This window comes from Triticum aestivum, chromosome 7A (genome assembly GCF_018294505.1).
Source record: "Triticum aestivum cultivar Chinese Spring chromosome 7A, IWGSC CS RefSeq v2.1, whole genome shotgun sequence".
NCBI lineage: Eukaryota > Viridiplantae > Streptophyta > Magnoliopsida > Poales > Poaceae > Triticum > Triticum aestivum.
The window spans coordinates 518,742,065-518,814,153 of NC_057812.1; the positions used below are offsets into that span (position 1 = coordinate 518,742,065).

Here is a 72,089-nt window from a genome sequence, read left to right on the forward strand (position 1 = left end):
ATGCATGATAATACTTTGCCACTAGGTGAATTTCTTGATGAACAACTTGCTAGGGCTAGAGAGAATGAAATTATTGAAACTTATAATATTGATGAAAGTGATGATGAAGATTCTCCCCCTAGATATGAATTGCCTGTTGTGCCTGAGAGTTATGTTATGGATGAAGAAACTGCCAGAGACTTTTTAGCTTGCAATGATAGATATGATCTTAAGAAATTATTAGTTAAGCTTAAAGAAAAGTCTTTGAATGCTAGAATGAAATATGACCCTGCTTTTGCTACTTCACCTATCTGTATTTCCGATAAGGATTATGATTTCTCTATCGATCCTGAGTTAATTACTTTGGTTTAATCTGATCCTTTCTATGGCTATGAATCTGAAACTGTTGTGGCACATCTTACTAAATTAAATGACATAGTCACCCTGTTCACTAATGATGAGAAAACTCGCTATTACTTTATCCTTAAGTTATTCCCATTCTCATTAAAGGATGATGCTAAAATATGGTTTAATTTTCTTGATCCTGGTTGTGTGTGTAGTCCCCAGGATATGATTTATTACTTCTCTGCTAAATATTTCCCCGCTCATAAGAAACAAGCTGCCTTAAGGGAAATATATAATTTTGTGCAAATTGAAGAAGAGAGTCTCCCGCAAGCTTGGGGGAGGCTTCTCCAATTACTTAATGCTTTGCCTGATCATCCTCTCAAGAAAAACGAAATACTTGATATCTTTTATAATGGACTAATTGATGCTTCCAGAGACCACCTGGACAGTTGTGTTGGTTGTGTTTTCAGGGAAAGAACTGTTGATCAAGTTGAATTGCTATTGAATAATATGTTGAGTAACAAAAATGATTGGACACTTCCTGAACCAACTCCTAAGCCAACTCCGAAGAAAAGGGTATTATATTTCTTAGTCCTGAAGATATGCAAGAGGCAAAGAAATCTATGAAAGAAAAAGGTATTAAAGCTGAAGATGTTAAGAATTTACCACCTATTGAAGAAATTCTTGGTCTTGATAACCCGAAACAGGTAGTAAAGGTAAATTCTCTCTATAGATTTGATGAAGGTGATATTCCTCATTATAAGTCTGCAAGCCAATGCTTAGATGAGTTTGATAATTTTATTGTTAAACAAGAAAACTTCAATGCTTATGTTGGTAGACAATTGAAATGTGATGCTGATATGCTTGAGCACTTGAGTGATTATATGTCTAGAGTTAAAGGTGAACTTAAACTTATTAGTAAACATGCTTCTATGGTTACCACTCAAGTAGAACAAGTACTTAAGGCTCAGAATGATTTGCTCAATGAATTAAACAATAAGAAAAATGATAATGATGTTAGAGTTATGACTAGAGGGGGTAAAATGACTCAGGAACCTTTATATCCTGAGGGCCACCCTAAGAGAATTGAGCAATATTCTCAGAGAACTAATGTTGATGCACCTAGTTCTTCTAAGAAGAAGAAAAATAAAAATCATAGGACGTTGCATGCTTCTAGTCAACCTGTTGTTGACACACCTGAGAATCCCAATGATATTTCTATTTCTGATGCCGAAACACAATCTGGTAATGAACATGAACCTAGTGATAATGTTAATGATGATGTTCTTGTTGATGCTCAACCTAGCAATGATAATGATGTAGAGATTGAACCTGCTGTTGATCTTGATAACCCACAATCAAAGAATCAACGTTATGATAAGAGAGACTTTGTTGCTAGGAAGCATGGTAAAGAAATAGAGCCTTGGGTTCAGAAACCCATGCCGTTTCCTCCCAAACCATCCAAGAAAAAGAATGATGAGGATTTTGAGCGCTTTGCTGAAATGATTAGACCTATCTTTTTGCGTATGTGTTTGACTGATATGCTTAAAATGAACCCTTATGCTAAGTACATGAAAGATATTGTTACTAATAAAAGACAGATACCAGAAGCTGAAATTTCCACCATGCTTGATAATTATACTTTTAAGGGTGGAATACCAAAGAAACTAGGAGATCCAGGAGTACCAACTATACCATGCTCCATTAAAAGAAATTATGTTAAAACTGCTTTATGTGATCTTGGAGCTGGTGTTAGTGTTATGCCTCTCTCTTTATATCATAGACTTGATTTGAATAAGTTGACACCTACTGAAATATCTTTGCAATTGGCTGATAAATCAACTGCTATACCTGTCGCTATTTGTGAGGATGTGCCTGTTGTGGTTGCAAACATTACTATTTTAACGGACTTTGTTATTCTTGATATTCCCGAGGATGATAGTATGTCCATTATTCTTGGAAGACCCTTTTTGAATACTACAGGGGCTATTATTGATTGCAACAAAGGCAATGTCACTTTTCATGTTAATGGTAATGAGCATACGATACATTTTCCAAGGAAACAACCTCAAGTCCACAGTATCAATTCTATTGGAAAAATTCCAACGATTATTATTGGAGGTTTTGAATTTCCTCTTCCTACTGTCAAGAAGAAATATGGTATTCTTATTGTTGGGGATGTGCATATCCCCGTTGAGGTAACCTAGTGTTATTCGAAATTTCTCCGGTTTCATGCGATTCGGAATGAGTTTGTTAATAAGACTTGATCAACCTTGTTAGTGGATTCCTTTTGATGAGCATGAGATGGATGAAGTTAGAAAGCACAACTCTCTGTACCCTCCTATTACTTTCTGTTATTTAGATTAAATAAAGTAAAAATAGTATTTTCTGTCTGTTTTCTGAATTTTCCTTGCAATAAAAAATACCCTGAAAAAAAAAGTTCTCCAAATGCCCTGAAAATTTAATATGATTTTTTCTGGAATATTTAAGAATTTTTGGCACTGAGAACACACCCGGGGGCCTCACCATGTGCCCACGAGGGTGGAAGGCGCGCCCCCTGCCTCGTGGACCCCACATGGACCTCCTCCACTTATTCTTGCACCCACACACTTCGTCTTCCTCCAGAAAAAATCATCCACCAGCTCAAACCTGAGTTCTAGCTCATCTTGCTGCCATTTTCGAACTCCTTGCTCAAAGCTCCATTCACAAAACTGCTTTGGGGGATTGTTCTTCAGTATGTGACTCCTCCAATGGTTAAAATTAGTTTTTGTTCTAGTGCTTTATTTATTGCAAATTTTTGCTGCTTAGGTGATCCTATTTTTGAGCTTGCATGTCAAATTTATGTGGTCAAAAGTAGTTTTAATGCGTGATATGGCCTCTAGGCACTTGTAGGAGTAGTTGCTATCAATTTTGTTGAGTTTGGTTCACTTTTATTTTAAGTTACTAAAATTTTCAGAAAAAGATGAAGAAATTTTTGAGGGGCTCTTCGAGCCGAAGCTCGAAGGATAAGCAAAGTGAAGAGAATAAGAAGCCCAAATATAATCTCCCTCGTACTGCGGAGGTTCGACTGTGTGAATGGCCTTGTGTTGAGTTCTTGAGAGAAGCCGGGATTTATGAAATTTTTTATTATTTGGCTGAGAATGCAGGCCTCACCAACTTCCTCCACGACTAGCTCGAACAGTATCTCCTACTCACTAATATTTTTGTGCAAAATTTTCATTTCCATGCTAGGAGGTCGCCACCTTCTGTGGATTTTTATTTGTATGATGAGTATAAGGAGATGTCACTTTATGACTTTTGTGGGGTTTGCAAGTTTCCCTTTGAGGGTAGCATAGAGGAACCACATCGTAATGATGTGGAAGGGTTTATTGATATGATTGCTGTAGGGGAGATGAGGAAAGTTTCTGATGCAAGAATTACTAGCATACTTTTTCCTGTTCTACGTTACTTTGCAATATTTGCTAGTAGATGCTTAATTGGTCGCTAGAACTGTGGAAACCTTAGTGCCCCTGATATTGTTATTTTGCGACATGCTTTGTTTCGTGATACCACTTTTAGTTTAGGCGCTATTGTTGCTAAGCGGTTAAATCTGAACCGTACAAAGGGTCCCATCTTTGGAGGCATCTTTGCTTTGCGCCTTGCTTCACACTTTAACATACCTATTAGGCATTATGAGAAAGAGGAAAAGTTGATGCCTCCTATTTTTCTAGATTATAAGAGTATGATAGCACATGATTTTATTGTTAAGAATAAGAAGAAGATGCTTAACTATTGACTGATATTTGATAAAAATTACTTTGAGACTATTACCTTGCCTGCTCCCTCTTTGATCAACATATTTTCAAGCACGCACCTTGTTTTGCCGGAGGCCGTTCATGCATACCGGAGCCTGACATCAGCTCCAGAGCTTGAGACGGAGCCACCACTTGATCCTTAGCGTCAGTCTGTTTATCAGTGGGATCCGGAGGAGATCGCTAACTAGTGGCACCCCGAGGATCCTCCTCAGTACACCGGAGAGGGCAGCTTTGATCCGTGGGCATAGAACAACTTAGGCCAAAAGCCTAAGCTTGGGGAAGTACGTATTTTTCATCGACATTACATTCATGTTCACACACTCATGCCAGTTGTCGGTGCTCATACGTTTTCATTGTATCATCCATGCTAGTTTAATTTCTTTTTAAGCTTTCTTCTTGTGGGTTTGAAAAACCAAAAGAAAACCAAAAAAATAGTTGTAGCTTTTAGCTAGTTTACTTTCCATGCATGTAGTAGTAGTAATTAAAAACAAAAGCCAAAATGATTTCTCATTCTTCTTTTGCTTGTTGGGAGCTTTCCAGTGTAAATAGTTTTGTTTCTTTTTGTTTCTTTTTTTGGGGGTCGAGAGGAGAAGACCATGATGAAAATGTTGAGTGGCTCTCATTTGCATTATTGTTGATCTAACCAAGAGCCCATATTACCTTGTCTTCTCCTGTATATTGAATGCATGCAGATTCCAGCTTGGTCCAATGCACGTGCACTATTATTATTATCCACACCGTTCGGTCGTGCAAGTGAAAGGCAATAATGACGATATATGATGGACTGATTGAGATAAGAAAAGTTGGTATGAACTCGGCCTCTCTTGTTTTTGTAAATATGATTAGTTCATCGTTCATGATTCAGCCTATTATGAATGAAACATGTTTGCAATGACAATTGGAGATTGTAGTTGCTCATGTCATGCTTAATTTGCTAGGAGTTTATAATGGTTTACCTTGCGTGCCAACATGCTATTACAATGGTTGTGATGTGGTATGATAGGGTGGTATCCTCCTTTGAACGATTCGAGTGGCTTGACTTGGCACATGTTCATGCATGTAGTTGAAACAAAATCAACATAGCCTCCGCGATGTTTATGTTCATGGTGAATTATATCCTACTCATACTTGCAGTCAATGTTGATTAATTTTAATGCATGCTCATGACTGTTGTCGCTCTCTAGCTAGTCACTTCCCAGTCTCTTTCTAGTCTTCACTTGTACTAAGCAGGAATACTGCTTGTGCATCCACTTCCATAAACCCCAAAAAGTTATTCCATATGAGTCCACCATACCTTCCTATATGCGGTATCTACCTGCCGTTCCAAGTAAATTTGTATGTGCCAATCTCTAAACCTTCAAATGAAATTCTGTTTTGTATGCTCGAATAGCTCATGTATCAACTAGGGTTGTCTATATCTTCCATGCTAGGTGGGTTATTCTCAAGAGGAGTGGACTCCGCTCCTCACTCACAAGAAAATGGCTGGTCACCGGGATGCCCGGTACCATGCTCAAATCAAATCAAAATAATTGCAGAAAAACTCCCCCAGGATTTTTGTTAGTTGGAGGCACCCTTTGTTTTGGGCAAGCCATGGATTGATGCTTGTTGGTGGTGGGGGAGTATAAACTTTACCATTCTGCTTGGGAACCGCCTATAATGTGTGTAGCATGGAAGATATCGAGATCTCTCGGTTGTTATGTTGACAATGAAAGTATACCGCTCAAAATATTATGTATCTCTATTTCAAAAACCGAGCTCTGTCACCTCTACAAATCCCTGCTTCCCTCTGAGAAGGGCCTATCTATTTACTTTTATGTTGAGTCATCATCCTCTTATTAAAAACACCAGTTGGAGAGCACCGCTGTCATTTGCATGCATTACTATTAGTTTACATTGAGTATGACTGTGACTGGATCTCTTTTACCATGAATTACAATTTCCAGTCAGCCCTTGATCTTTAGAGGTGCTCTGCATTTATGTCTTGCGGTCTCAGAAAGGGCTAGCGAGATACCATCTTGTTATATCATATTATGATTATTTTGAGAAAGTGTTGTCATCCGAGATTTATTATTATTGCTCGCTAGTTGATTATGCCATTGATATGAGTAAGCATGAGACCTAAATGTCATTGTGAATATGGTTAATTCATAATCTTTGCTGAAAACTTGAATGCTGGCTTTACATATTTACAACAGCAAGAGCAAACAGAGTTTGTAAAAGTTTTTCTTTATCACTTTTAGTTTATCAACTGAATTGCTTGAGGACAAGCAAAGGTTTAAGCTTGGGGGAGTTGATATGTCTCCAATGTATCTACTTTTCCAAACACTTTTGCCCTTATTTTGGACTCTAACTTGCATGATTTGAATGGAACTAACCCGGACCGACGTTGTTTTCAGCAGAATTGCCATGGTGTTATTTTTGTGCAGAAATAAAAGTTCTCAGAATGACCTGAAAATCAATGGAGACTATTTTTGGAATATATAAATAATATTGGTGAAAGAATCAAGGCCAGGAGGCCCATGCCCTGCCCACGAGGGTGGGGGCGCGCCTACCCCCTAGGCGCGCCCCCTGCCTCGTGGGCCCCCTAGTGCTCCACCAACCTCAACTCCAACTCTATATATTCATGTTCAGGGAGTAAAAATTCAGAGAGAAGGATTCATCGCGTTTTACGATACAGAGCCGCCGCCAAGCCCTAATCTCTCTCAGGAGGGCTGATCTGGAGTCCGTTCGGGGCTCCGGAGAGGGGAATCCATCGACATCGTCATCATCAACCTTCCTCCATCACCAATTTCATGATGCTCACTGCTACCTCTTGAGCACTGCGTTGGTTTTCCCTTGAAGAGGAAAGGGTGATGCAGTAAAGCAGCATAAATATTTCCCTCGGTTTTTGAGAACCAAGGTATCAATCCAGTAGGAGACCAGGCGTGAGTCACCTCGTAACTACACAAACAAATAAGAACCTCGCAACCAACGCGATAAAGGGGTTGTCGATCCCTTCACGGCCACTTGCAAGAGTGAGATCTGATAGAGATAATAATAATAAGATAAATATTTTTGGTATTTTTATGATATAGATTGGAAGTAAAGATTGCAAAATAAAATAGATTGGAAACTTGTATGATGGAGAATAGACCCGGGGGCCATAGGTTTCACTAGTGGCTTCTCTCAAGATAGCATAAGTATTACGGTGGGTGAACAAATTACTGTCGAGCAATTGATAGAAAAGTGAATAATTATGAGAATATCTAGGCATGATCATGTATATAGGCATCACGTCCGTGACAAGTAGACCGACTCCTGCCTGCATCTACTACTATTACTCCACACATCGACCGCTATCCAGCATGCATCTAGAGTATTAAGTTCATAAGAACAGAGTAACGCCTTAAACAAGATGACATGATGTAGAGGGATAAACTCATGCAATATGATGTAAACCCCATCTTTTTATCCTCGATGGCAACAATACAATACGTGTCGTTTCCCTTTCTGTCACTGGGATCGAGCACCGCAAGATTGAACCCAAAGCTAAAGACTTCTCCCATTGCAAGAAAGATCAATCTAGTAGGCCAAACCAAACTGATAATTCGAAGATACTTGCAAAAATAAACCAATCATACATAAAAGAATTCAGAGAAGATTCAAATATTGTTCATGGATAGACTTGATCATCAACCCACAATTCATCGGATCTCGACAAACACACGCAAAAAAGTTACATTGAATAGATCTCCAAGAGAATCGAGAAGAACTTTGTATTGAGATCCAAAGAGAGATAAGAAGCCATCTAGCTACTAGCTATGGACCCGAAGGTCTGAGGTAAACTACTCACACATCATCGGAGGGGCCATGGAGTTGATGTAGAGGCCCTCTGTGATCAATACCACCTCCGGCGGAGCTCCGAAAAAGGACCCAAGATGGGATCTCTTGGGTACAGAAGGTTGCGGCGGTGGAAATATGGTTTCATGGTGCTCTTGGATGTTCTCGAGGTATATTGATATATATAGGAGGAAGAAGTAGGTCGGTGGAGCAACGAGGGGCCCACGAGGGTGGAGGGCGCGCCCCCTGCCTCGTGGCCTCCTTGATTGTTTCTTGACGTCCACTCCAAGTCCCCTGGATCATGTTTGTTCCAAAAATAACGCTCCCGAAGGTTTCATTCCGTTTGGACTCTGTTTGATATTCCTTTTCGGTGAAACACTGAAATAGGCAAAAAACAGCAATTTGGGCTAGGCCTCCGGTTAATAGGTTAGTCCCAAAAATAATATGAAAGTGTAAATATAAGCCGATTAACATCAAAAACAGATAATATAATAGCATGGAACAATCAAAAATTATAGATATGTTGGAGACGTATCAAGCATCCCCAAGCTTAATTCCTGCTCGTCCTCGAGTAGGTAAATGATAAAAACAGAATTTTTGATGTGGAGTGCTTCCTAACATATTTCTCAATGTATTTTTTTATTGTGGCATGAATGTTCATATCCGAAATATTCAAGATAAAAGTTTAATATTGACATAGAAATAATAATACTTCAAGCATACTAACTAAGCAATTATGTCTTCTCAAAATAACATGGCCAAAGAAAGTTATCCCTACAAAACCATATAGTCTGGCTATGCTCTATCTTCATCACAAAAAATATTAAATCATGCACAACCCCGATGACAAGCCAAGAAATTGTTTCATACTTTTGATGTTCTCAAACTTTTTCAATCTTCATGCAATATATGAGCGTGAGCCATGGATATAGCACTATAGGTGGAATAGAATGGTGGTTGTGGAGAAGATAGCCTCACATCGACTAGGCGTATCAATGGGCTATGGAGATGCCCATCAATAGATATCAATGTGAGTGAGTAGGGATTGCCATGCAACGGATGCACTAGAGCTATAAGTGTATGAAAGATCAAGAAAAGAAACTAAGTGGGTGTGCATCCAACTTTCTTGCTCACGAAGACCTAGGGCAATTTGAGGAAGCCAGTCATTGGAATATACAAGCCAAGTTCTATAATATAAAATTCCCACTAGTTTATGAAAGTGACAACATAGGAGACTCTCTATCATGAAAATCATGGTGCTACTTTGAAGCACAAGTGTGGAAAAAGGATAGTAACATTGTCCCTTCTCTCTTTTTCTCTCATTTTTTTATTTGGACCTTCTTTCTTTTTTTCTTTTTGGCCTCTTTTCTCCCTTTTATCATTTTTTTATTTTTTGTCTGGAGTCTCATCCCGACTTGTGGGGGAATCATAGTCTCCATCATCCTTTCCTCATTGGGTCAATGCTCTAATAATGATGATCATCACACTTCTTTTTACTTACAACTCAAGAATTACAACTCAATACTTAGAACAAAATATGACTCTATGTGAATGCCTCCGGCGGTGTATCGGGATATGCAATGAATCAAGAGTGACATGTATGAAAAAATTATGAACGGTGGCTTTGCCACAAATACGATGTCAACTACATGATCATGCATGGAAATATGACAATGATGAAGCATGTCGTAACAAATGGAACGGTGGAACGTTGCATGGCAATATATCTCGGAATGGCTATGGAAATGCCATAATAGGTAGGTATGGTGGCTGTTTTGAGGAAGGTATATGGTGGGTTTATGGTACCGGCGAAACTTGCGCGGTACTAGAGAGGCTAGAAAATCTAGAAGGGTGAGGGTGCGTATAATCCATGGACTCAACATTAGTCATAAAGAACTCACATACTTATTGCAAAAATCTATTAGTTATCGAAACAAAGTACTACGCGCATGCTCCTAGGGGGATAGATTGGTAGAAAGACCATCGCTCGTCCCCGACCGCCACTCATAAGGAAGGTAATCAATAAATAAATCATGCTTCGACTTCATCACATAATGGTTCACCATACGTGCATGCTCGGGAATCACAAACTTCAACACAAGTATTTCTCAAATTCACAACTACTCAACTAGCATGACTCTAATATCACCATCTCATGTCTCAAAACAATTATCAAGTATCAAACTTCTCATAGTATTCAATGCACTTATGAAATTTTTTATTATGCCTAAAAGCAAATTGACATGTTCTTAAATGACTCTCAAAATAATATAAGTGAAGCATGAGAGATCAATTATTTCTATAAAATAAAACCACCACTGTGCTCTAAAAGATATAAGTGAAGCACTAGAGCAAAAACTATATAGATCAAAAGATATAAGTGAAGTACATAGACTATTCTAATAAATTCCAATTCATGTGTGTGTGTCTCTCAAAAGGTGTGTACATCAAGGAAGATTGTGGTAAGCTAAAAAACAAAGACTCAAATCATACAAGACACTCCAAGCAAAACACATATCATGTGGCGAATAAAAATATAGCTCCAAGTAAAGTTACCGATGGATGAAGATGAAAAAGGGGATGCCTTCTGGGGCATCCCCAAGCTTAGGCTCTTGCCACTCCTTGTTCCATAATCCATCAAATATTTACCCAAAACTTGAAAACTTCACAACACAAAACTTAAAAGAAAATCTTCGTGAGCTTCGTTAGTAAAAGAAAACAAACCACCACTTCAAGGTACTATAATGAAATCATTATTCATTTATATTTGTGCTAAACCTACTGTATTCAAACTTTTATATGGTTCATAAACTCTATTACTAGCCATAGATTCATCAAAATAAGCAAACAACACACGAAAAACAGAATCTGTCAAAAACAGAACAGTCTGTAGTAATCTGTAGGTTTCGAATACTTCTCGAACCCCAAAAATTCTAAAATAAATTTCTGGACGTGAGGAATTTATCTATTAATCATCTACAAAAATAATTAACTAAATAGCACTCTCCAATAAAAAATGGCAGCAATTCTCGTGAGCGCTAAAGTTTCTGTTTTTTACAGCAAGATCGAAAAGACTTTCCCCAAGTCTTCCTAACGGTTCTATTTGGCAAAAACACTAATTAAACACAAAAAACACAACCAAAACAGAGTCTAGATAATTTTTTTATTACTAAACAGGAGCAAAAATCAAGGAATAAAAATAAAATTGGGTTGTCTCCCAACAAGCGCTATCATTTAACGCCCCTAGCTAGGCATAAAAGCAAGGATAGATCTAGGTATTGCCATCTTTGGTAGGCAATTCATAAGTGGCTCTCATAATAGATTCATATGGTAATTTAATTTTCTTTCTAGGGAAGTGTTCCATGCCTTTCCTTAACGGAAATTGGAATCTAATATTCCCTTCCTTCATATCAATAATTGCACCAATCATTCTAAGGAAAGGTCTACCAAGAATAATGGGACATGAAGGATTGCAATCTATATCAAGAACAATGAAATCTACGGGAACATAATTCCTATTTGCAACAATAAGAACATCATTAATTTTTCCCATAGGTTTCTTAATGGTGGAATTCGCAAGGTGCAAGTTTAAAGAACAATCATCAAATTCACGGAAACCTAGCAAATCACACAAAGTTTTTGGGATCGTGGAAACACTAGCACCCAAATCACACAAAGCATAGCATTCATTATCTTTAATTTTTATTTTAATAGTAGTTTCCCACTCATCATAAAGTTTTCTAGGAATAGAAACTTCCAACTCAAGTTTTTCTTCATAAGATTGCATCAAAGCATCAACGATATGTTTAGTAAAAGCTTTATTTTGACTATAAGCATGAGGAGAATTTAGCACGGATTGCAACAAGGAAATACAATCTATCAAAGAGAAATTATCATAATTAAATTCCTTGAAATCCAAGATAGTGGGTTCGTTGCTATCTAAAGTTTTAACCTCTTCAATCCCACTTTTATCAATTTTTGCATCAAGATCTAAAAACTCCGAATTTTTGGGACGCCTTCTAACTAAAGTTGACTCATCTCCAGTTCCATCATTATCAAGATTCATATTGCAAAACAAATATTTAATAGGGGACACATCAATCACTTTTAGATCTTCATCCTTATTATCATGAAAACTAGAAGAACGCGCTTTCACAAAGCAATCTCTTTTTGCATGCATCCTAGCGGTTCTTTCTTTGCACTCATCAATGGAAATTATCATGGATTTGAGAGACTCATTGATATCATGCTTAGGTGGAATAGATCTAAGTTTCAAAGAATCAACATCAAGAGAAATTCTATCAACGTTCCTAGCCAACTCATCAATCTTAAGCAATTTTTCTTCAATCAAAGCATTGAAACTCTTTTGCGAACTAATAAAGTCTTTAACACTAGATTCAAAATAAGAGGGCATCCTATTATAATTTCCATAAGAATTTTTCTTCAATCAAAGCATTGAAACTCTTTTGCGAACTAATAAAGTCTTTAACACTAGATTCAAAATAAGAGGGCATCCTATTATTAGAGGAATTAATAGGAAACGGCCTAGAATTAAAATTACCTCTATACGCGGTGTTACCAAAATTGTTCCTACCAACAAAATTCACATCCATAGATTCATTATTATTCTCAATCAAAGTAGACAAAGGCATTTCATTAGGATCAGTAGGAGCACCCTTATTAGCAAACAATTTCATAAGTTCATCCATCTTTCCACTCAAAACATTAATCTCTTCAATTGCATGCACCTTTTTACTAGTAGATCTTTCCGTGTGCCATTGAGAATAATTAACCATAATATTATCTAGGAGTTTTGTAGCTTCTCCTAAAGTGATTTCCATAAAAGTGCCTCCCGTGGTCAAATCTAAAAGATTTCTAGAAGCAAAGTTCAATCCGGCATAAATTTTTTGTATAGTCATCCAAAGATTCAAACCATGTGTAGGGCAATTACGTATCATTAATTTCATCCTCTCCCAAGATTGTGCAACATGCTCGTGATCAAGTTGCTTAAAATTCATAATATCGTTCCTAAGAGAGATGATCTTAGCGGGAGGAAAATACTTAGAGATAAAAGCATCTTTGCACTTATTCCATGAATCAATACTATTTTTAGGCAAAGACGAAAACCAAGCTTTAGCATGATCTCTAAGCGAAAACGGAAATAGTTTAAGTTTAACAATATCATTATCCATATCTTTCTTCTTTTGCATATCACACAAATCAACAAAGTTCTTTAGATGGGTAGCGGCATCTTCACTAGGAAGGCCAGAAAACGGATCTTTCATGACAAGATTCAGCAAAGCAGTATTAATTTCACAAGATTTAGCATCGGTAAGAGGAGCAATCGGAGTGCTAATAAAATCGTTATTGTTGGTATTGGCAAAGTCACACAATTTAGTATTATCTTGAGCCAACGTGATAAGAAAGCAATCCAACACATAAGCAAACAAGAAACAAGCAAAGAGGCAAACTGAAAAAGAGAAGGGGAACAGAAAAAGAGGGCGAATAAAATAGCAAGGGTGAAGTGGGGGAGAGGAAAATGAAAGGCAAATGGCAAATAATGTAATGCGAAGGATAAGAGTGGTGATGGGTACTTGGTATTCCTTGACTTGGCGTAGATCTCCCCGGCAACGGCGCCAGAAATCCTTCTTGCTACCTCTTGAGCACTGCATTGGTTTTCCCTTGAAGAGGAAAGGGTGATGCAGTAAAGCAGCGTAAGTATTTCTCTCAGTTTTTGAGAACCAAGGTATCAATCCAACAGGATACCATGCGCGAGTCATCTCGTACCTACACAAACAAATAAGAACCTCGCAACCAATGCGATAAAGGGGTTGTCAATCCCTTCATGGCCACTTGCAAGAGTGAGATCTGATAGAGATAATAATAATAAGATAAATATTTTTGGTATTTTTATGATATCGATTGAAAGTAAAGATTGCAAAATAAAATAGATTGGAAACTTGTATGATGGGGAATAGACCCGGGGGCCATAGGTTTCACTAGTGGCTTCTCTCAAGATAGCATAAGTATTACGATGGGTGAACAAACTACTGTCGAGCAATTGATAGAAAAGCGAATAATTATGAGAATATCTAGGCATGATCATGTATATAGGCATCACGTCCGTGACAAGTAGACCGACTCCTGCCTCATATACTACTATTACTCCACACATCGACCGCTATCCAGCATGCATCTAGAGTATTAAGTTCATAAGAACAGAGTAACGCCTTAAGCAAGATGACATGATGTAGAGGGATAAACTCATGCAATATGATGTAAACCCCATCTTTTTATGCTCGATGGCAACAATACAATACATGTTGTTTCCCTTTCTGTCACTGGGATCGAGCACCGCAAGATTGAACCCAAAGCTAAGCACCGCAATTCATCGGATCTCGACAAACACACCGCAAAAAAGTTACATCGAACAGATCTCCAAGAGAACCAAGGAGAACTTTATATTGAGATCCAAAGAGAGAGAAGAAGCCATCTAGCTACTAGCTATGGACCCGAAGGTTTGAGGTAAACTACTCACACATCATCGGAGGGGCCATGGAGTTGATGTAGAGGCCCTCCGTGATCAATGCCCCATCCGGCGGGAGCTCCGAAAAAGGACCCAAGATGGGATCTCTTGGGTACAGAAGGTTGCGGTGGTGGAAATAGGGTTTCATGGTGCTCCTGGATGTTCTCGGGGTATATGGATATATATAGGAGGAAGAAGTAGGTCAGTGGAGCAACGAGGGGCCCACGAGGGTGGAGGGCGCGCCCCTTGCCTCGTGGCCCCTCGATTGTTTCTTGACGTCCACTCTACGTCCTATGGATCACGTTTGTTCCAAAAATAACGCACCCAAAGGCTTCATTCCGTTTGGACTCCATTTGATATTCCTTTTCGACGAAACACTGAAATAGGCAGAAAAAACAGCAATTTGGGCTGGGCCTCCGGATAATAGGTTAGTCCCAAAAATAATATAAAAGTGTAAAAATAAGCCCATTAACATCTAAAACAGATAATATAATAGCATGGAACAATCAAAAACTATAGATACGTTGGAGATGTATCACTCGCCGCCGTGCGTGAGTAATTCCATCATAGGCTTGTTGGACGGTGATGGGTTGGATGAGATTTATCATGTAATCGAGTTAGTTTTGTTAGGGTTTGATCCCTAGTATCCATTATGTTCTGAGATTGGTGTTGCTATGACTTTGCTATGCTTAATGCTTGTCGCTAGGGCCCGAGTGTCATGATTTTAGATCTGAACCTATTATGTTTTCATGAATATATGTGAGTTCTTGATCCTATCTTGCAAGTCTATAGTCACCTATTATGTGTTATGATCCATTAACCCCGAAGTGGCAATAATCGGGATACTTATCGGTGATGACCGTAGTTTGAGGAGTTCATGTATTCACTAAGTGTTAATGCTTTGGTCCGATACTCTATTAAAAGGAGGCTTTAATATCCCTTAGTTTCCAATAGGACCCCGCTGCCACGGGAGGGTAGGACAAAATATGTCATGCAAGTTCTTTTCCATAAGCACGTATGACTATATTCGGAATACATGCCTACATTATATTGATGAACTGAAGCTAGTTCTGTGTCACCCTATGTTATTACCATTGCATGAGGAATTGCATCCGACATAATTATCCGTCACTGATCCAATGCCTACGAGCTTTTCACATATTGATCTCTACTTAGTTACTTTACTGTTGCCACTATTACAATTACTACAAAACTGCTACCGTTACTTTTGCCACCGTTACCGTTACTTCCATACTACTTTGCTACTAAATACTTTACTACAGATATTAAGTTTTACAGGTGTGGTTGAATTGACAACTCAGGTGCTAATACTTGAGAATATTCTTTGGCTTCCCTTGTGCCGAATCAATAAATTTGGGTTGAATACTCTACCCTCAAAAACTATTGTGATCCCCTATACTTGTGGGTTATCAATAGGGTCCAAAGACCGGTATCTCTCCGATTTCTACAACAAAGGTTATTCTATGGTGGGGATAGTTAAAGCCGGATGACTATTAATTTATGCCTACCCATTGAGACAATGGTGGCATGCACATATAAGGGACCGATTGTGGAACAGTTGCCTGAATTTAGAGTTTGGGTTAGTCGATTTTTCATCGATCGTTGAAATCTAATCAAACGAACACCAAACAATCATATGCAATAGCAATTGACTGACCAAAATTTGCATTCAACCGATTTAGCTCACGCAGCCCAATTCATGCATTTGCTCATAAATGGTTAGAAGGCCCAAAACATGAATTAGGTTGAAGTAGCCTACAACCCGAACGAAATAACAACATAAAAAGGCACATGTTCTCTCCTTTAAGAACAAATGCCTTGGTATTACCCTTAAAATAAGAAAGAAATGAAATAAGAAACTAAAACAAAATCAAAATATTGAAGTTTTCTAAGAAGGCCTTGACAAAATTGGCTGACCCTAAATAGGGGCAGGTTAAAAATTCAGCCTAAGAAGCATGAAACAACGCAAGAGAAAAAAAAGACAACATAAATCTTAACAAAAGAATGAATGGTTAAGAAGACTTACCCAAATTTAAAAAAAGGCAACTTACATATAGGTAAAGTGCACATATAAACATAACAGCGAAAAACCCTTAATCCTAGTCTCCAAGCATTGATCAGGCCTTCCCCTGCCTCTTGGCACTGGAGAGGTCACGTGAGGTGAGGAGGACTGGCGGAAAAACAGAAACGACGATGTGTTCCTTTTCTTGGTGTGTATTTTTGTTTATGGTTGACATTTGAGAAAGCATAGGCTTTGAAACACCCCCTTATCTAGCCATCCATTTCTTCATCAAGATTCGTGCAAGAACTTTTGTCTTTTTTGTTTCTTTCAAATAAAACAACATATAAACTTGAAACTTTGCAGTACAGCAAAACATTCTAACTAGAATGTGGGAAAAATCTTTCAGATTTTTTTAGTGAATCATATATAGTAAAAGTAATATTTTTTACTAAAAAAATCTCATTTTGTATATTTATGTCAAACGAAAAAATCTGAAAGTTTTTACCCACATTGTAGTAAGAATGTTTTATTGTCCTGCAAAGTTCGAAGTTTGTATGTTTTTTTTTTGAAGAAATAAAAAAGAGAAAATTTCATGTAGTGAGTTAGTTGTGTACCACGGATCTCAAAACAACATTGGGGGGCACGTCCGAAAGCCTGAGTTTCAAAATCCACGTTCTTTTGTTTATGCAGGTTTCGTCCATTACCAAGCAAGCTATTCGATTTATCCAGGACTAGCGCCGGAATCGCTCTTGTGACCTGGGGGCACGTCGACATCGTTACCCTGACTCCCTAGAGTGGAATAATTCATCCGTTGAATGGATGATAAGTTCGCCGATCCAACTTTGTCTGATTCCGCTTGCCCTCCTGCAATGATCTTTGAATGCGTCGATAAAAGTTTATTTGTATTGAATATGTTTATCCGCTGTTGCTCTCTGAAAGACATGCAAGTTTGAAGGAAAAAAATGTTCTGAAGGCAGTAGTTGGGCTTCGCTCAGTACAGACGTGGACATGATTTCCTTCTGACAATAAACAAAACAAGCGTCCATATATGATATATCCACGTACGCCTCGATGTCAGGAAGACCATGGAAATTATGATGCAAAGTTAAATGGTCAGGCCACTCAAGTAAATTAAGTGCTTACTGCGACAGATAAGCGTATGCGTTTACACCTAATCTATCCCCCCCAAAGAGTGCGTCCCACTCCCACATCCACCTTTGGATCACCATCTCTGCACCTTTTTCTCTCACGTCGATCGGCCGCAAGTGGAGACGGAGGTCGATCGTGTCGTGTGAGCCGTGAGCTCCCTCGTCGCCTTTATCACACGCTGCACACCGCGCGTTCATGCCACCTCCACCCACTTGTAAAGCGAGCCAGCAGCCCCTCTCCCCTCTCCCCCTCCCTCTCATCCATTTCTTGCTGCTTTGATCCAAGCAAAAAAGGGAAAGCTATAAAGATGGCGAGGCACGTCCAAGCCGATCACGAGCCCGCAGATGACAGTGGTGGTGGTGCTGGTGCCGCGCTCGTGCTCTGGGACTGCGGCAGCACGCTCTACGACTCCTACGAGCTCACCGCCTTCAAGCGCCAGCTCGACGCCGCCGTGCTCGCCTGCCGCTCGCTCTCCATGCCGCACCTCCCCGCCGCCGACCCGGCCGTCCAGCCAGCCGGCCGCAGGAAGCGCGCGAGGCGGCTTCCCGCCCTGCTCCGGAGGCTGTTCTCCAAGGTGCTACGGCTGGCGTCGGCGCGCGGGGCGAGACACGACCGCTACCGGGCGTACGAGGGGTACGGCCACGGCGGCTACAGCGGCACGGGGTCGCCGTGGTCCGGGGCGCTGACGTCCATCCCGGAGGAGAGCGGCGGCAGCCCGGAGGCGGGGTCGTCCCCGGTCGTCCCCGGCCCGAGCGCGCTGCGCAGGGCGCAGTCGGAGCGGTTCATCGGCAGCAAGACGGCGACCCCCATGGTGCAATTCGACGTCGTCTTGTAGTTGTAGCTCGGATGTGCATGCTAGTTACTTAGGTATCAGACCATCACAGGCCAGTAAGATAACCTGTATACTGCAGAATATGCACTCTGCGGTGAGTTCTTCCGTGGTGCTGTACATACAGTGTTGGTGTAAGAATTTACAGGTGACAAACTAATGAAGTGGCGGCCATGGCAAAATAGCTTGTGGTCGTTTTTTTTTAACACGGCAAAGTAGCTCGATCTTGCGACAAATTGGAACTTGGAGGCACGGTGGTTGGGGAGGGTGCTTTCTTAGTTGACATCAGTAGTGAGGTCAGGTGGGCATCTGTTTTTGTCACTCCCATGTCCATGTGGTAATGCGTTACGCGCACCCTCACGGGGCAACCGTGTTCAATTTCGACGAGGGAGAGGATCGCGAGAAAGACCGTGCCTTGGAGCCTGCAGCGCCAAAGGTGACGACCGTATCCAAAGTAATATGCCGGATTTAGGTATCTTCAAAGCAGACTCTCAAATCGCCCGCATTTGTTCGGACCGTGTTGTTCGGTCATAGTTTGTCATCTAATATGATATCACATCGGTCTGCAGAGCGGTCTGGACATCCTTTTCTCGTAAATCGAAACTAAACAATGGGAAGCTTTACGAGAGTCCGGATTGTTAAGCTTCATGCACTAGTCAAGTCAGGACTTGAACTCAAGATCTTAGACTCGGATATTATGTTAAGCTTCATGCGCTAACACAATTAAAAGTCTGAACTGATAGAAAAGGTTAGGAAATCCACGTATACACTTCAACACGAACATCCGTCTGGCAATGAAAAGTCACTACGTGCCCTCGTCTATGAAAGATGGCGAAAGGCCGATGCTATTTGGCGGAGAATGTGATTAGTAAGTGATTAGCACGATGTTTGGAAGAAGGCTTCAAGCTAGCTAGTTTGATTTGGCGGAGGGCACATACCTAGCTAGCCAAACATGATTTACTTAGCGAAAATCTCTAATTATTACTAAATGCATTGCTTCCGCGAAATGTTGAAACACCTTCCACCAAACACATTGACATTAATCTCTTTTTTTTCGAAAATGCATTGCTTTGGCGGAAGTGTTTGGTGCAAGCTGCATGCAATGCAATGCATTGCTTTGTATTTGCATTGGCTGAAGGTGCATGTAATGCATGTTGCTTCTTTGGCCGAAGGTGTTATTTTGGCTTTTTTCTTCTTTAATTGACCAATGTTTAGCATGTTTTATGGAAGACTATTGCGGACATTTGCGGCTACAGTTGAATGGTCGGTTTACACATCAGTGTATGTAGACTTTCTCTAGGTCTGCGCACAGATGTGGTGTCCGGTTTAGGGGTCAGTGTTAGAGATGCCCTTATGTCACAATTTCTCGGGTCCTATTTCATACCCAAAATGGCAGAACACCAGCAATTCGTGTCACAGGTGCAATGAAAGAAAAACAAGCCCATTCTATTTTATTTCTAACCCCGGGATAGTAGAGCAGTAGTTATACGATAATATTTAGTAATTAATATATTTACACGCAAAAGCTACAGCCAAAAGGAAAATCAAGCAATGCCAATTTTGGGAAACATTGGAGCTAATAATTACAAGTGGCTCTCAATCCAGAACATGATCTTCCGAGTTTTGGATGGTTTTGCTCTAATCTCAGCAATCAAAAAGCCCTTTTCAGATAATGAATCCAACCTTGAAAATGGGGAGCAGCTTGTCTGGAGATTTTATCAATCTTAATGGACAAAATGCTAGAACAGCCCATTAAAATGATATCCGGAGCAAATTCTCTAGGAAGCACAACATAGATGAAAGATAAGAAAATTTCATCATAGCAAGATATACCTATATTCTTTTGTGGCATAATGTGATTCTAGCATCTGTCAGCAAAAGGACAGTCCTAGAAAAGGTGCATAAGGGTGTCTCCAATGTTGACCCTCAAACTGCTCGCATCTGTCTGGACCGAGCGATTCGGACCCATTTTGCCCCAACACGGTACCCTATCGTTCCGGCCGACCATTTTCATGTAAACTAGAGGCAAGCTGGGCGCAGGGGAGGGGGGCTGCGGGACACCGGACCACCGCCATATAAGAATCTGGAAGAAATACATTGCATCTGCACCCTCCTTGTCTGACACCACCGATGTTCCTCTCCAGTAGCCGCCCGGGCATTGTAGGATGTCCACATTCCCCGCCGACGCGCCTGCCCTCCTTGGACTACGCTACCGTCCACCCTAGGTTCCCTCTGTAGCTAGGTACCTCCGCCCCCTGCTGACGACGTTCATGGCGGACACCATGCCCGGCAAGTGTCTAGTCAAATGCTATTGAGCTTTTTTGTTGAATTTATTGTTGTTTTCTAGAGTAAGCACGATGGTGGAGTACTCGGTGATCGAGGATGAGTTGATGTGCAATACTTGGTTGACCGTATCTGCGGACTTTCTAGGCAATGCACGTCATCCATGAACGCAATGTGAAGTCGATATCGCATCGTGGTACACCATCTGCAACTCTGTCATTAAGTTTTGTGATGTGGTTGCACGAGCGAGGACAGTGTGGCCGTCGGGCTTATCAACCATGGAGATCGTAAGATTTGCTTCTTGCTGCTCTACATGTTGGTTATTCATTCAATCACTCTGAAGGAAATATGCCCTACAGGCAATAATAAAGTTGTTATTTATATTTTCTTATATCATGATAAATGTTTATTAGTCATGCTAGAATTGTATTAACCGGAAACTTAGTACATGTGTGAATACATAGGCAAACAGAGTGTCCCTAGTATGCCTCTACTTGACTAGCTCGTTAATCAAAGATGGTTAAGTTTCCTGACCATAGACGTGTGTTGTCATTTGATGAACGGGATCTAATGAGTTACTTGCCGGCAACGAGAATGATGTGATGGACAAGACCCATCCTTTAGCTTAGCATTATGATCGTTTAGTTTTATTGTTATTGCTTTCTTCATGACTTATACATATTCCTCTGACTATGAGATTACGCAACTCCCGAATACCGAAGGAACACCTTGTGTGCTATCAAACGTCACAACGTAACTGGGTGATTATAAAGATGCTCTACAGGTGTCTTCGAAGGTGTTTGTTGGGTTGGCATAGATCAAGATTAGGATTTGTCACTCCGTGTATCGGAGAGGTATCTCTGGGACCTCTCGGTAATGCACATCACTATAAGCCTTGCAAGCAATGTGATTAATGAGTTACTTGCGGGATGATGCATTACGGAACGAGTAAAGAGACTTGCCGGCAACGAGATTGAACTAGGTATGATGATACCGACGATCGGATCTCGGACAAGTAACATACCGATGACAAAGGGAATGACGTATGCTGTTATGCAGTTTGACCAATAAAGATCTTCATAGAATATGTAGGAACCAATATGACCATCCAGGTTACACTATTGGTTATTGACTAGAGATGTGTCTCGGTCATGTCTACATAGTTCTTGAACCCGTAGGGTCCGCACGCTTAACCTTCGATGACGATTTGTATTATGAGTTATGTGTTTTGGTGACCGAAGTTTGTCCGGAGTCCCGGATGAGATCACGGACATGACGAGGAGTCTCTAAATAGTCGAGAGGTAAATATTCACATATTGGAAGGTTATATACGAACATCGGAATGGTTCTGAAGAGGTTCGGGGATTTTTCGGAGTACCGGGAGGTTACCGGATCCCCCTTGGGAAAGTTAATGGGCCTCATGGGCCATAGTGGAGAGAGGGAGGAAGGCCACAAGAGGAGGCGCACGCCTCCCCCTGCCCAATCCGAATTGGACAAGGGGTGGGGGTGCGGACCCCCTTTCCTTCTCCCTCTCCCCTCTTTCCCCTTCCCCCTCTCCGTTGGAAGGAAGGGGGGCTGAATCCTACTAGGAGTGCAGTCCTAGTAGGACTCCCCCCCCCCATGGCGTGCCACCCCTAGGGCCGGCCACCTCCTCCTCCCCTCCTTTATATACGGGGGCGGGGGCACCCCAAAGGCACATCAATTGTTCTCTTAGCCATGTGCGGTGCCCCCTCCACAGTTTAATCCTCCGGTCATAGCGTCGTAGTGTTTAGGCGAAGCCCTACGTGGATCACATCACCATCACCGTCACCACACCGCCGTGCTGATGGAACTCTCCCTCAACCCTCTACTGGATCAAGAGTTCGAGGGACGTCATCGAGCTGAAGGTGTGATGAACACGGAGGTGTCATACGTTCGGTACTTAGATCGGTTGGATCGTGAAGACATTCGACTACATCAACCGCGTTAGCCTAACACTTCCGCTTTCGGTCTATGAGGGTATGTGGACACACTCTCCCCCTCTCGTTGCTATGCATCTCCTAGATAGATCTTGCATGATCATAGAAATTTTTTTGAAATTGCATGCTACGTTCCCCAAAACACTCAATGTTGCTCTACATGTTGTCGTACCAGAGGACCTAGGGCAGACCATTCACGCACATGCATTGTTAGATGAAACTCAACGAGTTGTATGTGCGGGACGATTTGTGCTTGTTTTGACTCTAGTATCGCTCAACCTGGAATCAATGAATTCGAAAAAACTTGTTGAAAATCCGGTTATCTCGGATGTAATACTTACATTTGAACTATTTGCATGTTATTTATGGATGAATTGTGCTATTTCCTATAATTATTTTGAGTTTGCGGTCTTTAGGAAAAAAGGGGCAGACATTTAGGGAACAGGGTTGGATGGCCGGCTCCAGCATTAGTGTTTGCGGACTGGTCCAGACCGGTCCGCAGATGGATACTGGGACCATTTTGGGAGTCAACATTGGAGATGCCCTAAGGGTTCCCTCCAAGCGCTCATTACACTGGTTTTCCTTTTTAGTACATTCCTGGTATGAACTCTGTCATAGAGGGGTATCCAGAAAAAATATCTTATGTCTCAACTGAGAAGAACACTTCCAAAGTTATTTTAAGATTGTATGGTAGTTGCTAGAACCAATCATGATTTTATACATCTTCATAGAAGAATAGAGTCCAGAATTCCAGGGGTAGGTCCACTTATCCATGCCATCTTGTTGTGTTATATGCCCTGCTTGGTGGTGTTCAAGAGAATGAAATGCCGAGCATGAGTGGACAGAGGCATGTGGAATAAATGTTCCAAGTGTTCCAGTACCAGAGCTTGTTGTACCGTAATCTCACTGTTATTACAGAATGAGTAAAGTTCAAGGTAGGCCATTTGTAATCTTTGTTAAGCCATTTATCAGTCCAAAAAGAATGGAATTGCTACCGAGGTACACTAATAGCATGCTCTTTGTAGATAGGCAGCAACTTGAGAATAGCTTTCGACCAAAGAGAACCCACGACTTCTGTTACTAGGGAGGCAACTTGAGTAGTAAGTTTCCCAGATAATGTTGACCCGGGGGGTATCCACTTTGTTGAAGAACTTGTGCAAATATTTCGTTAGTAGAGTTTGATTGTGAGTGGTGATATCTAAAATACCAAGTCCCCCATGGGATTTAGGCAGACATGCATTATCCCAAGAAATCTGAGACATGGCTTTCTCCGTAGTGCCATATTTTCTACAGAAGAAATTTTTAAATATTTGTTGATCTAATGAACGATAGTCATTGGGATGGAGGGAGAGCACATGACAAAAATTGGCATGCTGGCAAAGATTGGTTTATTAGAGTTAATTGTCTCCATAGGACAGCAAGTAGCACATCCACTTAATCTATTATTAATCTTTTTAAGCATGGGCACAATGTCTTCATTCTTGGTTTAGGGAGACTCAAGGGAAGTCCAAGGTATATGAGAGGCAGCTAACCCACTTGACAACCTATAAGAGCTGAGAGGTTGAGCATCTTCTGATTAGGGGTATTGATTGATATCATAGTGGATTTAGCATAATTGAGCTTGAGTCCAGTGTAAGTTGCATAATGTAGCAATAGATTCTTTATGTGAAGCAATTGAGTGCCAACAGCTAGAATAACCAAATTAGTGACATCGGCATATTGAATGGCAAGGAAATCAGGACAAGTAGTGTGATGGAGTGGGGCTCAATCAGAGAGTTATGCATAGCTTCATTTACTATAGATCCAAGGAGATCAGCGGCAAGCACAAATATCAGTGGTGAGAGTGGATCTCCTTATATTACTCCTTTTTTGCATAGAAACCGTTTTCCTGGGACACCATTTAAAAGAACAAAAGAGAAGCCAATGTTGTAAACCAACTTAATCCATTGAATCCATTTAGGTCCAAAACCCTTAGCAAACATGATTTCAATGATAGTGTCATGGCTCAACATATCAATGGCCTCCCCAAAGTCAAGCTTAAGCAACACGATTTCCTTTTTTAGCTTGCCAACGCTGGTGGATGTATTCAAATGACCGAGTTAAACAATCATGAATGCATCTATTATTCGGAAAACCATACTGATTCTTATGCATGTATTTAGGATAAACCTCTGAAGTCTGGTTGCAAGGAGTTTTGTTATGATTTTTGTAGTACAATTGAGCAGAGATATAGGTCTAAAATCTCCACGTGTAGTAGCAAAATCTTTCCTAGGAATCAACTAGCAAAAGAGCTCATGTGTTGGAACGGGAGAAAAAAATACCACAATCCCCTAACCTAATAACCATGGCTTAACACCCCAATAGGTCCACGTCCTTTATTTCAACACATTTCATCCCATCTGTGTTGCCACTTATCCTCCTACCCACGCTCGTTGACGATGGCCTCAGTGCTCACACAATCACAACACATTTCAATGTTGTCAATCCTAAGGCGTCTCTCTCTCTCGGCATAAGATGAGAAATCTGTTTTTTTCTGTGAGGTTTTGACGAGGCGTGCATATGTGGTTATAGATGGTTTCTTTCGTCTCCAATGTTGGTTTAGCTGATGTGTTAATTTTCGGTCCATATTGGCACCGATATGAAAGAAAGACAGAGCATTTTTTAAATGGTTAACAGGTAAAATAACATCATATTCAAATTCTACACATTTTTCTAATCAAATTACCTATATAACATGTTAAATTTGGAGTTAGGGCTTAAAAGATATGGATATTTTTAAAAAGTATTTGAAATGTATTGCGGGTTGATTAAACCTAATATCAGGGGGACTCTTGCAAAAGAGAAAATCTGACTTAACATTGGCATACGGATTGATTACCAGAAACATCACAGGGCTTTCAGCAAAAAACGAAAATTTGACTTAAAACTAGACTACGAAAAAACATTAGGGGGGGGGGGTGGTTGCAAAGTAGCATGACGGACCAAGAATATCACCTCCCTTTATTAGTAGGTATAGAATTAATGAATGAGTAGTTGATACTCTGAATGTTGACCTTGCCTCCATGGAAATCATCAATCAATTTATAGAAATCGAGTGCAACAATATTCGAACATGCCTTAGAACAAGCAGCATTGAGACCATCAGGGCTAGGAGATTTACCATTAGGTAGCTTCATAACTACTTCATTAATTTCCTCTTTAGAGAATGGGGCTTCCAAGTTAAGAAAATTGTCATTGGGATGGATCAGAATGTGAAGATGTAGGGGTTGCGACTGACGGATGTCTGACCCAATCTATCCTTCAAAACTCGGAATAAAATAGGGTAGCCTTAGACTGATGATCATGATGTTCAGAACCAGATTCATCTCTAAGCATGGAAATGTGATTGTTTCTGTATTTGATTGTGGCTTTGGCCTGGAAGAATTTGGTATTGGCTTCCCCAAATTTAATACCTCTCAAAGTAATCCTCCGCTTCCAATAAATTATTTGATATTCTAGAATTTTCTCCAAATGAATTTTTGAAATGTTTCTACCATCATTTTCCTCAAATTTATCAGCATGGTTTTAATCCATATATATATTTGTTAACTACAGAGTTACAATGTAGCTTACAGATTGTTCAAGCTGCATCCTACAGTAGGAATGCAGGGGCCTGTACATGCCACCTTGTGCACTCAAGGGAAGGAGATTCGGATTCTTCACTCGTATTTTCTCTTCAACCTATTGCTTTGTGATGAATAAAGAACATGCTGACAACAGAATAGAGGTGAAGAACTTTGATCTTGATTCCAGAGCTACACGAAGTTTTGAACAACGATTTAGGATCTTAGTCCACAGTTTTGGACAAGGCATAACTTGTAATTCCTACAAATAGAAGTTGCAACTTGCAAGACAAAGACAGGCAAGTGCTTTGCTACAAAGCATGCCAGAGACAAGAGGTACACACCACTTCAGTCATATGCTTGGCAATGCAGGGTAACCACAACATGTGCAAAAGTGCAGACTGAAGGCAACTAGCAACTTAGATATCCATTAGCCAAAAAAAAAACTAACAACTTAGATAAGAACATACAGATATTTAATCATTTTTGTCCCAAAAAGAATCAGCTGAAATAACTACAACTTAATTCAGGAGTCACACGTAATGCAACAGAGAAGGCGAGAAAATACCAGACATATTTTAGACAACATAGGTGCCAGTTTCCCTATATGCATACAGCCCAAGCAATCGAAGGTACATAGGCATCTGTGTTTCGTCGAGAAAGACCAAATAATTACTTCTAAGAAATTGCACTTCGCATAGGATAATGACAAAATAATTACTCCCAGGGAATTGTATTTCACAAAGGACAGGGAAATCGTGAAATAAGGGAAAATTCAGACATCCTAATCCATCCTTTCCATGATGTCATCATCAATCTCAATTGCGATGATCTCCCCGTCTTCAAACTGATCCTTCCTAGGAGGCGCGGGAGGGGCGTAAAGCCGTGCTGGGCCTGTTCCCTTCTTCTTGTTACGGGGTCGTGCCTAACATGACGATGCAGAGAGATAAGAATCACAACAAACACATCAGTTTGAGATTGTGCTAGATATTGTGCTATAAAAAGAGATTGTGCTGGAGGACTCACATTTCCATATGAGTGGCTGAACCTTTTGCCTCTCTTTGTCTTTCTGTCCCCTCTTCCACAGTAGACTGATCACAGTAGAGACAATTTTGAAGTCACAATTGGTTCAAAGTTCAAACTTTCACCCAATATTGAACATCTGCCATCCTTAATTCTTTTACGAGCAGTTTGTATATTGTTTAGTTAATCCACACATAATCTTCACCAAACTGTATGCTCACCGACACACTACCTACACTACCCATCTCGGGTTTTTGGTGATTCTTGTGAACGTTCCGGCGAAATTTCTTCCCAAACACAAATTGAAATTCCTTCTTTCTACACCAATTTCAGCTCCCTCAGTGTTTCACACACTAATATCCATGGCACTACCAACTAATTTCTTGGATTTCTACTTGGTCAGTCGGTTGTACTCCTTTTTCGCTGGATGATAAATGGGAGAAGAGTTCCCCTAACGAACTGTCCAGCATTTGAACAAACTAACGAACAACACTCACGCCTCCATAAGTAAGAGAGAAAGGACGAGTTAAGTTACCATCAAGAACTGATGTGAGAGGAGCCGAGACGGCGGTGGCGGCGTGGCTGGTGCGGGAGCGGGAGAGCGAAACGGTGGCTGAGAGCCCGAAGGAGGAGGAGGATACGACGCCGTGGTGGTGGGAGGGGAAGGCGGCCGTGGACATGGCCATGCCCTGGAGGGCGAGGAGCGCCATTGGAGGGAGCAGGGAGTGTGTTGTTGGATTGGTGTGGATTTGGGAAGAGTGTGGGAGATGATGGATTGGATGGGATAAGGGGAGATAAACGAAACGGAAGGTCACGGCTGGGCCAAAGACTTAGCTTCTGGGCTTAGAACAGAAGCTACTGGGCCTTTCATAGTGCTTAGCCATTCTTTTCTCATCGAAATCATAAGTAGACCTACCAAGGCCCATTTGATATGTTTTTTTTGTTATATACTTTGTTAATTGCTCAAAATCTGGCCATATTCTTGCTAAAAGTTCGATCTGTGGTAATGTTGGTCGCCACTTGTGGCAGACAAATCCACCCGAGGGCACTTGTATCCTAAACACTATTGAATTCTGAGTACACGGGATAAACTACTCAAAGAATTTACTCTAAATCGATCACAAAAATGTTAATTACCCTAAAAATGTTATACTTTGCTAATTTATTTATTACACACTACAAGCTAAATATTTCTAATAAAAATTAAGTACATCAAATATAGTTCACAACTCAAATTTAATTACAGAGGTATATAAAAATATTGTCAAAACACTTTAATGGAAATATTACAATTAATTTCACCAGTCTAGGTACATCCATTTGAGCGACAAGTAAATCCGGACGGAGAAAGTAGTTCATATATCTCTAAATTTGCTAATAATACAACATTTTGACATTTTTTCACATGCATAGAATACAATGTTCATGCTATTTGTAAATATGTTCCTGTAGAACACAAAAGGTATACAACTTCCAAAAAAAAATATGTGCATATCTAAGATATTTTTGTATGTATTCATGTATTTGAAAATGAAATTTCTTGATTTTAAAAATCTCAATGCCTTTTAGACAAAATGTTCATGTTATTTTGACAAGAAAACTATGGAAACAACAACTAAAATTATACAAGTAAAATGAAAATAATAGCCAGAATGCAAATAATAGCAAGAAAAAGGAAAAATCTAAGAAACAAGGAAACAACAAGTGAAAAATTAAAAGAACAAGTAAAACTGAAAATCTACCGCATAATGGGCCATGTCCATGTCATAGGAGAAACAGTGAAACTCAGAGAAAGAATAAGTGAACTGGGCGCGAAGAGCTAGTTCTTAATATCGCAGCAGAAAAAAGATTATAAGTCCTCAAAAAGAAAAAGAAAATGTTAGAAAACACCATGAATGAAAAAGAAAAATAAAGAAATACTCCGAAAAAACTATCCAACCTACTCCCACGTTCACAAATATAAGACGTTTTGCATATGTCAATATGGACTACATACATACAGACTGAGACGAGTGAACAAACACATTTCTATCTACATTCAATTCAAAAAATGTTACACAATTTATATTTTATATTTATGAACGGAAAGAGTATTTAGGGCATCCTAGCCCTCCCTGGCATGATTCAGGCCAGTATATGAACACTAATACGGTAGCTGGCCATCAAACCATGCCCATATACATTTCAAAACAAATTTGAACAAAATGGACGAATTCCATGTGAACTGAATGGTTTTATTTAGAACGGACCAAATTCATTACATTTTTAACATATTTTAACCAAACAAAAACGAACAATACTTTTTTAGTCTAATCTAAATGATCGCCGTCGAGTCCGTATCCCATGTTGACATGTCTTGAATCTGCATCGGTATTTCCCTAAAAAGAAAGGGATGATGCAACACAACTACGGTAAGTATTTTCCTCAGTTATGAAACCAAGGTTATTAATTCAGTAGGAGAACCACGCAACACTATGTAAACGGTACCTGCACACAAAGAACAAATACTTGCAACCCAACGCGAAAAAGGGTTGTCGATCCCTCTGCAGTAAAAAGATAGATTAAATTGTATGAGATTGGATAAATAGATCTAGCAAAAACATAAAATAAAATAAGTAAAGAAAAGGTGCAGCAAGATATTTTTGAATTTTTGGAATAATAGATCTAAAAACAATATGATAAAAGATAGACCCCGAGGCGTAGATTTCACTAGTGGCTTCTCTCGAGAAAATAGCATACGGTGGGAAATAAATTATTGTTGGACAATTGATAGAAGAGCAAATAATTATGACGATATCCAAGGCAATGATCATGTATATAGGCATCATGTCGAAGATTAGTAGACCGACTCATGTCTGCATCTACTACTATTACTCCACACATCGACCACTATCCAGTATGCATCTAGTGTATTAAACTCATGAAGAAATAGAGTAATGCAATAAGAACGATGACATGATGTAGACAAGATCTATTCATGTAGTAATAAACTCCATCTTTTTATCCATAATAGCAATGATACATGCGTGCCTCGTTACCCCTTATGTCACTGGGTGAGGACACCGCAAAATCAAACTGATGACAAAGCACATTTTCCAATTGCAAGAAAAATCAATCTAGTTGGCCTGACTAAACCAAAGATTCGAGAAAGAAATACGAGGCTATAACAATCATGCGTATAAGAGATCAAAGAAAACTCAAATGATATTCGTGAATACTCGCACTTCATTGAATCCCAACAAACACACCGCAAAAATTCATTACATCAAACAGATCTCCAAGAATATCGAGGAGAACACTATATTAAGAATCAAAAAGATAGAAGAAGTCATCTAGCTACTGCCTACGGACATGTACGTCTATGGTGAACTACTCACGCATCATCGGAGGAGCACCAATGAGGATGATGAACCCCTCCGTGATCGTGTTCCCCTCCGGCAGAGTGCCGGAAAGGGCCTCTAGACTGGATCTCGTGGTTCTAGAACTTAAGGCGGCTGGAATTGTGTTTCGATCGGTCTCCTAGGGTTTCCAAAATATTTGATTATTTATAGAGCTGAGAGGCAGTGGAGGAGACCTCCATGGGCCCCACCACCTATCAATGCGCGCTAGGGGCCTCTGGCGCACCCAGGTGGGTGGTGGGACCCATGGGCCTCCCCTCTAGTGCTTTCTTAGCTCCCAAGTTGACTTCTGGTCTAAAAAGAATCTCCAAAAGTTTCCCTGCGTTCGAACTCCATTTGATATGGATATTCTGCAAAATAAAAAACAAGCAAAAAACAACAACTGGCACTAGGCACTATGTCAATATGTTAGTCCCAGAAAATGATATAAAATTGCTATAAAATGAATGTAAAACATCTAAGAATGATATGAAACAATCAAAAATTATAAATATGTTGGAGACGTATCACACGTCATGTCTTCCCCATGTCCGGCAAGCTCAACGGCCATGAGCCCCGGGAAATGCGGCAGTGGGAGGGGAAGAATAGCAGTGGCCTTCCTGTGACCCAGGCCATGGGGAGTCCCATGCGCTAATCTTCCTCGCTGGAGTCCTCCCTGCCGACACGCCGACCTTGTGGTCGTGGCGGCGTGGCGCCAACCGCGATGGCGGCACGGACACCGCGTAGCTAGCGCCATTCATGGTCACGTGCGTCTCCTCTTTCGGCCACCTTCGTGTCAATTTTCGTGAACAAGGCATCCCGTTCCTCTCGCGGGACGCGCCGCCGCCATTGCTCACAGCGGATCTCGCGGGCATTGCACATGGACTTGTACATCGCCCACTGCTCATCTAGGAAGCCCGGATCCTCCGCGACCATTGCCGCAATGGTATCGTCGTTTGCGTGCTCGCGGGCGATTTTCCCTTCCATAAGTCGATGCTCGTCGAGGAGTTGGAGGTTGTAGCTTTGGTCATGTTGCGCCTGCCGAAACACCGACAGCGCTGAAAGATCGTGGATGTCGCCTAGAGGGGGTGAATAGGCGCTTTAAAATAATTACGATTTAGGCTTGAACAAATGTGAAATAAACCTAGCGGTTAATTTGTCAAACACAAAACCTACAACAACTAGGCTCACCTATGTGCACCAACAACTTATACTAAGCAAGATAAACAACTATGTGATAGCAAAATATATGACAAGAAACAATATGGCTATCACAAAGTAAAGTGCATAAGTAAAGGGCTCTGGTAAGAGATAACCGAGGCACGCGGAGACGATGATGTATCCCGAAGTTCACACCCTTGCGGATGCTAATCTCTGTTTGGAGCGGTGTGGAGGCACAATGCTCCCCAAGAAGCCACTAGGGCCACCGTAATCTCCTCACGCCCTCGTATAATGCAAGATGCCGTGATTCCACTAAGGGACCCTTGAGGGCGGTCACCGAACCCATACAAATGGCAGCCCTTGGAGGCGGTCACCGAACCCGTACACTTTGGCAACCCTTGGGGCGGTCACCGGTACCCGTCAAATTGCTCGGGGCGATCTCCACAACCTAATTGAAGACCCCGACGCTTGCCCAGAGCTTTACACCACAATGATTGAGCTCCGAACACCACCAACCGTCTAGGGCGCCCAAGCACCCAAGAGGAACAAGCTCAAGGGTACCAAGCACCCAAGAGTAATAAGCTTCTCAACTTGTAACTTCACGTATCACTGGAGAACTCAAACGATGCACCAAATGCAATGGCAAGGGCACACAGAGTGCCCAAGTCCTTCTCTCTCAAATCACACCGAAGCAACTAATGTTAGGGAGGAAAATGAGAGGAAGAACAAGAAAGAGAGCACCAAGAACTCCAAGATCTAGATCCAAGGGGTTTCCCTCACATAGAGGAGAAAGTGATTGGTGGAAATGTGGATCTAGATCTCCTCTCTCTTTTCCCTCAAAAACTAGCAAGAATCCATGGAGGGATTGAGAGTTAGCAAGCTCGAAGAAGGTCAACAATGGGGGAAGAACACGAGCTCAAAGGATAAGTTTCAATGGGGAAGAAGACCCCCTTTTATAGATGGGGGAAAATCCAACCGTTATGCTCACAGCCCGCACAGAGCGGTACTACCGCTAGGGCGGTAGTACCCCTTTGAAAAACAATAGCGAGGAAGCAAAAGGTCAATAGAACCGCCGGAGCGGTACTACCGCTCATCCTCACGGTACTACCGCTAGGGATCACGGTACTACCGCAAAAGATAGCAGTACTACTGCTAGCGAGCGGTACTAAAAAATACATCTGGGCCTACCACCGCAGGATTTGGGACGAGTTTTTGGTCCGGAGCGGTACTACCGTTGTAGGAGCCGCGATAGTACCGCTCTGGAACGGTAGTAAAAAATTACATCACTCCAATTCGCGGTAGTATCGCCGCAGCCTTTTCAGAACACCAAAACTGCCACAACTTTTGCAAACGGACTCCGAATTCGACGAAACCAAGTTTGTTGAAAAGCTAGCGACAAGGGCTAACACAATCTTGATAGAAATACCAATAAGAAGCAAATGAGAAAAGGCTCAAAAGAAAATGGTGAGAAACCTTCCTCGGATAAGACCGGTAAAAACTCCAACACCGAAAACATCATAGAAGACGCATGCAAACTCCGTTTTTGATGAACCCAAGCTTGTCATCAAGATGACCATAAGCTCTAAGACTCACAAAGAGAACCAAATAAGAACTAAGAAACATGATGCAAGGATGCAATGGTTTGAGCTCTCGACGAACGATATGATCAAGCTACTCACTTGAGAGCCCCCCTTGATAGTACGGCTATCGATCCTATAACCCGGTCTCCCAACTACCACCATGAGACCGGTAAAATAGAAAACCTATCAAGGGCAAACCTTTGCCTTGCACATGATCCACTTGAGCTATAGATGATGACGATCTTGTCCTCCTCAAGATGGACCACCTTTCTTGATTGCGTTGGGTCGATGGAGACTAGATGATTGCTCCCCCATACTCCACTATGGGTGAGCCACTCTTCAGCACATCTTCACAAGTCCATTGACACCACAATGGATGGCAAGCTTCAAGCACTTGATCTCTTCGTGATTCTCCACTTGAACTTGCACACGGCAATCTTGATGACGATCACCACTTGATGTCATCCTTCCCATGGGTTGTATGATATCATCCTCTTGACGCAAGCCCATGGACACGTACCTAACCCCACATAGACTCTCACATAGACCATGGGTTAGTACACAAAGTGCAATGGACAATGCTTACCATACCATGGGATCACTTGATCCCTCTCGGTACATCTTCTACTCTTTGTGAGTTGATCAACTTGATTCACTCTTGACTTAGTCTTGATCAACCTTGAATCTTTCCAACTCTTTTCGTTTGGATGATGTCTTGAAGGTAAACATGAATGATCACACAATCTTCTTCTTCAAGACATGCTTGCAATAAGCTCAACACTCACATGACCAATCTTTGGATAATTCCTTAATAGCACCTTGGTCAACCCATAAACTCCTTGAAACCAACACATGGACTTCAAGAAATGCATGTGGAAAAATCCTTCAAATATAACTCAATGCAACCATTAGTCCATAGAGAATGTCATCAATTATCAAAACCACACATGGGGGCACCGCATGTCCTTTCAATCTCCCCTATTTTGATAATTGATGACAATCACTTTCAAGAGAGTTTATATAAGGAATTATGCATCACCATGCAATGCAACAACCAATAATGCATGCGTAGGAGATGCGTATGCTTAGGAACAAACCAAAGCCAGAAGAGACAACTCTTTAAACTTCTCCACAAAACTCTCTGAAACTTCTCCCCCATTGGCATCGACTGCCAAAATGGGCTAAAAGCTTAGAAGGCCTATAAAATATGTTCCTCCATAAATTGTGTATTTCTCAATAAGAGAGTGGAATGCAATACACATATCCAACGGTAAATACTTGGAGGAAGACAAACTATATTGAGGTCCAAAGATTGCAAAAGGAAGATATGCCACAAAGACATAATCAAAGAGAGAAACAAACAATCAAGCAATCAAAATATACCAATTGAATTAGGCCAATGATCCTACGAGCCACATGAAAAAAGGATATTATGATAAGAGCGGAGCAGTATTCTAAAAAAACTAGAGAAGCTCCCCATGATTTGTGCACATTAAGAATTTTTGTATTTGGATACAAAGTGCACAAAATAGGATCATAGCTTTCCCAAAATCAATAGAAACTTACAACAAGTGCAAGAGAGCATATAGGAAACTAAGCCTAGTACTTGCAACAAACACATGTTTGAGCAACAAGTAAGAGAGGCAACTTAAGAGTGGGCTCAACCAAAAAGATGTGTGTGAGTCAAGGCAATGCACTTGAGAATACTAATGTACAGAAGAGCATTAAGCATCAATAAAGTCTTCAAAGAATGAGGCACACGGTGCAAGGCCTATCATTCCCACACACAACTAGCAAATGGGTTCACAAGCTTACTAATAAGCATATAGATAACCTATGCTTGTGACAACCCGCGGTGAATATAGAAGATGAAAGGCGCATTAAGACGAGGGATGCCAATTAAGATGGCAAAAAACCTCGTAAAGATAAGCATGAGGAAAATAATCTTCACCACACAAGAGCGCATCAAGATGCAACGATAGAAGACACACACTCAAGGCAAAAGCTTTCACGGAGCCACCAAAGAAATAACATAAGAAAGACAAGGTGGACGTGAAAGAAAGGATTTCATCTAGATATGCAACTTCTCTCAAGTGTATAAGATTCTAGGTAGACAAAATCATGATGATATATATATCTACAAAGAAGGATGTACACCCGAAATAGTTACAACACGAAGGAACAAGATATCCAAAAGGAAGACATACATATACCAATAAGATATTTGCTTGAGAGCATAGCACATGGCTAGATATGGTCTTATTGTATATAAATGAATTCCAACCACACGAACATCAAAGACATCACAACTAGCAACAAGACATCATTGTTGGGATGCTTTGAGAAAGGAAACAAGTATCACAAGAAAAAATGGATAACATGCCATGATACAACCTACACAAGGTTGATGCAAGAAATGTGTGCATGAAGTATATGAAGATACTTGTTACCGAGATAACATTGGAAGGATGTAGTAGATACCAATTGAAGGTACAAAGTAGTTCATTGATCATCCTAGCTTGACTCCAATAAGCACATGGTGACAACGCCTTCCTTGTGAGTGAGCCGAGCATCCAATGCATTTCCACTTGTTCCTAGAACAACAACACAAACAAAATGGTACCCAAACTCATTGGGACCAAAGAGTTAGAGAACCAACAACACATAGGACAAACTCCACATAAATATGTGCATATAGATATGAAAATGAATTTCATGCACATCTCATCCAATTTGAGACTTGGTGGAGTTCCCCCTATATATTGGGTCAAAGAAAGAAAACATGCCAAAGAAACTACAAGAAGTAAATATGCATGCTCAAGACTTTCAAGAACCGAGACCAAAAGACAAAGAAATACCAAGCGAAGAAAAGATACCAAATGAATAAATCATCACTTGAAGGATATCCATAAAAGATACATCAAGGAATGAGATATCCATTGATACACTCAAAAAGAAAGATGTCAAACTCCCAAAAGAGAGAATGGTTCCAAACAAACCAAGCCCTCTACAAAGTTTCATGATGGCACAAAGCACCAAAAAGAAACGGCTTGCCTTCCACAAACACACACTTGATAAGGATCACAAGATGAGTGTTTTATAGAGAATAGGATAGCTCCCCCAAGACTAGTGCATTATAGAGAATTTGCATTTGAATACAAAATGCACGAGGTGGGATCACCACTTTCACTATATCTAGAAAACACTAGACAAGGTCAAGAAATTAACAAGATCCACAAGTGGTATGGAATACAATGGGAGTTGACACAATCCTAGGCAAGAGATAAAGCAAATAAAAGCAAAGGCCAATGTAAAGATGATCAATAATTTCTACCACACATAAGTGAGTACCAATTGTCAAAAGACAAGAAGTATTTGGAAATAATTCCCGGTGGTAGATAACAAGGATATCCGACATCATCTTCACACCAAACAAAAAGCAAATTGCAACTTGTAGAGCTAACATGCCACCTAGGAACAAGATAATTTACAATATCAATTCTAGGTGACAATATCTCAAATGTACACATTTTCTAGGCTAGTAATATACACATAGCATATTACTCCCCCATAATGTGATACCAATTAAAGATAAACAAGAGGCAAAATAACGATCCAACACGAGATAATTAATGGACAATATAGAATTTGAATTTCTCATGAGAAGACATACCACATAGCGACTAGATAATCTTGAAATATCAATACTAGATGGTATTACTCATGTACACACATATATAGGATTGTGAGGTGCACAAAGCACATCACTCCCCCATAATGGGATATTCCATTAATCTCTCACAAGATCCAACTAAGAGAAGAACAAGATGCAAAAGGCTCAATGCATGACACACACGTACATGATGTGCAAACCAACACACACATACTTGATTGCTCAAGATAATCAAGTTGGAAGCACAACATATACAAACACATGCAAGGAACAAAACCAAACATGCAAAGGGGTAAGTAACTATCAATGTAAACACTTTAAGCACGAGTTACCGCATGGAGAAACATTGGATATAAGATAGAAACTTGATAATTCGAATAACTTGGCTTGAGACAATTAGAATGATGAAGTCCCCCTTAATTCTTCATAAAGTAGCCAAGTATCCAATGCCCTCCAACAACACCTATTGATCAAGTTTGAACTTGTTGGTCCCCAACCAAGTTGGGTCCTAAGAGGTTAGTCACAATAGGCTTGGCTATCCAAATGGTTTTTTTCTTGACACCACTTTGAGTACCAACAAATTTGGCAAACACATTGCCAACCTTATCCTTCCCAAGAGAATAGATATCATCAATAATAATTGGGTTGGATAAGTTACCACTAGTGCATGAAGAGGCGAGGTGACCTTTCTCACGACATAAGTAGCAATTTCTAATCTTCACTTTCTTCTCACTTGATTTCTCAACTTGAGAAGCATTAGCTTGAGGATTCTTGGGAAGAGGACTTTCTTCAACTTGTGGTTGAGCATGAGATCGAACTTGTGGCCGCTTCCCTTGTTGCTTGTCACTAATGGCCTTCTTCTTCAATGGGCAAGATCTAACATGATGCCCTTCTACTTTGCACTTGAAGCAAACAATCTTGGCCGAATTCTTGACTTGTTCTTGGCCCTTCTTTTTGTTCATCTTGGACTTCTTCTTCTTCTTGGAGTTGAATCCAAGTCCACCTTTGTCATTGGGGGATTTTTGCACACTCAAGATATTGTTGAGTGTGAATTTCCCTTCATGACTCTTTTCCAAGTCTTTCTTCAAAGAAGTGACTTGGGCCTTGAGCTCTTTGATTTCCTCTACATGGTTAGTCTCAACACAAGTACTAGAGGAAGTATAAGCTTCATTGTTAGAGCAACAAGGCAAGGAAAGCAATTCATCACAAGATGTACCAACATTGTGAGTAGATGAATTACAAGGACTAGCACATGGCAACATAGCATTTTGACTAGAAGTAGTGCTAGTATCCACATGAGGCTCACTAGATGTTACCTTAGCAATCATGGCCTCATGAGCTATCTTTAGCACATTATGGGATACTAGAAGATCATCATGAGAGCTTGAGAGCTTTTCATGACTTTCTTCCAATTTCCCATAATTGCTAGATAGCAACTCAAGTTGAGCCCGTAGCTCAACATTCTCCTTCAAAATGGATGCTTCACAAGTAATAGAGTTAGTAGCACAAGCATCATCATTAACAACAAGAGGAGAGGACAACTTGGAAAGCTCTTTTAAATAAGAAGCTTCAAGTTGAGCATGAGACTCGGTGAGTTTGATGAGCTCACCCTTAATGACCCTTGAGCCATTTTCGAGGTGCTCAAAATCCTCAAGGAGTCTAGCATGAGCAACTTCAAGCTTAGCATTTTTAGTTTCAAAATCATTGGCCACCACAAGAGCTCTATCACGAGATTCCCTCACTCTAGATAATTCTAGAGCAAAAGTCTCCTCAAGAGATTCCTTGGTGGTTTGTTCAAGTTCAAGAGCTTGAGAGAGGTCCGCAATCTCATTAGCGTAATCACGCTCATGACCTTCCATTTTATCAATGGTGACCTCATGCTCCTCAAGACGAGATTCCAACTCATCAATATATTTCTTGCCCTCAGTAGCAATAGACATGATTTCCATGAAGTTGGAACGAGCAATTTTATTCTTAAGAAGAGCTTTAAAAATCATTTCCCCCTTAATTTTTAAGGAGGCAACATCATCATTCTCTTCATCATAATCAACATCATCATCACTCTTGCCATCATCAATATCATCACAAGATATATTGGGATTCAAAGTGGGAGATACCTTTGAAGCCTTGGCCATAAGGCAAAATGCAATAGATGATGATTTAGGATCCCTTGAAGCACCATCCAAGACCACATCTTGTTCCATGGAGTGTTGGGTTTCCTCTACATTGTTAGCACAACAACTCGAGGAAATACATGCATTTTCATCATGGCAACAAGATATAGCAAGCATATCATCATGAGATTTAGTCAAGCAATTTCTACATGATATGCAAGGACTATCAACACAAGCATGTGAAACATTTGGAGTGCTCGAAGTGCTAAAGTCCAAAGATGAAGCATTGCAATAAGAAAGTGATGAAGGATTATCAACAATGAGCCCACTATCATCATTGCAATGAACACCACTACTCACCATGTCATTACCTTGTGGCAAACCACACGTAGGTGAAGTAGAAGAAGTTGAGAACACAACACGGCCGGAGGTGGAGGGAGAACAATCATCCCCACAAAACTTGGACACGCCATATTTATCTTGAAGCTTTGTCCACAACTCATGAGCATCCCGGAACGACATGAGTTGAAATATAACTACATTGCTCAAAGCATCGAAAAGCACATTAGAAGCTTGAGCATTGAGATAAGAGTTTTTCTCATCCTCTAAAGATAATCTTAGGGGATCCTTTGGAGGAGAAAAACCCATATCTACAATTCGCTCTAAATTTGGGTCCATGACCCTAAAGAGATTAAGCATGCGAATTACCCAAACATCAAAATTTGTGCCATCGAAACTAAGAGTGTCAGAGAATCCTAATCCCCTAGTCGACATCTTTACTCTCTAGGTGGTTAAGCCTAACAAAGAGAGACGAGGCTCTGATACCAATTGAAAGATCGTGGATGTCGCCTAGAGGGGGGGTGAATAGGCGCTTTAAAATAATTACGGTTTAGGCTTGAACAAATGCGGAATAAACCTAGCGGTTAATTTGTCAAACACAAAACCTACAACAACTAGGCTCACCTATGTGCACCAACAACTTATACTAAGCAAGATAAACAACTATGTGATAGCAAGATATATGACAAGAAACAATATGGCTATCACAAAGTAAAGTGCATAAGTAAAGGGCTCGGGTAAGAGATAACCGAGGCACGCGGAGACGACGATGTATCCCAAAGTTCACACCCTTGCGGATGCTAATCTCCGTTTGGAGCGGTGTGGAGGCACAATGCTCCCCAAGAAGCCACTAGGGCCACCGTCATCTCTTCACGCCCTCGCACAATGCAAGATGTCGTGATTCCACTAAGGGACCCTTGAGGGCGATCACCGAACCCGTACAAATGGCAACCATTGGGGGCGGTCACCGAACCCGTACACTTTGGCAACCCTTGGGGCGGTCACCGGTACCCGTCAAATTGCTTGGGGCGATCTCCACAACCTAATTGAAGACCCCGACGCTTGCCCGAAGCTTTGCACCACAATGATTGAGCTCCGAACACCAACAATCGTTTAGGGCGCCCAAGCACCCAAGAGGAACAAGCTCAAGGGTACCAAGCACCCAAGAGTAATAAGCTTCTCAACTTGTAACTTCCACGTATCACGTGGAGAACTCAAACCGATGCACCAAATGCAATGGCAAGGGCACACGGAGTGCCCAAGTCCTTCTCTCTCAAATCACACCGAAGCAACTAATGTTAGGGAGGAAAATGAGAGGAAGAACAAGAAAAAGAGCACCAAGAACTCCAAGATCTAGATCCAAGGGGTTCCCCTCATATAGAGAAGAAAGTGATTGGTGAAAATGTGGATCTAGATCTCCTCTCTCTTTTCCCTCAAAAACTAGCAAGAATTCATGGAGAGATTGAGAGTTAGCTAGCTTGAAGAAGGTCAACAATGGGGGAAGAACACGAGCTCAAAGGATAAGGTTCAATGGGAAAGAAGACCCCCTTTTATAGGTGGGGGAAAATCCAACCGTTATGCTCACAGCCCGCACAGAGCGGTACTACCGCTCCAAGGAGCGGTACTACCGCTAGGGCGGTAGTACCCCTTTGAAAAACAACAGCGAGGAGGTAAAAGATCAATAGAACCGCCGGAGCGGTACTACCGCTCATCCTCACGGTACTACCGCTAGGGATCACGGTACTACCGCAAAAGATAGCAGTACTACTGCTAGCGAGCGGTACTAAAAAATACATCTGGGCCTACCACCGCAGGATTTGGGACGAGTTTTTGGTCCGGAGCGGTACTACCGCTGTAGGAGCCGCGATAGTACCGCTCTGGAACGGTAGTAAAAAATTACATCGCTCCAATTCGCGGTAGTATCGCCGCAGCCTTTTCAGAACACCAAAACTGCCACAACTCTTGCAAACGGACTCCGAATTCGACGAAACCAAGTTTGTTGGAAAGCTAGCGACAAGGGCTAACACAATCTTGATAGAAATACCAATAAGAAGCAAATGGGAAAAGGCTCAAAAGAAAATGGTGAGAAACCTTCCTCGGATAAGACCGGTAAAAACTCCAACATCGAAAACATCATAGAAGACGCATGCAAACTCCATTTTTGATGAACCCAAGCTTGTCATCAAGATGACCATAAACTCTAAGACTCACAAAGAGAACCAAATAAGAACTAAGAAACATAATGCAAGGATGCAATGGTTTGAGCTCTCGACGAACGATATGATCAAGCTACTCACTTGAGAGCCCCCCTTGATAGTACGGCTATCGATCCTATAACCCGGTCTCCCAACTACCACCATGAGACCGGTAAAATAGAAAACCTATCAAGGGCAAACCTTTGCCTTGTACATGATCCACTTGAGCTATAGATGATGACGATCTTGTCCTCCTCAAGATGGACCACCTTTCTTGATTGCGTTGGGTCGATGGAGACTAGATGATTGCTCCCCCATACTCCACTATGGGTGAGCCACTCTTCAGCACATCTTCACAAGTCCATTGACACCACAATGGATGGCAAGCTTCAAGCACTTGATCTCTTCGTGATTCTCCACTTGAACTTGCACACGGCAATCTTGATGACGATCACCACTTGATGTCATCCTTCTCATGGGTTGTATGATATCATCCTTTTGACACAAGCCCATGGACACGTACCTAACCCCATATAGACTCTCACATAGACCATGGGTTAGTACACAAAGTGCAATGGACAATGCTTACCATACCATGGGATCACTTGATCCCTCTCGGTACATCTTCTACTCTTTGTGAGTTGATCAATTTGATTCACTCTTGACTTAGTCTTGATCAACCTTGAATCTTTCCAACTCTTTTCGTTTGGATGATGTCTTGAAGGTAAACATGAATGATCACACAATCTTCTTCTTCAAGACATGCCTGCAATAAGCTCAACACTCACATGACCAATCTTTGAATAATTCCTTAATAGCACCTTGGTCAACCCATAAACTCCTTGAAACCAACACATGGACTTCAAGAAATGCCTGTGGAAAAATTCTTCAAATATAACTCAATGCAACCATTAGTCCATAGAGAATGTCATCAATTACCAAAACCACACATGGGGCACCGCATGTTCTTTCAAGCGCCTGCAGCTTTTCCGCCATTTTATGGCAACGAAGTGCACATGCACTAGTTCCAAGGTGATGTCGGCATGGACCGACGAGGATGGTGGCGTCGCCTCGTCCGTCTTCTCATCTGCGTCACTTCCCTCCAGCGGGGTCGTCGACACGTCAACCTCTATGCCGACAAACTTGCCTCTGCTTTGTCGAGACCGTCTCCCGCATCTCTAGGACGGTCATGGTGAATATGGTGCGGTGCTAGTCTGAGGAGACACCATTTAAATAGTGAGTGGCGGCGAGGCCAAGCGATGGGCTGTGTCAATACGGGCATGAGAGTCGGTTTCTCGTCTGTCGCGCCTATTTAATGTCGGCAACCGGACGGACGAGAGCGGGATTGAATGCGGTACAGAGCCATCTAGTCCCGTTTGTTCACGTGTCTCCCGCATTGAAAACAAGCACTGAGACCAGGTGGCGCTCTCGGTCGGCGCACCATGTTAATGTCGGCTCCAGTGAGAAGTCGCATCCGTTTTGAGTCGGCATCAATGCAGCGCCGGCTGGCATGACTGTGCACGGACGCGTGCGTGAGAGAGGTTTTGGCTGGGTCCAGGGTGTCGGACGTGCGCCGGTAGTCCAAACGCTCTCAAATCCCCATGGTTTGTCTTCGGTTTTTGAAAAACAGATGTCCGACAAGTCTTTGGATCGATGATGTATTCTGTTGAAGACAAATTGTGTCTCAATGGATAAGGGCGGTTCGGGGTCAGCGTTGAAGATGCTCTTATCTTTTTTTTTCTTTTTTGTGGCAACAGAACTTGTATTACTCAATTACAATGTCCTTACAATCACCTTGAGCTAGTTCCAAAACCTCTACTAGACCAGACCCTAGCCAAGAAGATGCTCTTATCAAACAAAAAGTTATTGTAATTTAATCAGCTACGGAACATAATCGTTGATCAGTTCCGCCGACCTAGAAGCTAGAGCAGCACGCACGTTTCGTACACGAACTAGCTCACGATGATGCAACTCGAAAGAACGCAAGCAGAGCAGAATGCATACGTGTCAAGTCTTCAACCTCGTAATAATAATAAAATTAGGGAGTGACTAATCATCAGACGTCTGTTTTTCAATTTGCTTCAGGCTGTTTTTTATTCCAATGGAGGGTTGACACACGTCTTGCAGTGACTACTCAGTCTAAAATGTTAGTAACAAAAAAACATCTGTTTTCTCGCTGGGTTCAGGTCGAAAACTATGCGCCAGCCTCTTTGGCCCTTCTGATGGTTTGCGCATCATCCTTCCTTTCCCCTAATCGGGCCGCCTGGCCAACCCGTTAACACACAAAAACGCTGGGGTAGCCCTCGATCTTATCCAGATTGGGGCGACTTGGAGCCGTAGCTTACTGCCCTGGCTCTAACTAAACCCCAGCTGCATACTTTCCCACACTAAAATATTCCCCATACTACAATTTTCCCATGTTGTGAATAAAAACTGAATTCAGAGAAATATCCTGCTGCTGTGTACATATTTTACCTAGAAAAAATGTACTGTCTAAGACTACAAAACAAAAACTGAAAAAAAAGAACTTGACCATACATTTGCCGTAAGGAAGAATTAGATACCTCAAAAATAAGACTAAAGAAGAAACATCTTGTCGTTCCCCTATAGGAAAATGTAGAAAAAAAGTCAAAAATTAGGATGAAGAAACAACTCTGAAGACTGATGCTACTTGTGCTGAAGACTGATGAAAACGCATATAAAACCTGACAGTACCTTCAATAAAAAACAATGATGGGAACAGAGATCTTGCCAGAATAGCATACGACAACAATGATATTCGAAAAGTTGTTTCTTAAACTCCGCCCTCGTAAAACAACCACTCCTTGGCTGCTACAGCCGCTGGAAGCGACACAGGTGTCAGTAGGCTTATTAGCGCAGACCCACAAAAAATGATCTTCCTCCGTGAGTTGTATCTTTGAGCGTCAAAAGCATGTATCTGTTGTGATGGGATTCGACACCACTGACGCCCCATTTGGTCCATTTCCAGCGTGTATCTGATCTGTAAAAAATGAAGTGAAGCAATAAATATGAAGGCCAAATTAGTAAGATGACAAAATGCAGATAAACTGAAAACTGTATGAACAAACTTGCTAACCTACCTGGGATTTCTTGACAAACTAAGCAACTAGGATGGACGGCTTTATTCGAGAAGATCGAACAAGGACTGAAGTAGCTGAAGGTCTGAATACTCATAAATAAGAAAACAGTCTAGATAAGCAGAACAAATTTTTCGTGGTTGTAGCCTGTGGTGGACTTAGGTCTGAAACAATGAATACTAAATTAAGACTGAACAGTGAATACTAACTAACCTACCTATGTGGTAACACACAAAACTGAACAAAATGACACCTAACACTGAAACTAATAACATAACTAAAAATGACACTAACCCCTGAGAGTACTTAAAATGACACTAGTGTGGGAGAACTTGTTGAGTAAGTGTGGGACAACTTTGGCTCGGAGATGTGAAATATAACATACAGGTACAAAAATAAAGGTAAGAAAATGATCAGGACTCATTGGAAAATGACAGGGTGAGTAAGCACTAGGGACTCAGACTGATTGACTAAAAACTGATAGACTAAAAAAGGAAATGAATGCAACAAGTAATGACTAAATGAGAAAAAGAAATCGAAGAAAAAGCTAAAGTTTATATAATTCTATCAGCTAAAAGGACTAAGTTTGTATCTGAAGTAGGAAAAAACTGAATTCATACACAAACTAAAGAAGAAATGAAATGTTTAACTGAACAGGACAACTATCATGTTATCATAAAACATACATGGAGGTGTTGGTAATATCCACATCATAGCCTTGTAAAAATGAGTGATGAATGAAAAATGAAACATAACAAGAACTAGATTGTAGTGATAATTGAATAGCTGACCATGACAGTGAACTAGACTATAGTGATAAAGAAAAATTTGAAACAGAACTATAGTGATAAATTGAACATATTCAAAACTAAGTTACCACTCAGCTTTCAAAATCCTTAGACAACCAAACCCCAAAATTTAGACGCGATGAGCGACGGTCAGCGCAGTCGGACCTGCAGATTGGGTACGCCATCCCCGTTACATATGTAGCAGAGAAAAAAACTATTTGTTAGCAAAAAGATGACTGAAAAACTAAGAACAGAGACTCACCAGATAACTAATTTAAACTACAGGAATTATAAACACATATCAAGTCTAACAAATTTAAAATGAATGCTGAAAATACAGGAATAACATCATAAACTGAAAATAATAAGCTGAATGGAAACTAACTAGTTAGAATAATAAATGACTTAACTTAAAACTGATAGACTAGAACAAACACTGACCAAATAACTGAAGAGAACTAAAATGAGACACTTAAGATACTAAACAAACACCGACCAAATAACTAATCACTTAATATATAGTTGAAGATAACTAAAACTGATACTTTAGAGTACTGATGACTAAAAACTGAAAATAATCTAGCAAAAAAACCAGTGCAAAAAACTGAAAACCGAAAACTAAAAACATAGGACTTACAGGAACATAAGGTTCAAAACAGAAATAATCATCTACTAAAAGACAAGACTCATGAGAGATAGGAGTGAAGAAAGATGCAAATGATAACTAAATATGATAAAAATGAGGACTGATACTATTACCAAAACTAACATAAGACTGAGAAGGCAAGCTTACAAACTGAGGAACAAAAACACCAATGGTTGGAACAAAATTATAGAAAGGTACTGAAAACGGAAGACTAGACTACAAAAACACTGAAAACAAAGATTCTAATGACACAGAAAACTGAAGAACTAGAGATAGAGAGAAAAGATGGCTGAATAAACAAGACAAAAAAGGTGGTTGAATAGTAAGGTGACTCAAGAAACACTGAAAAGTGAAGGATTGAAGACAGAGAAAAGAAATCTGAAGAAATAAACAATTACTAAAGACTGAAGAAAGATGACTGAAAATATATATGAAATAGTTACTGATGACAGGATGAAGAAGAGATGTAATGGGCAAGGTATGCAAACAGAGGAATGAAGCAATTCCAACAGGACAATAGGGACCCTGACCACTATATGGCGCAGAGTGGAGGTGACAGTTTGACTGTCGAGCTATTGAATCCTACTATAGCCTGACAATTTGTCTAACCTCCCTGATTGGATAAGTGATTTTCAGGCATTGTAGTTAAAAAAATATGAAGTGAAGTTTGCAGCAGTTGAAATTCATTTTAAACGATAGCCATTGCCAGAAGAACTAAACAAAAAAGTAGGCCCTTTCGCCTTTGAGACACATCGATCTTTCACAACTGGCGCGCAACCTAGCCGACCCGTCTCCTGGTAGATGTTGATTTCTTCGCGTGTGTTCAAAGAAACTAATTTAGGGGTGCTCTGGTTTTTTTACTGTTAGGCTGACCCCTGAAAAAATTGACTTCGAACACACCTTAATTGGAGGCACTGCAATGAAAGAAAAATCGTTGTCTACTGAAAAATGAACACCCATGAACCTGCACTACAGCAAAAAAGAAACCTACACCGAAAAGCAACCAGTGTTCATGCAGGAAAAAGGCCTAAACCTACAAAAAGCATACTGAAAAATTATAATAGCCAATACATAACAGGTAACGGGAAAAATTCAGATCTGTCTGTTTTAGCGTGAATAAATCACGCCATAAAATAACCGTGAGCTTGCTCACGAAAATCGGGCGTGAGAAGCAAAACCATCTCCATAATGAAGGAAATATTTAAGCTGAATAATGTACAGAACATGGTAAAAAAAACTGAATAATCTAGTACCAAAAGCTAGCTCTCATTCACTAAACTGAAAAATGATAAGTACAGAAAATATAGATTGTGCATGTAACATGTTTTCATCATGGAAGATGCTACCGAAGAAAATAGGATTCAGAACATTTCTTCGTCCATGCTTACATCAACAGAAAGCAGACGAAAATGCCGCCTGAACCATTACTGAACATTGCATAGACCCTCCCACAAAAAAATAAAATCACCAGCAAATGCCTAAAAAACTCAAATACCTACTTCCACACATGCAACACCTGTGCAGTTTTTAAAAGATGCAGAGGAGCCGAACCGCAGATCTACATCCAACACTTCGTAGTCAACTTAGGGCATCTTCAATGGTTGTAAGATAGTTGTTGGTAGATTTTGCCACATATGATTTTTGATGATGTGTCATACAATAAATGAGGGAAGAGAGAAATATTGTATGTGTTGGGGAACGTTGCAGAAAACAAAAATTTTCCTACTCGTTTCACCAAGATCATCTAGGAGTTCATCTAGCAACGAGTCATTGGATGCATCTACGTACCTTGTAGATCGCGAGCGGAAGCGTTCAAAGAACGGGGATGATGTAGTCGAACACGACGTGATCCAAATCACCGATGACCAGTGCCGAACGGACGGCACCTCCGCGTTCAACACACGTACGGAACAGCCACGTCTCCTCCTTCTTGATCCAGCAAGGGAGGGAGGAGAGGTTGAGGGAGATGGCACCAGCAGCAGCACGACGGCGTGGTGTTGATGGAGCTGCAGTACTCCGGCAGAGCTTCGCTAAGCACTATGGAGGTGGAGGAGGTGTTGGGGAGGGAGAAGGAGGCAACCAAAGGCCAGGGCGTTCAGGTATGAAGTCCCTCCTCTCCCCCACTATATATAGGGGTGCCAAGGGGGGGTGGCCGGCCCTAGGAGATCCAATCTCCTAGGGGGTGCGGCGGCCAAGGGGGGTTTTCCCTCCCCCCAAGGCACCTAGGAGGTGCCTTACCCTCCTAGGACTCTTGCCCCCTTAAACCCTAGGCGCATGGGCCTATGTGGGGCTGGTGCCCTTGGCCCATTAGGCCAAGGCGCACCCCCTTACAGCCCATGTGGCCCCCCGGGGCAGGTGGACCCACCCGGTGGACCCCCGGGACCCTTCCGGTGGTCCCGGTACAATACCGATAACCCCGAAACTTGTCCCGATGCCCGAAACAGGACTTCCCATATATAAATCTTTACCTCCGGACCATTCCGGAACTCCTCGTGACGTCCGGGATCTCATCCGGGACTCCGAACAACATTCGGGTTACTGCATATACATATCCCTACAACCCTAGCGTAACTGAACCTTAAGTGTGTAGACCCTACGGGTTCGGGAGACAAGCAGACATGACCGAGACGACTCTCCGGTCAATAACCAACAGCGGGATCTGGATACCCATGTTGGCTCCCGCATGCTCCACGATGATCTCATCGGATGAACCACAATGTCGAGGATTCAATCAATCCCGTACGCTATTCCCTTTGTCTATCGATATGTTACTTGCCCGAGATTCGATCGTCGGTATCCCAATACCTCGTTCAATCTCGTTACCGGCAAGTCACTTTACTCGTACCGTAATGCATGATCCCGTGACCAGACACTTGGTCACTCTGAGCTCATTATGATGATGCATTACCGAGTGGGCCCAGTGATACCTCTCCGTCATACGGAGTGACAAATCCCAGTCTTGATCCATGTCACCCAACAGACACTTTCGGAGATACCCGTAGTCTACCTTTATGGTCACCCAGTTACGTTGTGACGTTTGGCATACCCAAAGCACTCCTACGGTATCCGGGAGTTACACGATCTCATGGTCTAAGGAAAAGATACTTTGACATTGCAAAACTCTAGCAAACAAACTATACGATCTTGTGCTATGTTTAGGATTGGGTCTTGTCCATCACATCATTCTCCAATGATGTGATCTCGTTATCAATGACATCCAGTGTCCATAGTCAGGAAACCATGACTATCTATTGATCAACGAGCTAGTCAACTAGAGGCTCACTAGGGACAGGTTGGTGTCTGTTATTCACACATGTATTACGATTTCCGGATAACACAATTATAGCATGAATAAAGACAATTATCATGAACAAGGAAATATAATAATAATGCTTTTATTATTGCCTCTAGGGCATATTTCCAACAGTCTCCCACTTGCACTAGAGTCAATAATCTAGTTACATTGTGATGAATCGAACACCCATGGAATCCTGGTGTTGATCATGTTTTGCTCTAGGGAGAGGTTTAGTCAACGGATCTGCTATATTCAGGTCCGTATGTACTTTACAAATCTCTATGTCTCCATCTTGAACATTTTCACGAATGGAGTTGAAGCGACGCTTGATGTGCCTTGTCTTCTTGTGAAACCTGGGCTCCTTGGCAAGTGCAATAGCTCCAGTGTTGTCACAGAAGAGCTTGATCAGCCCCGACGCATTGGGTATGACTCCTAGGTCGGTGATGAACTCCTTCACCCATATTGCTTCATGTGCTGCCTCCGAGGCTGCCATGTACTCCGCTTCACACGTAGATCCCGCCACGACGCTTTGCTTGCAACTGCACCAGCTTACTGCCCCACCATTCAAAATATACACGTATCCGGTTTGTGACTTAGAGTCATCCAGATCTGTGTCGAAGCTAGCATCGACGTAACCCTTTATGACGAGCTCTTCGTCACCTCCATAAACGAGAAACATTTCATTAGTCCTTTTCAGGTACTTCAGGATATTCTTGACCGCTGTCCAGTGTTCCTTGCCGGGATTACTTTGGTACCTTCCTACCAAACTGACGGCAAGGTTAACATCAGGTCTGGTACACAGCATGGCATACATAATAGAACCTATGGCTGAGGCATAGGGGATGACGCTCATCTCTTCTATATCTTCTGCCGTGGTCGGACATTAAGCTGAGCTCAATTTCATACCTTGTAACACAGGCAAGAACCCTTTCTTGGATTGATCCATATTGAACTTCTTCAATATCTTATCAAGGTATGTGCTTTGTGAAAGACCTATGAGGCGTCTCGATCTATCTCTATAGATTTTGATGCCTAATATATAAGCAGCTTCTCCAAGGTCCTTCATTGAAAAACTTTTATTCAAGTAGGCCTTGATGCTGTCCAAGAGTTCTATATCATTTCCCATCAAAAGTATGTCATCTACATATAATATGAGAAATGCTACAGAGCTCCCACTCACTTTCTTGTAAACGCAGGCTTCTCCATAAGTCTGTGTAAACCCAAACGCTTTGATCATCTCATCAAAGCGAATGTTCCAACTCCGAGATGCTTGCACCCGCCCATAAATCGAGCGTTGGAGCTTGCACACTTTGTCAGCATTTTTAGGATCGACAAAACCTTCCGGCTGCATCATATACAATTCTTCCTTAAGGAAACCATTAAGGAATGCCGTTTTGACGTCCATCTGCCATATTTCGTAATCATAGAATGCGGCAATTGCTAACATGATTCGGACGGACTTCAGCTTCGCTACCGGTGAGAAAGTCTCATCGTAGTCAACCCCTTGAACTTGTCGATAACCCTTAGCGACAAGCCGAGCTTTATAGATGGTCACATTACCATCCGCGTCTGTCTTCCTCTTAAAGATCCATTTATTTTCTATGGCTCGCCGCTCAACGGGCAAGTCAGTCAAAGTCCATACTTTGTTTTCATACATGGATCCTATCTCGGATTTCATGGCTTCTAGCCATTTGTCGGAATCCGGTCCCGCCATCGCTTCTTCATAGTTCGAAGGTTCACCGTTGTCTAACAACATGATTTCCAAGACAGGGTTGCCGTACCACTCTGGTGCGGAACGTGTCCTTGTGGACCTTCGAATTTCAGTAGGGGCTTGATCAGAAGTATCTTGATCATTATCATTAAATTCCTCTCTAGTCGGTGCTGGCACCTCAGAAACATTTTCTTGAGTTGCGCCATTTTCCGGTTCAAGAGGTAATACTTCATCAAGCTCTACTTTCCTCCCACTTACTTCTTTCGAGAGAAACTCTTTCTCCAGAAAGGACCCATTCTTGGCAACAAAGATCTTGCCTTCGGATCTGAGGTAGAAGGTGTACCCAATAGTTTCTTTTGGGTACCCTATGAAGACGCATTTTTCCGATTTGGGTTCGAGCTTTTCAGGTTGAAGTTTCTTGACATAAGCATCGCATCCCCAAACTTTTAGAAACGAGAGCTTAGGTTTCTTCCCAAACCATAATTCATACGGTGTCGTCTCAACGGATTTCGACGGAGCCCTATTTAAAGTGAATGCGGCAGTCTCTAAAGCATAGCCCCAAAAGAAAGCGGTAAATCGGTAAGAGACATCATAGATCGCACCATATCTAACAGAGTGTGATTACGACGTTCGGACACACCATTACGCTGAGGTGTTCCAGGCGGCGTGAGTTGTGAAACTATTCCACATTTTCTTAAGTGCGTGCCAAACTCGTGACTCAAGTATTCTCCTCCACGATCTGATCGTAGAAACTTGATTTTCCTGTCACATTGATTTTCAACCTCACTCTGAAATTCCTTGAACTTTTCAAAGGTTTCAGACTTGTGTTTCATTAAGTAGATATACCCATACCTACTTAAATCATCCGTGAGGGTGAGAACATAACGATAGCCACCACGAGCCTCAACACTCATTGGACCGCACACATCAGTATGTATGATTTCCAATAAGTCGGTTGCTCGCTCCATTGTTCCTGAGAACGGAGTCTTGGTCATTTTACCCATAAGGCATGGTTCGCACGTGTCAAATGATTCATAATCAAGAGACTCTAAAAGTCCATCAGCATGGAGCTTCTTCATGCGTTTGACACCTATGTGACCAAGGCGGCAGTGCCACAAGTATGTGGGACTATCATTATCAACCTTACTTCTTTTGGTACTCACATTATGAATATGTGTAGCATCACGTTCGAGATTCATAAGGAATAAACCATTCACCATAGGAGCATGACCATAAAACATATCTCTCATAAAATGGAACAACCATTATTCTCAGATTTAAAAGAGTAGCCATCTCGAATTAAACGAGATCCCGATACAATGTTCATGCTCAAAGCTGGCACTAAATAACAATTATTAAGGTTTAAAACTAATCCCGAAGGGAGATGCAGAGGTAGCGTGCCGACGGCGATCACATTGACCTTGGAACCATTCCCGACGCGCATCGTCACCTCGTCCTTTGCCAGTTTCCGTTTATTCCGCAGCCCCTGCTTTGAGTTACAAATGTGAGCAACTGCACCGGTATCAAATACCCAGGAGCCACTACGGGCACTAGTAAGGTACACATCAATTACATGTATATCACATATACCTTTTGTTTTGACGGCCTTCTTATCCGCTAAGTACTTAGGGCAGTTCCGCTTCCAGTGACCGCTTCCCTTGCAATAAAAGCACTCAGTCTCGGGCTTGGGTCCATTCTTTGGCTTCTTCCCGGCAGCTTGCTTGCCGGGCGCGGCAACCTCCTTGCCGTCCTTCTTGAAGTTCTTTTTACCCTTGCCTTTCTTGAACTTAGTGGTTTTATTGACTATCAACACTTGATGTTCCTTCCTGACTTCTACCTCCGCTGATCTCAGCATAGCAAATACTTCAGGAATGGTCTTTTCCATCCCCTGCATATTGAAGTTCATCACAAAGCTCTTGTAGCTTGGTGGAAGCGACTGGAGGATTCTGTCAATGACCGCATCATCCGGGAGATTAACTCCCAGCTGAGTCAAGCGGTTATGCAACCCAGACATAGTGAGTATGTGCTCACTGACAGAACTGTTTTCCTCCATCTTACAGCTGAAGAATTTGTCGGAGACTTCATATCTCTCGACCCGGGCATGAGCTTGGAAAACCATTTTCAGCTCTTCGAACATCTCATATGCTCCATGTCTCTCAAAACGCTTTTGGAGCCCCGGCTCTAGGCTGTAAAGCATGCCGCACTGAACGAGGGAGTAGTCATCGAAACGTGCCTGCCAAGCGTTCATAACGTCTTGTTCCGCAGGGAGAATGGGTGCGTCACCAAGCGGTGCTTGTAGGACATAATCTTTCTTGGCAGCTATGAGGATGATCCTCAGGTTCCGGACCCAGTCCGTATAGTTGCTGCCATCGTCTTTCAGCTTAGTTTTCTCTAGGAACGCGTTGAAGTTGAGGACTACGTTGGCCATTTGATCTACAAGACATATTGTAAAATATTTAGACTAAGTTCATGATAATTAAGTTCTACTAATCAAATTATTAGTGAACTCCCACTTAGATTAGACATCCCTCTAGTCATCTAAGTATTACATGATCCGAGTTAAACTAGACCGTGTCCGATCATCACGTGAGACGGACTAGTCAACGTCGGTGAACATCTTCATGTTGATCGTATCTTCTATACGACTCATGCTCGACCTTTCGGTCTTCTGTGTTCCGAGGCCATGTCTGTACATGCTAGGCTCGTCAAGTCAACCTAAGTGTTTGCATGTGTAAATCTGTCTTACACCCGTTGTATGTGAACGTCTGAATAAAACACCCGATCATCACGTGATGTTTTGAAACAGCGAACTGTCGCAACGGTGCACAGTTAGGGGGAACACTTCTTGAAATTAGTATGAGGGATCATCTTATTTACTACCGTCGTTCTAAGTAAACAAGATGCAAAACATGATAAACATCACATGCAATCAAATAATAAACGTGACATGATATGGCCAATATCACACAGCTCCTTTGATCTCCATCTTGGGGCTCCATGATCATCTTGTCACCGGCTTGACACCATGATCTCCATCATCATGATCTCCATCATCGTGTCTCCATGAAGTTGCTCGCCAACTATTACTTCTACTACTATGGCTAACGCGTTTAGCAATAAAGTAAAGTAATTTACATGGCGTTTCTTGATGACACGCAGGTCATATAAAAGAATAAAGACAACTCCTATGGCTCCTGCCGGTTGTCATACTCATCGACATGCAAGTCGTGAATCCTATTACAATAGCATGAACATCTCATACATCACATATAGATCATTCATCATTCATCACAACTTTGGCCATATCATATCACAAACCACTTGCTGCAAAAACAAGTTAGACGTCCTCTAATTGTTGTTGCAAGTTTTACGTGGCTGAATTAGGGTTCTAGCAAGAACGTTTTCTTACCTACGTTAAAGCCACAACGTGATTTGTCAACTTCTATTTACCCTTCATAAGGACCCTGTTCATCGATTCCGCTCCAACTAAAGTAGGAGAGACAGACACCCGCCAGCCACCTTATGCAACTAGTGCATGTTAGTCGGTGGAACCGGTCTCACGTAAGCGTACGTGAAAGGTTGGTCCGGGCCGCTTCATCCCACAATACCGCTGAAGCAAGAAAGGACTAGTAACGGCAAGAAAGTTGACAAATCTACGCCCACAACAAATTGTGTTCTACTCGCGCAAGAAGAACTACGCATAGACCTAGCTCATGATGCCACTGTTGGGGAACGTTGCAGAAAACAAAAATTTTCCTACTCGTTTCACCAAGATCATCTAGGAGTTCATCTAGCAACGAGTCATTGGATGCATCTACGTACCTTGTAGATCGCGAGCGGAAGCGTTCAAAGAACGGGGATGATGTAGTCGAACACGACGTGATCCAAATCACCGATGACCAGTGCCAAACGGACGGCACCTCCGCGTTCAACACACGTACGGAACAGCCACGTCTCCTCCTTCTTGATCCAACAAGGGAGGGAGGAGAGGTTGAGGGAGATGGCACCAGCAGCAGCACGACGGCGTGGTGTTGATGGAGCTGCAGTACTCCGGCAGAGCTTCGCTAAGCACTATGGAGGTGGAGGAGGTGTTGGGGAGGGAGAAGGAGGCAACCAAAGGCCAGGGCGTTCAGGTATGAAGTCCCTCCTCTCCCCCACTATATATAGGGGTGCCAAGGGGGGGTGGCCGGCCCTAGGAGATCCAATCTCCTAGGGGGTGCGGCGGCCAAGGGGGGTTTTCCCTCCCCCCAAGGCACCTAGGAGGTGCCTTACCCTCCTAGGACTCTTGCCCCCTTAAACCCTAGGCGCATGGGCCTATGTGGGGCTGGTGCCCTTGGCCCATTAGGCCAAGGCGCACCCCCTTACAGCCCATGTGGCCCCCGGGGCAGGTGGACCCACCCGGTGGACCCCCGGGACCCTTCCGGTGGTCCCGGTACAATACCGATAACCCCGAAACTTGTCCCGATGCCCGAAACAGGACTTCCCATATATAAATCTTTACCTCCGGACCATTCCGGAACTCCTCGTGACGTCCGGGATCTCATCCGGGACTCCGAACAACATTCGGGTTACTGCATATACATATCCCTACAACCCTAGCGTAACTGAACCTTAAGTGTGTAGACCCTACGGGTTCGGGAGACAAGCAGACATGACCGAGACGACTCTCCGGTCAATAACCAACAGCGGGATCTGGATACCCATGTTGGCTCCCGCATGCTCCACGATGATCTCATCGGATGAACCACGATGTCGAGGATTCAATCAATCCCGTACGCTATTCCCTTTGTCTATCGATATGTTACTTGCCCGAGATTCGATCGTCGGTATCCCAATACCTCGTTCAATCTCGTTACCGGCAAGTCACTTTACTCGTACCGTAATGCATGATCCCGTGACCAGACACTTGGTCACTCTGAGCTCATTATGATGATGCATTACCGAGTGGGCCCAGTGATACCTCTCCGTCATACGGAGTGACAAATCCCAGTCTTGATCCATGTCACCCAACAGACACTTTCGGAGATACCCGTAGTCTACCTTTATGGTCACCCAGTTACGTTGTGACGTTTGGCATACCCAAAGCACTCCTACGGTATCCGGGAGTTACACGATCTCATGGTCTAAGGAAAAGATACTTTGACATTGCAAAACTCTAGCAAACGAACTATACGATCTTGTGCTATGTTTAGGATTGGGTCTTGTCCATCACATCATTCTCCAATGATGTGATCTCGTTATCAATGACATCCAGTGTCCATAGTCAGGAAACCATGACTATCTATTGATCAACGAGCTAGTCAACTAGAGGCTCACTAGGGACAGGTTGGTGTCTGATATTCACACATGTATTACGATTTCCGGATAACACAATTATAGCATGAATAAAGACAATTATCATGAACAAGGAAATATAATAATAATGCTTTTATTATTGCCTCTAGGGCATATTTCCAACAGTATGTACATGAACCAACACCCTTTGCACAAGCTCCAATGTAGAATGAGAGAGCACCTTATTTGTTATTTCACATCCTATTGGGCAAACTACATACAACCCATTAGAGTTGTTGTATATTAAAGTGTTGGTTGATGACATGGAATATTTTATCAATAAACTAACATACAAACTGTTGAAGATGCCCTTAGTGGAATGTTTTGTTTAGTGGTGAAATTGACACTCAATACTTCTTTGAACCGGAGATCTAGATCTAGAGAAACAACGAGCCGGACTTGGCGATGAAATTTGGGGATTGACTGACACACACGCATAGGTGGCTGCAAAATATTTAGGATCGTTTCTCATGAACCACTCAAAATCGCAAATGTGAACTAAGCTATCGCAAAACGTTCCTACCCAAAAACCAGCTAATTGAACAACCCCTGCGACATGGCTCTATGCCCGGCGACCACGACGATGAACTGAATCAAACACAGAAAGAGGCAGATCAGATAGAACAAACAAAAAATTGGACAAACCTAGGACAACAGGGAGACGGAAGTATACCTTGCGCCCCACCGACGCCGGCAAATACTACCTCCCCCAGCATGGGTGCTTGTTGGCGGCGAGCATGACGGGGAGCTCCGCTGAGTTCCTCTCCAGCCCGCGGCCATCTCTGTGACGCATGCCTCCAGCAATCAAGGCCCACGCTCCATCTCCGCTTGGCCGACCAACCGCTAATCACCGGTGAGGAGGCCCCTTCCCTCCGCTGTCTCCGCCCGCCTCGGCCAACCCCTTCCAATCCCCTCCCCGGCTAGGACAAAGGCCGCCGCCCTTCGCCCCACCGACTGAATAGAAAATTCAAAAAACACTTATGCGAGACTGAGGGCGGAAAACCAGTGAACCCGAAAGCCCAACAACAACAAAAAAATCCACGACACATCGACCCGGTTCACGCGAGACTGAGGGCGTACGACGCGCGGAGATTCGCGTGGATCGGACGGACAGAAAAACGACCTGAGACGAATTTAAAAACAGATGACTGAAAAATAGTAAAACTGTAAAAAATTTGTAGCTAGTCCACTAGTGTACTCCTATCTTGATTGATGATTTCTTAACGCCTGTGTACATCGCCTGCGTTTCAGCTGGAAACACATGACCTTTCTTCTTTATGTTTGACCAGTATACTGCTCCTGTTGTCCTTTCTTGACTTTGTCAGCATTTAGGCCTAACCTGTATAAAACCCCTCACAACGTCAACGTGCATGCTTCTACCCGAATACCCAAGTACCCAATCACAAACAACAGACGTACACGTATCACCATAAGCTGCAAATATGTCAGCTCTAGCTCTAGTACTAGTACTGCTCTGCTCGGCCACGATCATGGCGGCGCCGGCGGCGGCGGACGTGGAGTCCCACAGCTTCCCCGTCTTCAACGCCACCACGACCGAGAGCCTCTGGGTGGCAACGAACATGTCCGTCGTCACGCCGGCAGCGCTCCTCTTCAGGCCAGAGCAGCTGTTTCCGGAGGTCAACGTGTCCGAGGGGTTTCTGCTGCTCCCCAAGATGGTCGACGTCTGGCGCGCCGGCGCGGGCGGGTTGCCGACACGGGAGGCGTCCTTCAACACGAGCTTCACGGTGGAAAGCGCCGCCCCTCCCGTCTCCTTCGTCCTCCTCCTCGACAGGTTCCCGACGCTCAACAACCCCCTGGGCCTCCGTGGCGCTAACGGCTCGGCCGCCGGTGCCGCGCCGAACGCCACGGACGGCCTCGCCGCGGTCGAGGTCGGCACGGTGAGGTCGTACGCGCCAGAGTCTCCGAGCGTCGGCCTCAACGTCACCGTCACGCCCAACGGCACCGCGGCGCCTGGCCGCCGCGCCGTGTGGGTCGAGTACAACGCCATCGAGCACGTAGTGCGCGTGTACGTCGCCGCCGGTGGGGAACCGAGGCCAGCCAGAGCGCTCCTCGACGCGCGGCTCTCCCTCGCTGGCCAAGGCACCACGCAAACCGCGTTGGTCGGCTTCTTCGCCGCCAGAGTCCGCGACATCTTCGTCGGTGTTCGTGATTGGGACCTCGCGGTGGACAGGCTCGACACCGACGGCAAGAAGAAGGGGACGCCGTGGTGGGTGATACTGATCGCGGTGATCGGGTCCGTGGCCGCCGCCGCCGCCATCGTCTCCCTGGTAGTGTGCTCCTTTGTATCGAGGCGACGGGCGCGCGATGTGGATCCCAAGCAATAGTCTACACAGGCTTGGGATGTGCGTGTAGACGTCTGTGCAAGCTACTCTGTTTTTATGTTATACTAGTCCAATACCCGTACGTTGCCACGGATAATAAAAATATATAATCAATTCGTTGTTTACATTTTGCAGTGCAACATATAATCAGTTCGTTGTTTACATTTTGCAGTGCATGCACGTGCAGTTCAAATCATGCCATGTTATTTTCGGTTGCAAATCTTCATCTTTCTTTCACATCTCATCTCAGCTCATCACTTGGCTCCGCTCCACTCCACGTCTCTCCGCTATAGCAAGGAATTATTCATCACATCCTATATATCTCCATCCCGCTGTGCATGTTCACATTTCTCTCTGATGTGTCCCTTCTTCGTCCAACCTTATTTGCTTCGTTTCTCAAACTACAAGTGCCTTTTGGCACCATAGATGTCACTTGGCAACAATTAGCAACGCCCTAACGCATCAATATAATGAAAACAAATACAATTTGATGAGATGAGCATTATACGATAACAAGATTGACACTATGACATTTAATGGCAATGAGCCGCTACACCACACCCGTAGGCAGCATTTAAATCTTACAATTGTGCTCCACTACCCTCGTCATCTCACATTTTATTCATCGGACAGAATTGTACATCTCGATAGGAATCTATTTTTGGTTAAACTGGAAGGATGAACCTATGTGCAGTATCACAAGCATAATATACCAATAAGAAACACACAAATGTTTTGTTGCCAATCAAGACAAGGAAAAGGAGATCATAAATTTGCTGAGCATTTTCCAATTTGATGTCATATCACAAGTTCTGAATTGTGGAGCATTGACGAGATAATTTGGTCCGGTATGATAAGGATCAAAATACAAAAATTGTGCCATCAAAATTTTTCAATGAATACACAATAAATAGAATGCTACATAACACATTGTTGAAGTAGCAAGAAAACATTCGCAAAAAAAAAAAAGTAGCAAGCAAACATTAGCTTCGCCTTCATGTACAGCACATTCATTTTACCTTCTTATCTACAGATGGCTACTCCAACAATCTTGAGTCATAGGGACAAAAATGTAAGCCTGACCTAGGCAAAAGGCGAGAACGCATCTTCAGATTATTGTCTTACCTGCAGAAAACAGGTAGCAGGATACATGGTCAGGCCAAAATGAATTATCGAAACACTGTCAGGTATTGCCTCTTTACAAAGAGTACAAACATCCTAGATATTTCAGAATGACCGCCGCCTTGCAGCTCCTAGAAACAATAGAAACCGGTAATATTAACAGTCATGTCAACAATAAGTATTCCGATCGATGGGAAGGATATTTCCTGACATCCAATTATATGGCCAAGTCCAAACCAATTAATGACACTGGATTCAGCTGAGACATGCATGGATACTGTGAATTTAAATGTACCCGTTCGAAGCTGGTTTCAGCATGGAAATGCATGGATACAGGGAAGGATTACACACCTATTTATGGTTTTATCAAGTAACTTCATGCATCACTGTTAGTTACCAGGCACCAGCACTCTCATTTCATGTATCCTTTAGATTCAGCTATGGATAGAACTTCGAAGGGCACTGGTAGAAATAGGCATAGGCATACATTGAAATCATAAAACTATTTGGAGATAATACAGAAGCAATATATTTATATATGTGTCACGATATCTCATCAACACATATTTGTTTCCTGATTTTTTCAGCTGCATCTTTGTTTTCTAGTAACATATGAACCCATGTTTAGTTGGTAATGGAACAAAAAGTATATCTTGGTTAAAAATACTACAGTACAGAGGTAGCTCTCACTGACAATTTAGTACTAATGATACATGCCTCACCAAACTACGTAACCTTCATAATATGTTTGCCGTTGTATTTTCAATAATATATGCTACAAATTATTGGTCGAAATTAGTATTCGACCAATGTACACTTTCAATGGAGGAATTTTCATTCTAATTTGTTAGCACACAAAAATCAAAACTACACAATATTGGATATGTAAGCTGCTCGTGTATAAGTGATTGAGAAAAGGATCTACACTAACTATCTTGCAAATTCTTCGTTCACCTACGCCTGTGCATCATCCAGCACCCCAACGACCAGCCATAAAGTGAACACAAATTCCTCGCAGAAGAAGCCGGGTTGTAAAGAAAAATCAGTATGCTCCTTGTCCTGCACATAATCCAGCATTAAACAATTAGCGTCAGGTCAAGCACCATCCCAAGATGAACATCAAGCCTTATGTTGTGACTTGCCTCACTACACCATGATCAAAGTTTACGGCTGAAATACCATGATCATTCGAAAACACATCTCTCGAAGGAAAAGAAACATCTTACATTTGACCGGGAGATTGATTGATATGGTGTATTTTTTATGGATTTCCCTTCCTGAAAATGACGAACACTTCTTTTTCACTAACTATGAGTCCAGTCTGAGATTGTCTTTTACTATACATACGCAATACTAATTTGCTGGGGTTCAAAACCTCGTGGATATTAATTTGCTGGGGAGAAGAGATTGAGGGGCTGATCGTCATTGAACTGGACGTCTGGACCAGAACGGAGTTCACCTTTTTTCCTTGACACCACCGGCTCAATTGTCCCATGTGAGCATTGTGGGTCATGACGGACGCGGTCGCAAGCATAGATCCTGATCCTGACATCGGTGTCATTGTCTCTGCCGCGGGTGAAAGGGGGCGATGTGGTAGTCGGCGAGGGGAACTGGCCACGGGGTTGCCATCCCTGAGACGTCATGGCGGAGGAGATGGACGAAGGTGTGACAGAGTTGGAGGAGAAGAGGCGGTGCTCCGGGTTGAGCTTGCCAAGGGCATAGGCCGTCGTCGTGGTCGCCATCGGGGCATCCGAGCGCAGCCCCTGGCGGCGGGCATAGGTGCGAGGTGGCGCCGTGGTGGAGGAAGATGGGGCAGGCTAGGGCGCGGGTGGCGGCGGCATCATGCAAAGAGAGGAGGGGAGGTTGCGGTGGATGCGCCGGAGTGGCGGGCGCACATGCGGCGGCGACATTCTCGTCAGAGAGACAGGATCCGGATAGAGAATTGGGAGGAGATGCCGCGAGGGGCGTCTATGCGTGCGTGAGTGGATCGCGGCAAATCGGCAGTTGCCCTTTGGCCGAGTCGTGCATCCGTAAGTGGGCTTGTTTTACGATTTTCTTTTCTCTCGTCCGTATTCCGCTCAACAGCATGCGCAGGGCCAGATCTAATCGTAGGGCATTATTTTTGCGGGGTCGCACGAGGTGAAAAGGATGCTGGTTGAACCATCACGACGACGGCAGATCCCTTTTAATAGTAGAGATACTTTCAAGTTTGAAATCCAAATTTAACGAGTGAAGAGCAGCATACCGCACTTTTATTTTCCTATACTTTAGAAACGCATAATGCTCTAAGCTTATTTTCTCCTTCCTTTCATCTCTGGGTTTTTCTTGATACGGTGGGGACGAAGAGGTGAACTGGTGATGGCAAAGCGTATGTTCGGTTGATGACGAAAATGAATGCTATTGTTTTTTGTCATGACTCAAAGTCTCAAACTTCGCTCTTGCGGTTGGCCATGCATATGTTCTTTACACAACTTATTACTCGAGTTAAGTTTGCTTGCCAATACTGATCAAAACATGGGCAACCAAAACATGGAATCAAATCGAGTTATGTTTCATGGTGTGAAAGGTTGAGAAAAGAAGTGTTTTCTCGACTCCAATAGCTTCAGTCTGTCAATAGCGATACATTGAGATCGTGAAGAAAAAGAAGTGACAAGCAACAATATAATAGTACGTACTTATGCAACAGCTTTTTTTTTTAAGATAGTACGTACTTATGCAACAGCTAATCATTCAAGAGTTTCCTAAAAGAAATAACCATTCAACATATCTCAACAAAAAAAAGCTAATCGTTAAGCATATCTTCCTCCCACGCGGTGCTCCGCCCCTCCCTGAGCCTCTTCAAATACTTGGGCATAAACATCCTAACATACCCATCATGCGCACGACAGCAGGCGGACAGCTCGTAGACGGCGCGGGCGGCCTCGATTCCGCCGCCCTCCTCCAGCTCGAACTTGACGAAGCGGCGCCACAGCTCATCGTTCCCCGGGTCGGCCGCCGTGCCAGACTCGAATTCCGCTCGCTTGGCCTCGACGGACACCTCTGTGATCGCTTGATCTGCCATCGTTGTGTCGCGACTAGTCGATCGGTGGTCGACCCTTGTTTGTGCAATTTTTCTGTATGGCACTTCGTTGCTATTTATGTTGATGGATTCCATCGGTAGGCCGTGCTTCCAATACCAAATCAGGTCGGGTTCGGCGGCGACGTGCGATTCAGATTCCCATATCAACTCGGGCCGAACTGCTTCATCACCGTTTATTTTGTTCCTGCACGAATCACTGAACGTAGGCTGACACGTCATTGTTTGCAAGCGTTCGGACTGGATTGCGACTGACCGAACGAAAAGGACCACGCCTTATCCACTCGCAGTCCCACCTCCCGAAAAAGGTCCATTTTAAACCTTGAACTCATAAAAATCAGGCGGATGAACTCTAAGAATAATTTTAGTAGACTCTGCATCCCGTCCCGGGTCATAAAATAACCGCCAAAGTGCGGGTCGGGACGGGAAAACCTGCCCGATCAGACCCCGCATTCTGCCCCAGCCCGCAAATATTTTTGTGGGACGCAGCAAATCTTTTCCCCCAACCTCTAGTTTCACGGGCTGGGAGGCCGACCCGAACTCAACCCTTATCCGTAGCGAGATTTGACGGGAGGGTCATTTCCACGCGCCTTTTCCCGCTCCCCTCACCCTTCATCACCATTGCCCCGCCTTCCCACGCTCCGGTGCTTTCTCCCCGGTCGTCCCTCGCCGCCATGGACGACTCCCTGTTGTCCCCCGTCACCGTCGAGGTCGCGCACGCTCCTTCCCCTCGGACGGATCTCGTCGCCGGCCATGTTGGCCCCGCCGCCACCCAAGCTAACGCCGCGCCTGCCCGCAAGCGGCAGGGCAACGTGGTCGTGCAGGGCGGGAATCCGGCTGCCCCCGCCGCGAAGGCTTGCGCTCTGGGCGCCAACGCCGCAGCGCAATCCCGGCCGGCGGCAGAGAAGGTCGGCAAGGTCGCCGACGTAAAGCGGAGGAAGATTCCGGCTACAAAGAAGCCGCCTTCTTCATCCTCTCACTCCATCTCGGAAAGAGGTGCCCCAGCGATGCTGTTCAACGGTGTTGCTTCCCCTGTAAGCTAGGTGCTCAACGAAATGGTCGGAAGGTATGCGTCTTCGGTCATGGCGATTTCCTTTCATTTTTCGCCTTTTTTGCGATAGCTCGTGACTTGTTATTGTTCACTATAGCGGTGGTTTAAACAATGCAACTGCCGAGTTCGTGAACTTGTTGGACACCAACGCCGTTGACATTGATCAAGCCCCGTTCACCGCATTCGACTACAATGAAACGGAGGGCGGCGTGGACGATCATGATTGTGAGGAAGAATTGGAGGAGATCGAAGCGGAAGCGTATGAGCAATCGCAAACAAGAACTGGGAAAAGCAAAGGATCGAAGATCAATACTTCCGTATTATGGTAAACCATCCCAATAGGACTCCACACACATTTTGGTCGCTTCAAGGGCGTTGGGAGAATATCAAGCCTATGTGCAGTCGTTGAGCAGCTTGTTTGGAGCAAGTACGCAATGCACCTCCAAGTGGAACCGTGGAATCCGATTATGTGAGTTTGCTTTGCCCTTGTTCAAGTTGTGCATCATCATATTTGCATCATGGGAAATGATTGCATCACTTTGTTCACATTGTGTAGGACAAGATTGCTCAACATAGATACAAGGAGATGAAAGCTTCGGAAGACAAATTCTTCAAACTAGAGCATTGTTGGGAGTTGCTTCAAAAGTGCGAGAAATGGAAGTTGATTGACAAAAAATACCCACCAAAGAGAGGCTCACTTACAAACATGGATGAAGATGAGGATGATGATGGTCCAAGAAATTTGCACAAGCCCGATGGCGACAAGAAGACTAAAGAAAAGATGAAAAGAGAGCAAGAAGCACCGAACTTGAGGAAGAAGATTGATGCCATGATGCAATCAAACGAGTCGATGTTTTTGAAGTCATTGGAGATCAAGAAAGAGTTGGCCGAGAAGAAGGCAAAGGAGAAGCAAGAAAAGTGGCAATTGCTCAAGAAAGATGGGTTGCGCAAAGCTGCCATTGAGGAGAGAAGAGCACGCGCTGCAGAAAATAAAGCCATGTCCAAACTGCTCGCCGAAGAGAACAAGATCATGTCAATGAACCGCAATGACATGGAAGATCTCACCCAAACATGGCATGATATGGCAAGAAGAGAATTCTTGAAGAGGAGAATGGTTGCGTTGGCCGGTGCGTGCTACAGTTCCGGAGATGTTTTCTCTGCTCCATATGGTGGCAATGTCGATGATTTGAGTGTGGGAGTTGGAACAAGCGTCGGAGGTGGATTCGTTGGTGGTGATGAACTTTAAGATGGACTCGACCAAAATGGTGCGGAGTGAAGATCGATCAAGATGGTGTCGGACATGGGCGTAAACTTTTGCTGGGTCCTCTTTTGCTGTCGTAGTGAACTTGGCTTTTATTTACACGTAAAATTGTGTTATTTCATTTGAATTTGAACTTATTTGTGAAAACCTATGTCAAATGTGATAATTGCTGTTTTCTGTTTGCGGATTGTCACGGCGGTGTCCGAACAGGACCCGCAGAAGTCGACCCGTAAAAAAGTATATTCGTGTAATATACTTTTTTGCGTGTCCGTTTGGAGGTCTGCATTTGTGGCCGTCCAAGCCAGCCCTAAAATCGGGTTTTCACAACCTGCAAACGTGTTTTGCAGGCCAGCCGGATATGGGATCTGCTAGAATTGCTCTAGTGAAATCCTAGTCGATTGCACCCTAAACACTGCAATTGCGGCCTAAATTAAACCTTGGCAAAAGTCAACCGAGATTTGTCTAGATAGTGGGCCAAGGAGCGGCATGTTGACCATGGCATGTGCACCCAACCCATTTGTTTTTTTATTTGTTAAAAAAGTGTGTCTTTATTTTTCTCTCGCACGCATAGGCGGAAACGCAAAAAAAATACGCACTTAGTTTCGACACTATAAAAAGTGTCTTTATTTTTCTCTGACACGCATAGGCGGAAAATGCTGAAAATAATACTTCCTCTGTCCGAAAATACTTGTCATCAAAATGGACAAAAAGGATGTATCTAGAACTAAAATACATCTAGATACATCTTTTTTTATTCATTTTGAGGATAAGTATTTCCGGACGGAGGGAGTATGCACTCTACAAGTTTCAAACCGAGATCTGCAACAACAAATGCGCTGGTACAACCAGTAGAACTAGCGACCAACTCTGTTCATTTAGCAACACAAAAGCAATAAGAATCAATACCAGATTCGAAATATTTTTAAAATTTCGACCGCTATTTTTTAGTGTTTATGAAAAGCGACCACCTTTCAAATTTGTGAACAAATTTACGAAACTAAATTTGGGAAATTCAAGCAAACTTTTGGAACATGCACATTTTATAAAACTCCTGAAAAAATTGAAAACATAAAGGTTTTTAAAATTCACAAACAATTTTGAAACGGAAACATTCTGAACAATTTTATAATCTGGTCCATGAACAACTTTATATTATTTTCAAAATCTGGTTCACGTGGTTCTTATTTGTACGTCCATTTGTGTGATATAATTTTTTTGTAATATATGTTGAACAATTTCTGATTAAATATTCAACAATTGTGTGATATACACTAAACAAATTTCTAATACAAGATGAACATTTTTATAAATGAGTGAAAAGTTTGGAAATTAGCATGAAGATTTCCTTAATATACGCAATGAACTTTGTATATATACATGAAAAAGAAAAAAAGAAAAGATAGAAAAGACATAATAAAGAAAAAGGTCCACAAACTCTTTTTCATTTACAGTTTGTTTTTCAAAATCTATGGATTTTTCCCAAATCCGTGGACTTTTCTTTTGAAAATCCGTGAACTTATTTTCAAAATTGTTGAACCTTTTCTATATCTGTGAACCTTTTTTTTCAAAATTTGTGAACTTTTTTTGTTTTTGAGCCAGACCAGGCGCTTATGTTTTTGTTTTTTAATGAAAAAATTATGCGGGCCGGCCCACCAGGGAGCAGGGTGTAGCGCCCTTTGCAAAATTTTGTTTCTTAACAAAAAAAAATACTAAAGCGGGCCGGCCTAGCAGGGAGCTGGTGTGCGCCCTCAGCGAAATGTTCCAATCCCGGCCATCCAAACGACCCGAAGGTTTGATTTAGACTGGGATTGCATAGTTGAGCGTGCAATCGCCCGGGATTTCGACTTGGGGTTCATTTCGCCGACCCCGTACAAATTCAAGGTTTAAAATGGACTTTTTCCCCCACCTCCCCCAACACTCGCAGCCAGACCTCCCATAGCACCTCGACACCCACAGTGCCGCCCAATGATTCTCGGTGAGAGGCGGAGGCCCGGCGGCGAGATTACTCTGGCTGCGTCCGGTGATTCGCGGCAGGAGGCAGAGACCCGGCGGTGAGATCTCCTGTGAAGCGCCACGTACGTGTCTGCAGAAAAATGTTTTATTTTGTAAACCAAACGTTGGTTGAATGATTAGGTGGACAGTGTTATTCCCGGCTCACCAGGGTTCAAGCCCCGGTGCTCGTATTTATCTTGAATTTATTTCAGGATTTTCGGCGATGCACATTCAGTGGAAAGAGGCGTTCTCGTTAACTACGAGGCGTCTATGGTGACTTCGTAAAATCTCAAGATGATATGCCGGCTTGGTCATTCGAAGGTACTCATAGGTGTAGGGTGCGCGTGCTTATGTTAGTAGGGACGAGTGTATGTGCGTATATATGAGCGTCTGCGTCTGTATCGTATTTAAAAAAGTGTGTTATTTTGGATTAATGCGCTTGTGTATGTTAGTAGAGGCGAGTGTATACGCATATGAGGCGCTTTTGCGTCTGTACCGTGTTAAAAAAGTGTCTTATTTTGAATAGAAGGGAGTAGTACGAGGGCTAGTGATATTATACTACTATATATGAAAATGTTTGCAGGAAAAAGGTGTGGTCATACAAAGAAGTTGTATTTGATTTTCATTCGTCGGGTCGGATAGACACCTTTGTTGTACAGATTTGATTTCTAGTATCGATCATGCAGAAGCCGCTACACGAAGATCTTTGATCTTCCAAGGTAGAGGTGCTTTTCAAAAAGATGTAGTCCATGCGAGAGTCGGCATACGATATAGGATACGGTATGCCAAGCCAACAAAGAATAGACCTGAAGGGGTTTAGCTTCAAGATATGACGTGTGGATAGCCTGACGTGAGGGTCCCCCGAAGGTCGGGCCAAGCAATGTTTTATCGATACATTCCAATTCCCTTTGTGGGCGGCTGAGGAAATCAACAACATCAGGTTTGAGCAAATATTGAACAAGTACGGGAACTCAACGCAAAACGAAGATCTACTAGCCAAGAATCCAACGAAGAGGGTCATGTCTCCATTTAAATATGGAAACAGAAAGTCCAAATCAAATTTCATGCTTGATCGACTGGAAGAGCACAACCCCCAAGGTCCTTGAGCAAGCAGTTAAAGAAGTTGTCTTAACTAAAACACGGGCTTCAAAATTGCACTTCCTAGACTCGAAACAAAAACTTACATTAGCAAACTCATTACTCCTATGCTTAATCTCACTGAGCACCAAAGCATACGCAGAAGCTGCACCCTTCTTGATATATACTTGTAATGACTTCAAGGCAGTCTGATGCGATAACCAAACGCTGGATATTGAGGTCTTGAGCTAAGGCCAATCCCTCATTGCATGCACACACCTCTAAGGATGATGGATCAACAAGGCCATCGAACAAAATAGCAGAAGGTCTCAAATAACAACTTGTATTGTCCCTGCATAAGACAGTCTCACACCTTCGAGTTAGTCCCCCGTCAACATTTAATTTTGCTGCCTCACCTATAGGAGGTACCCATTTACATTCTTTGTGGTGAGAAGCTGGAGTAGTATGAGAGTTCGAATGATGGGTGGTAGCAATCTCCAGATTCTCTAGTATCTGTTAATGAAAAGATGACACGTTCGTCATAATGCCATGCCCAGAAATCCTCCTATATTCGCGAGCTAGGAGAAATATTAAAAACAACACCAACATTGGGAGTAATGAGATATTCTGCGTGCATCTGCGTGTCCCACGATCAGGTCACCGGATCAATTGAATTGGCTACTAATAAAGAAAAAAACCCGCACACAATTTATTTTTTTGAGTAACCTAGACCGCGCACAAATAGGTAGCCAATTATCCTGTCAAATATTGGTGCTAGCATCATTGCCGGTCCTTTTGATAAGGCCAAGGAATAACACTTCTTTTCTTTTGTGAGAAAAAATATATTTTTTTTAGACAAGAAAAAAAGAGATAACACTTCTATTCCTTCCATAACCGAGGAGAGCAACGGCGGGCCTTTGATCGCACCGTGCTGGATCGAAGCCTTGTAGCCCATCGCGGCACGGAAGCCTGGCCCACCAAAATCCCATCGCGGCAAGGAAAGCATAAATTCCCGTGATCCCCCTCACACACTCTCCCCGGCGGTTCCTCTGCTACCACTCTTCCTCTTCCGGCCCTCCCCTCTCTAGCCGGAACTCGGGGGTCGCCGCCACGCCCGTTCATTTCCTGGCTACGATCTCGACCGCCGCTTCGCCCGCCACCGTCGCACAAGCCGACCTTCGCCGCCGGCCGCCTCACCCAATCCTCGGGCCCCTAAAGCACACACAGATCCCTCTTGGAATGGCGAGCCAAGAGAAGCCCGTCGCGCCGTCGCCATCTCCTCCTCCGCCGCCGCAACCACCGGCGCCTGAGGGAGTCCCCCGCATCCGTGGGCCGGGCAGAGGCGCGGCGGGCGGCGGGTACCCTAACCCTCCGGACGCGGCGCTGCCCGACGCGGCTACGCTGCGGGACCAGTGGCGGTTCGCGGTGCGCCAGTACAGCCGGTGGTACTCCCAAGCCTGGGGCACCGCCATCCTCGCTGGCGGCGCCTTCTTCGCCCTGGGCTGGCTCGTCAAGGGTTCCAACCCCCTTCCCTCCCGCGCCGAATCCCATTCCCCCAACGATGCCAACGCGGCCGAGGAGAAAAAGTGACTGGTGAGATCTCACGCTACTTCTGATTGACCGCTCGATTCTCTTAAAGAAGAGTTCAAGCTCTTAACTGTTGGTAGATATTGTAAATGCAAAGTTGACGCTGGAATGAGACATCATGATTGAACTGGTAAAGGGCAAAATTTATGCAGGGTTTGGGTGTTTGGTTGTGTAAAACCGTAGAAGGGAAGTGTAGGGTTCTAGTTCCTACCTAGTAGTTCAACTTAAAAATCCTTGTTGCAGAAACTTAAGTATTTTGTTTACAAATAATTATGTTTCTGTAGAGATTATGATCCCTGTTCTCAACCAAATTTTAATGAGCTTACATGGGTAGGCAAAGAGTGTAGGCCTGCTGCTCAAGTACTTGATGCCTCCTTGAGTCATGCAGTTATGCATTGCATAAGGTTGTGCTTTCGTCTGGCAGAAAATCCGAAAATTATGTCATATTAAAATTCCTTCCTTTAGATGAAACATAAAGAAACAACTCATTATTCAGACATTTATTATTTATTTAATATTTTGAGCAAATAATTCAGGCGGTGAAATGGATATCTGATAGAGGAAGCATGTAAGTGTGATCTTAAATGAAATAGTTAGTTAAATCTGCTAATTTAATTGTAAATATTTGTTTCAATGTATTGAGTTGTTGATGATTGGAATGTCACACATCAGCAGTTGTTTGATAAGTCCATTGGGAACGTTTAGCTGCCAGTACCTTGTGTTCAACCATGAACTTGTATTCTTGAACTTAATTATTTTGAGTGTTAAATGAAAAAAATATTTCAACTTCCAGTTAATTTGAGCATCTGAAAGCTTCGAAGGGGAGGTGCTGTAATTGAATCTTGAGTTGTGTCTTGAGGTTTGGAGTGGTTAGTATAGCCAAAGCAATGGTGATATATTGTTTAATGTGACCTCTTGGTTAGTTAAGATTTTACCTAGATTCTTATTATTTTCAGTACATATTTTGGTTTATAATGTAGCTTTGTTAGACCATGGTGTTTTTCTCTGTTCTTGAGCATTGGTGTATCACTAAGTACACAAAGTACTATCTATCTCTCATCTTCTGAAGCACATTTTTCTTGGAAAAATGAAAGAATACTTGTTGTTAGCCTTGCTTCAATTCTTTAGAAAGAGAACAACATAGTACAGAGTGCACTGTGTACCCTAGCTTTCCTGTTATTCTCACAACTATCCATACTATAAAAAATTTGTGCAAATAGGCATCCCATAGGCAAGTCCAGTATGAAATATCAAAACATTTCAGTACGTGTAATGTGTGAATGAGAAAATAATTCAGTAAGATGTGAGATTTAGATGCAATTTCAAGTAATAGTGAATTCTAATAACTTCACAAAACTATCAGATTGACTAGATTGTCTAGCACATGAAAGGTAGTAGTTAACATTTCAGTTTACGTGAAACTATGTGATGCGTAAAAAAAGGACAACAAAAGTGCACACTAGCACTTCACTTCTTTTTGTTTTCTTCCTTAAGAGTTTATGCATGGCTAACATCACAAAATATTATCTCATCTTTCCAGATTGTCATTAAATCTGAAGACGGGAGATGATACTTTGTAGTTAGTATTATACTAATGCTTAAGAACACAGAGATACACATGGTATGCCAAGCTTTGAGATACATTTGAATACTATGTGTAAAACACTCCCTGTTCCTGTTTGATTTTGTGAGATGTCAAGTATTTCAGGGTTGAAGTTTGGCTGCCAATTATATTAATGAAATACTTTTTACTTGACAAAGAAATGATATCATTGGTTCATTTTCTTAAGTGTTTTCCAATGATATTACCTTTTCGTCATGTAAGTTATGTGTATTGATTTAATTGTTGGTCAAACTTAAATCTTGTGATGCATGGCGTCTGCATACAGAAATGGAGCGAGTGAAAAATAACAAACTAGTTTGGTTGTTTTTCAAAACAA

The 72,089-nt window shown here is 42.5% G+C and overlaps 4 protein-coding genes and 1 long non-coding RNA gene across 5 annotated transcripts in view; 3 read left to right on the forward strand and 2 right to left on the reverse strand.

Moving 5' to 3' along the window:
* The first annotated feature begins 17,831 nt into the window (after nucleotides 1-17,831).
* On the forward strand, nucleotides 17,832-18,664 carry LOC123151987 (uncharacterized). Its single transcript, XM_044571602.1, has one exon. The coding sequence runs from the start codon at nucleotides 17,943-17,945 to the stop codon at nucleotides 18,468-18,470; it is 528 nt and encodes a 175-aa protein (XP_044427537.1). The 5' UTR covers nucleotides 17,832-17,942; the 3' UTR covers nucleotides 18,471-18,664.
* Nucleotides 18,665-26,859: 8,195 nt separating this feature from the next.
* On the reverse strand, nucleotides 26,860-28,137 carry LOC123147933 (30S ribosomal protein S31, chloroplastic). Its single transcript, XM_044567265.1, has 3 exons — nucleotides 27,866-28,137; nucleotides 27,334-27,398; nucleotides 26,860-27,232 (listed from the first exon to the last, which is right to left on the reverse strand). Exons 1-3 carry the CDS (start codon nucleotides 28,038-28,040, stop codon nucleotides 27,092-27,094), a joined length of 381 nt encoding a protein of 126 aa, XP_044423200.1. The 5' UTR covers nucleotides 28,041-28,137; the 3' UTR covers nucleotides 26,860-27,091.
* Nucleotides 28,138-43,822: 15,685 nt separating this feature from the next.
* On the reverse strand, nucleotides 43,823-57,567 carry LOC123147934 (uncharacterized). Its single transcript, XR_006473556.1, has 3 exons — nucleotides 57,315-57,567; nucleotides 44,485-45,820; nucleotides 43,823-44,373 (listed from the first exon to the last, which is right to left on the reverse strand). It is a non-coding gene; the product is annotated as an uncharacterized lncRNA (long non-coding RNA).
* Nucleotides 57,568-57,720: 153 nt separating this feature from the next.
* Nucleotides 57,721-59,057, forward strand: LOC123154201 (uncharacterized). Its single transcript, XM_044572980.1, has one exon. It carries the CDS (start codon nucleotides 58,084-58,086, stop codon nucleotides 58,984-58,986), a length of 903 nt encoding a protein of 300 aa, XP_044428915.1. The 5' UTR covers nucleotides 57,721-58,083; the 3' UTR covers nucleotides 58,987-59,057.
* Nucleotides 59,058-69,599: 10,542 nt separating this feature from the next.
* The window catches only part of LOC123147936 (uncharacterized), a 5,944-nt gene continuing 3,454 nt past the window's right edge, over nucleotides 69,600-72,089 (forward strand). The window contains exon 1 of the mRNA XM_044567267.1: nucleotides 69,600-70,155. Within this exon, the coding sequence (XP_044423202.1) occupies nucleotides 69,802-70,152 (351 nt within the window). The 5' untranslated portion in view covers nucleotides 69,600-69,801 and the 3' untranslated portion in view covers nucleotides 70,153-70,155. The remainder of the gene's footprint in view (nucleotides 70,156-72,089) is intronic.

Coding starts and splice junctions, on each gene's coding strand:
- LOC123154201 (XM_044572980.1), top strand. CDS start 58,084: ATGTCAGCTCTAGCTCTAGTACTAGTACTGCTCTGCTCGGCCACGATC.
- LOC123151987 (XM_044571602.1), top strand. CDS start 17,943: ATGGCGAGGCACGTCCAAGCCGATCACGAGCCCGCAGATGACAGTGGT.
- LOC123147933 (XM_044567265.1), bottom strand. CDS start 28,040: ATGGCGCTCCTCGCCCTCCAGGGCATGGCCATGTCCACGGCCGCCTTC. Junction 27,399..27,865: donor TCTCACATCAGTTCTTGATG/GTAACTTAACTC, acceptor TACTGTGATCAG/TCTACTGTGGAAGAGGGGAC. Junction 27,233..27,333: donor TCAGCCACTCATATGGAAAT/GTGAGTCCTCCA, acceptor TCGTCATGTTAG/GCACGACCCCGTAACAAGAA.